The sequence below is a fragment of the Papaver somniferum genome, unplaced genomic scaffold (genome assembly GCF_003573695.1).
Source record: "Papaver somniferum cultivar HN1 unplaced genomic scaffold, ASM357369v1 unplaced-scaffold_19, whole genome shotgun sequence".
In the NCBI taxonomy this organism is placed as follows: domain Eukaryota; kingdom Viridiplantae; phylum Streptophyta; class Magnoliopsida; order Ranunculales; family Papaveraceae; genus Papaver; species Papaver somniferum.
In genome coordinates, this window is record NW_020628818.1 from 1,578,752 (window position 1) to 1,650,840 (window position 72,089).

The 72,089-nt window shown below is 39.8% G+C and overlaps 1 protein-coding gene, 1 non-coding gene and 1 pseudogene across 2 annotated transcripts; 1 reads left to right on the top strand and 2 right to left on the bottom strand.

The window, feature by feature from the left end:
• Positions 1-17,130: 17,130 nt before the first annotated feature.
• LOC113339029 (F-box protein At3g07870-like) lies at positions 17,131-18,798 on the top strand. The gene is made up of 2 exons (XM_026584432.1): positions 17,131-17,205; positions 17,506-18,798. Exon 2 carries the CDS (start codon positions 17,531-17,533, stop codon positions 18,614-18,616), a length of 1,086 nt encoding a protein of 361 aa, XP_026440217.1. The 5' UTR covers positions 17,131-17,205; positions 17,506-17,530; the 3' UTR covers positions 18,617-18,798.
• An 8,574-nt stretch (positions 18,799-27,372) lies between these two features.
• Positions 27,373-27,445, bottom strand: TRNAE-UUC. Its single transcript has one exon. It is a non-coding gene; the product is annotated as a tRNA-Glu (tRNA).
• Positions 27,446-39,574: 12,129 nt separating this feature from the next.
• LOC113339115 lies at positions 39,575-39,674 on the bottom strand (annotated as a pseudogene).
• Positions 39,675-72,089: the final 32,415 nt, after the last annotated feature.

Genomic DNA, 72,089 nt, shown 5'->3' on the forward strand with positions numbered 1-72,089 from the left:
CCTTTGGCCCAAAACCCTAGTTTTGGCCACGCCAAACCGTGCCAAGGCATGGCATGCCACATGTGCCAATGGCATGCCAACCACCTTGCCGCGCCATACCATGCCGACCTTCCCCATGCGGCTACCAAAACGAAGGCGTGCGACGATTAATGTCCACCCTTCCATCCTAAATGCAAATCCTAGCCATCCAAGGTCGCCAAACAACGCATGGTAACCTTTTTCCCAAACCCCTAGTTTTGGCCACGCCAAACCGCGCCAAGGAATGCCATGCCACATGTGCCAATGGAATGCCAACCACCTTGTCGCGCCATACCATGCCGACCTTCCCCATGCGGCTACTAAAACGAAGGCGTGCGATGATCAACAGCCACCCTTCCATCCTAGATGCAAATCCTATCCTTCCAAGGTCGCCAAACAACGCATGGTAACCTTTGGCCCAAAATCCTAGTTTTGGCCACGCCAAACCGCGCCAAGGCATAGCATGCCACATGTGCCAATGGCATGCCAACCACCTTGTCGCGCCATACCATGTCGGCCTTCCCCATGCGGCTACCAAAACGAAGGCGTGCGACAATCAACGACCACCCTTCAATCCTAGATGCAAATCCTAGCCGTCCAAGGTCGCCAAACAACGCATGGTAACCTTTGGCCCAAAAACCTAGTTTTGGCCACCCCAAACCTTGCCAAGGCATGTCATGCCACATGTTCCAATGGCATGCCAACCACCTTGTCGCGCCATACCATGCCGGCCTTCCCCATGCGGCTACCAAAACGAAGGCGCGCGACGATCAATGGCCAGCCTTCCATCCTAGATGCAAATCATAGCCGTCCAAGGTTGCCAAACAACGCATGGTAACCTTTGGCCGAAAACCCTAGTTTTGGCCACGCCAAACCGCGCCAAGGCATGCCATGCCACATGTGCCAATGGCCTGCCAACCACCTTGTTGCGCCATACCTTGCCGGCCTTTCCCATGCGGCTACCAAAACGAAAGAGTGCGACGACCAACGACCACCCTTCCATCCTGGATGCAAATCCTAGCCGTCCAAGGTCGCCAACCAACGCATGGTAACCTTTGGCCCAAAACTCTAGTTTTGCCCACGCCAAGGAATGTGATGCCACATGTGCCAATGGCATGCCAACCACCTTGCCGCGCCATACCATGCCGACCTTCCCCATGCGGATACCAAAACGAAGGCGTGCGGCGATCAACGACCACCCTTCCATCCTAGATGCAAATCCTAGCCGTCCAAGGTCGCCAAACAACGTATGGTAACTTTTGGCCCAAAACCCTAGTTTTGACCGTTGAAGGTCACCACCGAGCCGGCAAGTCTCCCAAGCTCAACTTGCCAGACAACAATAATATGCTACATGTTTTCCACGAAAACACTCGAGACATCAACACATGTCATAAACTGTGGGATGCTCATTGGGTATTGTTTTGGCGGTTTACAACGTGCGGTGTACACTACGCTCATTATAAGAAAGTGTCATAAGGATGAGGCAACTAGTAAATAGAGGGAGTAATGGTGAAACGCTTTCTTTTATGGAACATCAATTCCAAGCGTTACCGGTTACCACCTCCTCCGATTTACTCACCCGTTTTCCATTTCTTAATGAGACCAGAGTACGTTTCACTTCGACTTATATAAATAGGAATTACCTATTTCCACCGAAAGAAAAGTTCAGGTCAGGAGGATACTGATGTTGTTTTTATGTTGTTGTAGAAAGTGGTAGTAAAGATTCGTACAACTCGGGCTTGTAAAGGTTTGATTTAAGAAAACACTAAAAACAAAGAAAATATATTCACAAGATTGTCACAAATATCGAGAGATTACTGAGACTCAGGATTCCACCAATATTCGTATTCATGTGGTTCAACTATTGATTCTAGACAATTATAGCTTATAAGGTAACAAATATTGACTCTTTCTTTGCCATAAGTAGATTTATAAAGTATTAGATGTAAATCATAAGCATGATGCATCAAAAGTTCTTAGACTAAGCATACACCATCAAACAAAATCACAAATAATCAAGAAAAATCATAAAACAATTAATAATTATGCAAAAGTCATAAAAGAATTAAATATAAATACCACATGCGTAAAGAATGGCTTCCTCCGTCGTCCCAGTGTGGGGGCTTAGCTCCTCATATTATTCACGTGCTCAAAATAGGTGTTCATAGCTCATATAGGTGAAAAACAAGAGAAAACTAATAACTCAGGCAGTTTGCAACGTTGTATAGGCGTTACAACCAGCTGTTACAATGTTGTTACAGAAACGATATAAAAAAAACCTGCTATAGAATAATAGTGAATTAACGATAGACAGAAAGTGTCGTCTGCGTCTTCTTCTTCCTTCCTCCCTGCTGATGATGAATCGCCTCTGCAACTTCTCCAAATCCTCCGCTCGGACCCCAAACTCCCGATAATCCTCTCCTGACTCCCACGGCTCCTTTTTATATACCACAGGTCAAAAATCCATCGAGTTAATCCTCTTTTTCCTTTCACATAAAGTTCCGAACTTTCCTTATTTCTCTCCTCTACGCATCCTCCGAGTTTCCCAAACTCTTCCAAACTTGATATACATGAATCAAGCAGAATATCTTCTCCCATTCCCCATGTAGTTTCCATATTTGATAATCCAGAAAACCCGTAAAATACCAACTTCTTGTTTTCTCGAAACCCATGATAATCCTCTATTTATTCGAATCTAAACCACATAGCTGCCCATATACCTTTCCTATTTTATTGCAACGGACTACTACCAATCCGTATCCATGAAAGAAACCGTGAAAATCTCGTCCAAGTAAATCCAGAAAAGTCGGAAACTTGTTTTCTCCCATGTTTTATCGTATATGACCATAACTTCCTTCTTTTTCGAACTGAAATCCTTCACCTATCCCGTGTTGCTCTAACAGGACTAAAGCAAACGAAATCGGAGATTGAGTCTCGTTAAAAACACTTCCAAAATCCGATCAAACTTCCATGCAAGTGACAACTTGTTTTCCCGCCAAATTCTTTGTTCGAAAGTGAAGAAGAAATGCCCCCTAACCAGAATAGGGTGCCATTAGCCGTGGGGTGCAAATATTAAATCTTGGGTGCATATAGTGAGGGGTTACCCCTTATCAACTAAGAGCCCATTATCCAAAATGGGGATCCGAATAGCAATTGTCCTCCGGGTGCTTTTATTAACTTTTCGATCCAAATTTCTCCGCACAAGTGTATTTCTCCAAAAACACCTACAAAGACATAAAATAACCAAATAAGCACAAAATCGAGCACTAACAATATATACAATTGGGATCAAAATAGACACATAAATGCGTCCATCAAATACCCCCAAACTTATTATTTGCTAGTCCTCGAGCAAATCAAATGAAATAAAATCCTAACTCACTGTCGCAGGCATCGTCGATTGCATTTAGCGTATGCAAAAAGCCTTTAAACCCCTAGGTGTCTCTAGTGGCATAGTGTTGTCTCCAGAGGGCTTACCAGAGGTATACCCACAAAACCTTTATACTCCAGACCCTAGCTATCTACATAGAACCTTGGAAGGCACTAAAGAATCTCCTTGGTTGGCATACTTATTGACTACAGGAGGAAGTACCCTAATGCGAAATTCCAATTGTTGTACAGGAGTTCGCACTCAAGCATACTAAAATTCATATAAAGTGACAGAGCTCTACTCAGATAGTCGCATCCAAACTCAAAATCAAACAAATCACATGGATAGATTAAGAAGATGGATATAGAAAAACATAGATGGTTTTGATGTTGGCTAAGGTGAACGATGTTTCTCATATCTGTCTGAAGGCCACTGCCATAATGAACCTATCCTAATGGACTGAAATACCGGTCTGACTAATATCAACACATTGGCATATACAAGGGTACCAGTGGTCGATAATCCTAACTCTAGGTCAACACAACTGGCATATACAAGGGTTCCAGTGGTCGACTTTATTGAATTTATTCCAGTTGGTATGATGGTTTGGTCTCAATTTCTCTTCTTCTTTTTTTTCAAATTTTTCTTTTTTTTTCTTTTTTTTATATGGCTATCTCAATCACTCTATTTCACCCTAGCAATGGTAACAACTTGAATCGTGAGCCCCACCTAATCACTTAGAGAAACATATTTTAAAAAGAAAAAATAAAAATAAAAATAGAAGTGAAAAGGACTCAATGAGATATGGCGAAACTACCATGTTATTTCTAACACCTGAGCTCTGTGCTTTTATGAATAGACTCTTTAGATGTTTCCATCTAATCAGATTGGTCCCTCAACTCCTACAACCAAAATGCTTCCATCCACTTAGACTGGTTAGTTCTATCCTTAATAAGCATAAATTTCTAGGCTCCGGAGTTTAATAATGCAACTAAAAAGTTTCTCCCATACCCCCAAACTTAAATCTAACATTGTCCTCAATGTTCTAAAGATCAAATTAAAAGCATGAACAAGGAGAAACTGTTACCATTTGAAGCAAAAGTGATAAGAAAAGATATTACCGTGTTGCATGAGAAAGGGTTACCTCCAAAGAAGTGCTAAGTTTAACGTCTTCAGCCAGACTAAGAAAGGATTAGTCACCTATAAAATCATAAAATAATTGCCGAAATATCTGTGGGTCAGAAAAACCAAATAGATCTATCACAAGTAAAAGGAATCTGCAACATGCCAAGAAAATGAACAAATAAAGCACACCCTTGTCTAGTTTCCTGTTTAAGACAACTACATCTAGTTGTGGTTCAGGTTCAGGATCTATAACTGGGTCCAAATAAAATATTTGCATGGGTTGCATTTCCTCATAGGTTAGATCCAAATGTTCAGATTCTAGAGTCTGGAAAAACTCAAACAAAAACTTAGAAGCACATAATAATAACCTGAATAATTGAGGATCCTCTAAGTCAATCAGATTTGACTTACACAGCTGACCACAATGAGACAGGTGATCTTCCTTAAACAAGTATGTCGACCCTAATATCCTAAAGTAATTGGGTTTAGTCTCAAAACTTAATATTCGACACATTTGAAAATCAAACATTCCCACATTTGGAAGAAAAATATTTGGTGGGAAAACAAAGTCAATCTGGGTATCATAGCCTGGGTAAACCACATCAACCATAGGATGGGTTTCTAATAACTGAAATTTCTTGTGGACATCACTAGGTTCAGGAAAACATGTATGAAGATAATCTTGTAAAATGGTTGAGGCACATATGTCAAGTCCCAAGTGAGGGACCTTTCTAAGAGTTAAATCACATGGAGAATGATAATCACCCCCAAACTTAGAGTTTTCAGTGTCTCTAGAAAGACTAGTCACAACTTCCCTAATTTCAAGGTCATCTAATTCATGAAAATGGTCAATTGATTTTTCTAAGTCAGGTACATCCTCACTCATCTCGACGAGTTCATTTTCTTTTTTTAAGTCTATTGTTTCTAAATCGCTAGACTCAAAATATTCTCGTTCCTCTAAACCATTATTAGCTTCGTAATCAAAAGGAAATACTACATCGTCTAAAACGGGGGTATCTCTAGTCAAATCCTCGTCCTTTTGAATAGGTGAATAATTATTAAAATTATTTGGATTTGAACTAGAAATAATATTATTATTAAGCTCAGCTGGAGTAGCAAATTCCTGATCACTATGCCTATTTATTTCAAATTCTTCATCAACACTATCCTCATCATAATCATTATAATAACATGAAAATGGTTGAACCTCATCTAAACAACAAGTAGTGTTACTAATTATATCCTCGTCATCTTGATTATGAAAATAACTATCCTCATTTTCAAGGGTACTATTGAAAACACTATATTGGAAATTAAGACTATCTTGAGCAGTTCTTTCCTGGGCCTCTAACAACATTTTCCGAGTCGACTCACATGACTTCCTGATTTTATCTAGGAAAGAAGGTTCACACGTTGCATTTCTTTTATTCATAACTAAGTTATTCATCTCAGCTGAACTATGTGTCGACTCAAGTAACTTTTGTGTCGACTCAGCTAACTTACATGCAGACTCTAGTAGAGAAGAATCGTACGACCGGTGGGCGTATGGATAGTAATTGGGCTCACCATGGTATGGACCATAACCTTCAAAAGGATGATGTTCTCAAACACTATTCATACTATGGTCAAAGTAGTAACGTCCATTTTGAAACTCAGTCGGATATTCGTTGTATTGGCTATTGTAATACCAGTTCGGCATTCTATTACAGGGGTGTGAGTTGTCACACAAAATAAAACCCACTGACAGGGGATTCGTGGGTGGATAGAGCCTTACCTCCCGTACCATACGGGCGATGAACCGTTGAAGTCGACTCAGGCCACCGACTCCAATGTCAGTGTACGAACCCGAGGGGCCGAGACAGTATCGTAACTGTCGTCCTTCCCTGCAAACAGTTTATATTTAATTTTAACCCTTCCTTAGGGTTTAAAAATAAAAATGTCCAAGTCCAAAAATAAAAATGTCCAAAAAGGAAAAGAAAAATTACAAAAATAAAACCCTATTTACAGTTTCTAAAAATAAAACAAAATAACTATATACAAAATCTTCTTCTTCACTCCTTTCAGATTCCTCTTTTCTTTCCCTCTCTGCCGATGCTTTCCTTTTATAGCACTTTTTCTTTCCTTGTAGCTTCGCTCCAAATCTGAAAAGAATCGAAAAATACCAAAACGCGTAAAAAAGGAACAAAAATAATAAAAAGAAAAAGAAACCTAAAACAAATCTAAATACAAGTCCGCGTCGGCGGCGCCAAAAAATGATGTTGTTTTTATGTTGTTATACAAAGTGGTAGTAAAGATTCGTTCAACTCGGGCTTGTAAAGGTTTGATTTAAGAAAACACTAAAAACAAAGAAAATATATTCACAAGATTTTCATAAATATCGAGAGATTACTGAGACTCGGTATTCCACCAATTCTCATATTCATGTGGTTCAACTATTGATTCTAGGCAATTATAGCTTATAAGGTAACAAATATTGACTCTTTCTTTGCCAAAAGTAGATTTTATAAAGTATTAGATGTAAATCATAAGCATGATGCATCAAAAGTTCTTAGACTAAGCATACACCATCAGACAAAATCACAAATAATCAAGAAAAATCATAAAACAATTAATAATTGTGCAAAAGTCATAAAAGAATTAAATATAAATACCACATTCGTAAAGAATGGCTTCCTCCGTCATCTCAGTGTGGGAGCTTAGCTCCTCATATTATTCACGTGCTCAAAATAGGTGTTCATAGCTCAAATAGGTGAAAAACAAGAAAAAACTAATAACTCAGGCAGTTTGCAATGTTGTATAGGCGTTATAACTCAAAATAGGTGTTCATAGCTCAAATAGGTGAAAACAAGAAAAAACCTGCTGTAGAATAATAGTGAATTAACGACAGACAGAAATTGTCGTATGCGTCTTCTTCTTCCTTCCTCCCTGCTGACGATGAATCATCTCTGCAACTTCTCCAAACCCTCCGTTCGGACCCCAAATTCCCGATAATCCTCTCCTGACTCCCACAGCTCCTTTTTATATACCACAGGTCAAAAATCCAGTGAGTTAATCCTCTTTTTCTTTTCACATAAAGTTACGGACTTTCCTTATTTCTCTCCTCTACGCGTCCTCCGAGTTTCCCAAACTCTTCCAAATTTGATATGTATGAATCAAGCAGAATATCTTCTCCCATTCCCCACGTAGTTTCCATATTTGATAATCCAGAAACCCGTAAATACCAACTTCTTGTTTTATCAAAACCCATGATAATCCTCTATTTATTCGAATCTAAACCACATAGCATCCCATATGCCTTTCCTGTTTTATTACAACAGACTACTACCAATCCGTATCCATGAAAGAAACCGTGAAAATCTCGTCCAAGTAAATACAGAAAAGTCCGCAACTTGTTTTCTCCCATGTTTTATCGTACATGACCATAACTTCCTTCTTTTTCGAACTGAAATCCTTCACCTATCCCGTGTTGCCCTAACAGTACTAAAGCAAACGAAATCGGAGATTGAGTCTCGTTAAAAACACTTCTAAAATCCGATCAACTTCCATGCAAGTGACAACTTGTTTTCCCGCCAAGTTCTTTGTTCGAAAGTGAAGAAGAAATGCCCCCTAACCAGAATAGGGTGCCATTAGCTGTGGGGTGCAAATATTAAATCTGGGGTGCATATAGTGAGGGGTTACCCCTTATCAACTGAGTGCCCATTATCCAAAATGGGGATCCGAATAGTAATTGTCCTCCGGGTGCTTTTATCAACTTTTCGAGCCAAATTTCTCCGCACAAGTGTATTTCTCCAAAAACACCCACAAAGACATAAAATAACCAAATAAGCACAAAATCGAGCACTAACAATATATACAATTGGGATCAAAATAGACACATAAATGCGTCTATCAGATACAACACTCAGAAAAAATTTGATAGCTTTCCATCTGTTAGCTTCCCACTTTCTGATACAAGTCGTGAAACAACTACTCTTCCAGAATCAACTATTCTGGTCTCAACACTTTCTTCTCTTCCCTCCCCAAAACCAACCCTTCTCATTCACTTTGTGACCGAAGAAAGTCTGGAACGACCATTTCTTGGTTTAGGCCGGATTTGTACAGATTGTTCTCTCGAAAATAAAGTACTCCCTTGCAGTACATTGTATAGGATTTAAATTCATTTCTCACCCACACACCCGAAATTACCAGAATCAGCAGAAACCGTTTTCACCCTCAAACAATTGGCGACCACAGTGTGAGATTGATCTTTCGGTTACAATGTCAATTTTTGACCATCGATATCATGCTTCGACCCAGACATCAAGGCGGCAGAAGCAGGCGATCCACCCAGGGATCGACGACTCAGTTACCAGACGACCCGATTATCAGTATTGACACGACGAGGGATGACTGGGGACTTCCTAGAGGTTAAAAGCGAACGATCCAACCAGGGATCGATGACTATCAGATGAGACGACTAGGGACTTTCCATAATCACGGCTGTGCCTCCCGTAAAACTCGGTTTTACACCCGGAAGATTCCCTTTTCATCAGGATACCTGAAAAACCGAGTAAGTCTTACCTAGAAAAAAATACATGGTTTGTTATTTCAAGTTTTCACGGGAATGATGAAACCGATAGCCATGTTATGTTTCACCCCATATCATCTAACGACATGCAACGCTCACGGTTCCATGGTTTTCCTGGGATATTTGCACCACTTTCAATCGTAATCAAGACAACATCATTCCCAAAACAATCCATTCCAAAACAATTCATTCCAAAAGAATAATACAGAACCCTCAAGGTAACATTTGTATATAAACCCAAAAATACAGGAAATCAAAAACATAAACTAGGCGTTTCATTTGCTTTTCAAAAAAAAAAAAACCTAAAAATAAGAAGTTCAGAAGACAGAAATACATTCAAGAAAAGTTTTTCAACAATGGCTTGCTCATCTTAGCAAGAGCCTCCTTCGTGCTTTGGAGAGCCGCCCTCTTCAACTTCAGCTTCCTGGATAATTTTTCGACTTCCGCTTCCTGGTTCTTCACCATATCCGCAGAAGAACCTTCGACTGTTTCGACCAGCAACTTTCAACCTCAGAGAAACCTTCAACGAACCAAGGAATATTGAAATCGAAGTTTACACACATGTCATGATGGAACCTCCAGCTCGATATTACATCCTCAGAAACATTATTACCGGTCACGTTGCACATGTCGTCAATCGAAGATAAAGCTTCCTCCACACGCTTAACCAAGGCAAATCGACTAGTAACCTTCTTGGTCGTGGCGATATGTCCGTAGCTTTCCCATATCTTGGTGTATAGCATCGCATGTTTGGCTGGCACGCTAAATCCCCCGATCAACACATGATCCGGATAAGGAACCAGGTATGGAGGGTTAAAAGTGGCGCCCGCGTCTACATCAGCAACCGGCAAGGGGTTCCTAACGACAATTGCACATGCGGCCACTGGAGTAATCTCCATTGTCTGAGTCACAACGACGTTTTCATCTCGATCAACATCCATTCCAAGGTCGCCTGGTGCGGCTTCCACAATTGGAGATAAAGTTGTATCACCACCAGTCTCCGTCTCAGGGCCATCTTCAGAAACGGTTTCCCCCTATGATATCACGGATTAGATATTTTCCAAAGAGAAAGAAAAAAAAACATGCGGGAGACTCACTGATTCGCTTTCAGACTGGCTAGAGGAAGATTCAGCACTGCTGTCGGAAGAACTACTCTCGCTATCACTGAACTCTGAGCTTTCATCCTTATCAGGTTCCCCATCGCCACGGATAGGCTCAGCACTGCCACCCTCCGTCTCGATAAGCGATGTTTTCTGACTACTTGCAAATTTGGTAAAGGCGTTCATGCTGCTGAGACCCTAGGCAAGATACAAAGACGGATACTCAGGAAAGAAACAAGGATATACACGATCCAACTAAATTCAAGAGGAAAATCACACGTACCCGCATATTGGATAAACTGAAAGTCAGTAGGGCTGTCGAAACTGACTAGGAACCATCTGCACGGCTTTTAGATATTCGCTCTTTCACTTGGGGACTATCTGCATTCGGGATAACGGATTTTCGCTTGGGCGAAGAAGGATCCCTCAGCAGTGGATGCTCATCTAAAACCGCAGGAGAAGGATTACTGCGACGGTTTTCTACCACATCATTCACGAATCCATGGAAAACGATAAACTCATCCTTCCAAAATATGTTATATTTGGAGGTTGTTGATGGATTTCGTTCCTCAAGCAGGAAAGGGAAACTTTTACCCGACACAAGAACAGTAGCATCGAGAACAGTTGGCAACGAGACTTCTGGAAAAACCGGCTGACGAACAAGTGGGACCCCTTGGTCAAAACCCATATGCCGAGCCGCCGTATCGATATTGTAAGAGACTTCTTTGCAAGATCCTCTAAATAAAGGCGGCACATAACCGGGCGTGCAGCTTTGCATGAACACCATCTCTCCAACACTCATATCCTCTCAGAATACAAAGACATGCTCGGAGAAGGATCAAAGGTACTGATCTGAGTTATGGACGCATGCACCGGAGACCATGGACGAAAATTGACCGTGTGCGAGTTTTCAAGGAATCCAACCAGGTTCGAACCAATCTTTGAGCGCCTATTCGACTAGCACAGTATCCTAGAGCCACCCCAAGACTCGGGAAGTAAGGCCAACGGTTTTGGAGCATACCTTTCGAAGTGCTCCCATAGCCACGCTTGGAGAAAGACGGCATGAATATACGAATCCACTATCATGTAACCATTTGAAGCGCACATGTCCGCGACCAGCTGATCCAAGTGTGTGTAGAGATAACCAACAAAAAAGCCGCCAATATGGAGAACGACACCTTTTTCCAATTTTATGGAAAACTTGATAAGTTCCTGCCTTATCTCCTTCTTACCCGAGCCGTCATCGAAAATATCTCTGGATAACCAAAGAGCCAAGAACGCAGCGACATGAAGCGTACTATTCTTCTGATTCGGCTCCAACTCATCGGGAAACCACTGAGACACCCACTAGCCATAGAAGCACCTCGTCTCATTTTCTTTCCGAATGAATCATTTTGATTTATCAACTAGATCGGTGCGCATTTCTTCTTCATCTGCAGACAATTTGACATCGAGGTTTCCTATTACAGGAAGGTTCAGCAACACGGCCACGCTCTCTAAGGAGATAGTCATTTCACCCCACCTGCATATGGCCGTGTGAGTGTCTGGACACCATATGAAAATAAAAGCAACCAAGCCTGGAATATCTTTCCTAATTTGAAGCATTGCGGAAGCCGCGACAACATCAATGATCTGCGCCTTGGTCAAACTGGCTTTTACACATTCCTGGCTCATCATAAATCACATCCATTTCTCAAAGGGACGCAACGAACTCACAGATATTTTAAAATCAATAGGAGAAGCATGATACTCTTTCCTCTGAAGACAAAACCTTATTAAACCTCCTGGCCGAACTGACCGGGCCCCACCTTCACTTTCCGGACGAGTGAGAAGAATCGACACATATTTGGGATGATTTCTCCTAATCGTGGCGGATGTTGTAAAGAACTCATCATCTATTTTCGGCTTGGAATTGCCAACATCTTTCGGTACGGCAGAACTTTTCTCAAATGACATCCTAAAGAAAATTCTCTCACGCTACTTCCACCTTCGAAATAACTACAATGAAATAATACGAAGAGAAATTATTACGGAAAGTGCATGGAAATTATTTTATCAGACACAGGAGATCCATCCTGGACGCAATCCAATTTGTTTCAAAGTCATAATGCACATAGGCAAAGAAATGGGGACGAACATATCCTGCATCACCACCTCATGCCAAGACCATACCCTGCAGCGGGAAATTTGCGCCCGGCCGAGGAGGCGCACCCCACCACGGGAACCATACACACGGTCACACCAGGAAAAAGGAGTAAACCCTAGAATCTAGGTTTTCGCGGGAAAGTAATGACAATTATTAGCTCATGCATGCCTACTTTGCACGGTAATTGAGGCGGCCAACATCACTACGACATTCACGCCTAAATGTTACTACAAGTTCGTGCAAAGCATACCTACGGCTAGGATTCATACCAACGCAGAAGGACAACATTTCTACAAGTTCATGAAAAGGTACGCCTACAGCTAGGGTTTGCACTAACACAAAAAAAAAAGCAAGTTAAAGAGGAAGTGTTGGAAGACATACCTGGGATTCGCTCGTCCGCTTTACTGTTACCACATGGCCAGAATAAAAAAAAAGGTGTGAAGTAAAAGGAGAGGCCGACCCTCCTTTTATAGGCATGATACTTGGGAGTTTGAATAAGGAAAGGACTTCATATGACCGTCCGCGCCATTGCCTTGGCCCCACCACGCCAAGCCATCCGCCATGCTTGCCTCGCCAGGACCGCGCCATGCCTTGGCTCCACATGCCAAGCAGTCCGCGCATGATTTTCCTCACCAAACTGCCGCCATTGCCTTGGACCCACCATGCCAAGCCGTCTGCCATGACTTGTCGCACCATCACCGATAACTCGCCAAGCCAGCGTCATGATGTTCCCTAACCCAGCCAAGGTGATGCATAGCCAGACTAAGCCGATGATTTTCATCTCACCACTTCACGGTCTACACCACGAATAGAATCTACGCAAGGCCGCCAAACACGAGGATCATGGACTCTCCTTACCTCTCGAAAAGGTTAATCAGACCTTCCTGACCATCTTTCCACGACTTGTCGTTTCGATTTTTGTCCTTTCCTGTCACCATCTTATGCTTACCTCACAACAATGCTCATGTTCCGAGCTAAGCAGGGGACTTAATGTTGATGGTGGTTTTTAGCTTAGGGTTAAAATCGTAAAACCGTACAACTGACATGACGTCACTATGACCATTAGCACATTTATTGAATCGATCAGCATGCCTAAGTAAGAATTACCAGGGTAAATTTTTTTGATGTGTCAAGTTCCACGGCAGAATCCTTAACATTGACCCACATCATCTATGCCAAACCCTAATTCTCATGCTACCGCGCCAAGGCATGCCAACCATGCCAGCCGCACCACAGTGCCAATGGCAACGCATGCCACCCACATCTCCGCGCCAAGGCATGCCAACCATGCCAGCCGCACCACTGTGCCAATGACAAGCCATGCCAGACACATCTCCGCGCCAAGGCATGCCAACCATGCCAGCCGCACCACTGTGCCAATGGAAAACCATGCCACCCACATCTCCGCTCCAAGGCATGCCAACCATGCCAGCCGCACCACTGTGCCAATGGCAAACCATGCCAGCCACATCTCCGCGCCAAGGCATGTCAACCATGCCAGCCGCACCACTGTGCCAAAGGAAAACCATGCCAGCCACATTTTCGCGCCAAGGCATTCCAACCGCACCACTATGCCAATGGCAAACCATGCCACCCACATCTCCGCGCCAAGGCATGGCAACCATGCCAGCTGCACCACTGTGCCAATCGCAAACCATGCTAGAAACATCTTCGCGCTAAGGCATGCCAACCATGCTAGCCACATCTCCGCGCTAAGGCATGCCAACCATGCCAGCCGCACCACTGTCCCAATGGCAAACCATGCCAGGCACATCTCCAATCCAAGGCATGCCAACCATGCCAGCCGCACCACTGTGCCAATGGCAAACCATGCCAGCCACATCTCCGCGCCAAGGCATGCCAACCGCACCACTGTGCCAATGGAAAACCATGCCACCCACATCTCCGCGCCAAGGCATGCCAACCATGCTAACCACACCACTGTGCCAATGGCAAACCATGCCAGCTACATCTCCGCGCAAAGGCATGCCAACCATGCCAGCCACGTCTGCCGCGTCAAGGCATGCCAACCATGCTAGTCGCACCATACGCCAATGGCATGACAAACCCTTGGACCCTCCATGCCAAGGAAACCACACCTTTTCTTGACCCAAACCATACTAGCCGCACCATGCGCCAATGGCATGCCAAACCCTTGGCCCCACCATGCCAAGCCCACCGCACCTTTCCTTGGCCCCACCATGCCAAGCCGTCCGTACCAAACCCTTGGCCCTACTATTCCAAGCCATCCGTGCCATTGGCCTTGGACCCACCATGTCGGCCTTCCCTATGCGGCTACCAAAACGAAGGCTTGCGACGATCAACGACCACCCTTCCATCCTAGATGCAAATTCTAGCCGTCCAAGGTCTCCAAAAAACGCATGGTAACCTTTGGCCCAAAACCCTAGTTTTGGCCACGCTAAACCGTGCTAAGGATGCCATGCCACATCTGCCAATGGCATGCCAACCACCTTGCCTCGCCATACCATGCCAGCCTTCCCCATGTGGCTACCAAAACGAAGGCGTGCGACGATTAACGACCATCCTTCCATCCTAGATGCAAATCCTAGCCGTCCAAGGTCGCCAAACAACGCATGGTAACATTTGGCCCAAAACTCTAGTTTTGGCCACGCCAAACCACGCCAAGGCATGCCATGCCACATGTGCCAGTGGAATGTAAACCACCTTGTCGCGCCATACCATGCCGTCCTTCCCCATGCGGCTACCAAAACGAAGGCGTGCAACGATCAACGGCCATTCTTCCACCCTAGATGCAAATCCTAGTCGTCCAAGGTCGCCAAACAACGCATGGTAACCTTTGGCCCAAAACCCTAGTTTTGGCCACGCCAAGGCATGCCATGCCACATGTGCCAATGGCATGCCAACCACCTTGCCGTGCCATACCATGCCGGCCTTCCCCATACGGCTACCAAAACGAAGGCGTGAGACGATCAACGGCCACCCTTCCATCCTGGATGCAAATCCTAGCCATTCAAGGTCGCCAAAAAACGCATGGTAACCTTTGTCCCAAAACCCTAGCTTTGGCTACGCTAAACCTTGCCAAGGCATGCCACGCCACATGTGCAAATGGCATGCCAACCACCTTGCCGCGCCATACCATGCCGACCTTCCCCATGCGGCTACCAAAACGAAGGCGTGCGACGATCAGCGGCCATCCTTCCATCCTAGATGCAAATCCTAGCCGTCCAAAGTCGCCAAATAACGCATGGTAACCTTTGGCCCAAAACCCTAGTTTTGGCCACGCCAAAGGCATGCCATGCGACATGTGCCAATGGCATGCCAACCACCTTTCCGCGCCATACCATGTCGGCCTTCCCTATGCGGCTACCAAAACGAAGGCCTGCAACAATCAACGTCCACTTTTTCATCTAAGAAGCAGATCTTAGCCGCCCAAGGTTACCAACTAACACATGGCAACCTTTGGCCCTAGTTTGGTCGCGCCTAAACAAAGCCAAAACCCTAACTTTTGGCCGCGCCTAAACTGGGCCATATTAAAGCCATACTGATCATACTTTCATGCCACTGGCTACCAAACGAAAGGTTGCAATAATCAATGGATACCTTCCTCTTAAGATGCAAAATCTCGACCGTTGAAGGTCACCACCGAGCCGGCAAGTCTCCCAAGCTCAACTTGCCATACAAGAATAACATGCTACAGGTTTCCACGAAAACACTCGAGACATCAACACATGTCACAAACTAGGGGATGCTCATTGGGTATTGGTTTGGCGGTTTACAACGTGCGGCGTACACTACGCTCGTTATAAGAAAGTGTCATAAGGATGAGGCGGTTAGTAAATACAGGGAGTAATGGTGAAACGCTTTCTTTTATGGAACATCAATTCCAAGCGTTACCGGTTACCACCTCCTCCCATTTACTCACCCGTTTTTCATTTCTTAATGAGACCAGAGTACGTTTCACTTCGACTTGTATAAATAGGCATTACCTATTTCCACCGAACGATAAGTTCAAGTCAGGAGGATACAACACTCAGAAAACATTTTCTAGCTTTCCATCTGTTAGCTTCCCACTTTCTGATACAAGTCGTGAAACAACTACTCTTCCAGAATCAACTATTCTGGTCTCAACACTTTCTTCGCTTCTCTCCCTAAAATCAACCCTTCTCCTTCACTTTGTGACCGAAGCAAGTCTGGAACGGCCATTTCTTGATTTAGACCGGATTTCTACAGATCGAATTATTTGGAAGTTTTCTTAGCGACCAAACGTCGATGTCATTTTCCCAACTTTTTTTATCAAATTCTTCCGATGTGAGAAAAAAATTGGACGTATATGACCAAAAAAAAAATGCAATGTGATCCAGATTTGCTATGCCACGCAAACAAAATATGTTTCCATGCAAAATCTATACAATGCTCTTAAATCTACCCGTGAATTCTCAAGAAATTCATCTTAAGTGACTTAGAACCTACCCCGTGGTAATGAAGTTAATCCTCGTGAATTCCGATTCAGTATCTGTAATATACCAACGCGTTTCACTATTTTGTCCCACGATGGGCTGAGCCAGAAGTCCCCAATGGGGAGGCAAAAATTTTGAGAGTAGGCAAAAAGACAAAAACAGACTTTGGATATGCAAAAACGGGCTTGGGCGCCAGCTAGGCTCCAAAATTTACACTGTCGGTCCATCACTCATAGACAACCTATGCGGCTTAATACTTGCCACGTTACGATGACACAAAAGAGACCCAAAATACACTAGTAAATTTATTTCCTTAAACATCCCCGAGTCTAGATGCTTAAGTTTTACTAGGGTTTTTGTTTTCAACGGTGTTGCTGTGAATATCAATTCCATTATTCTCATAAGTTTGTGGAACTTCAATTCGGCTCTTCTCCAGAAAGGTATTTTATCTGCACTTTCTTCTTTACTTTTTGGATTTTGAAGAGATTATAGTACTAAGAAAGTAACTTTCATAACTCGTATGTTCTGATGACGGGTCAGATTTCTCTAAACGATCTCCCGTTAGAAAACAAGTTTAATATATTTTCTAGGTTACCAGTTGAGTCAGTATTAGATTGCAGAAGGGTGTGTCAACCATGGAAAAAACTCTTACAATTTCAGAATGATACTTACTTTGCCGATTTACATCTTCGAAATCATCTTGGACTAATACCAATTGATTGTGCACCTGATGATACTAGTCATGATGGTTCTGAATTCAGTAATATGAGTTTGATGGTCTTTGATGGAAAAAAAGTCTGTTATGCGGAGTCTCACGGGTTGGGGGATTATGTTTTTTACGAAACAATGAGGATCGATCTCAAATTTCCCCTAGATGTGTCTGGATTTGTTGGTTCCTGTAACGGGTTGATTTGTTTATCCGGCAATATGGAGTATGACAGCATCTGGTATCACGAGGAGCCTAATGAACCTTTGTACATCTGGAATCCCATCACCCGAGAGATCGTGGCTCTTCCACCAATTGCCAACAAAAATTTGGTTAGCCTTGTGCATGGATTTGGTTACCATCCTTTGACTAGGGAGTACAAGGTTGTCAGGATTTCATACCGCAGTAAGAGCGATGATGCGTTCCCCTACAAAGGAAAGGTAGAGGTATATACTGTTGGCAGTGGCAGCGGGTGGAGAAATGTATTAAAAATTGATTACCTTATAGAACCTAGTGGTGAAAACATGAATAATTGTGTTAATGGAGCTCTCCATTGGCTCAAGTATGAAACGGGGGAGATTCTGGCTTTTGATTTGGAGGCTGAGGAGTTCCACCTGGTTCATACACCACCAGGTTTGTCCCCTGACAGCAATAAAGCATTGTCCTCCAGAGTTTTCGTAATGAGAGGGTGTTTATGTCTTGCTTATGAATATGAATTCTATGGTGACTTATGGATGCTAAAGAAGCAGGAGAATGCAGTAACTAGTGATTTTTACAATGCGAAAGACCAGTACTACAAGTCTCGGAAATGGATTAAAGAGATAGAAATACCATATGAAGATTTAAATCACGCCTTGAAGATTTTTGGCCTCACCAAGGAAGGTTCAGTAATACTGAAGCACGATGATGGTTCTATGACTCAATATCACCCAAAATTTACTGCAAGGGTTGGTGACTCGGCTTGTATCCAACTGATATCACACATCAACAGCTTTGTTTCGTTGAAAGCACTGGGAGAAGTAAATGTTGTGACATATAAGGGAGAAGTAAAAGTTGCCACGCCCATAGGATCAACAAAAAAAAGTGATGGTGGTCGGAGGAAGAGAAATAAGAAGAGAAAGAGAAAGAGAACAAGGGAAGTTTAGCATCAGATTTTGAAGATTACTATACTTCATAGATTTCATTACATACTCTGCTCTCTTTATCTCTTTTCATTTTTGGGTTTAATTTATGAATCTCTTTCTTGTAGTTAACCTTTTCTTTGTTCTGGCGGGTTGCTTTTTTATATCTGAAATAAGAAGACATTTTCGGTTTGTTTATTGAAATTCAATTGAATAAGAAAGAAATAAAAAGTCTGCAACTTTCATATGTGTAATAGCTTCTGGCATATTATTAAAAGGCTGGAGCTTGAAAATGAAGATAGAAGATGCCCACTTTGTAACCGTGTCTTGATTGTTCAATTATGCCCACTTAGTATAATTGATGGGAGCTGCCACTTGCCTGCTACAGTTTAACGTACCTGGAATTTAGCAGTTCAGACGATTCCTCTTTTTTCTAGCATACAAGTCTTTTGAAAATTGTACAACAGCATTGGTCTCAATGCAGACCAAAAGCTACACTGCCAAGTTTTCTTGGGATACCCATAACGAAACACGAAAGAATTTGAAGTTTGTATCCCATTCCACCAAAATCACAGCTTTCTGCGCGCTGATCATGCTGCTGATAATAGCTATGTAAGATATATTTTTTCCCAGTGGCTCAAATTTTACCACATGACCATTTTTTAAGCAACCCAGCTTTCGTCTCGGGATATATTTTACAACACCTATGTGGACTTCAAATATGCCATGCTTAAAATACTTGAATTTGCTAAGTGATCCGGAATACATTAGGGTTAACGCATTTTTTTTCCTAGATGTTCTCGTGTCTAGCACTTTAACAGATGTTTAAGTTTTACTAGGGTTTTTCGTTCTCGACGCTGTGGGTGTGAATCATCAAACCGATTATATCCATAATTCTACTCTTCTCTACAAAGGTATTCCGTTTCAATTTTCTCTTCTTTACTTTTTTGGTTTTTAAAGAAATTATAGTACTATATAGCTCATACAGTTTTGAAGATGGCTCATAATATATACTTCTCTAAACGATCTCCCACAAGAAAACAAGTTGAACATATTTTTTAGGTTACCAGTTGAGTCAGTATTAAATTGCAGAAGGGTATGTAAACCATGGAAAAATCTCTTGCGATTTCAGAATAAAAAAACTTGCTACTTCGCTAACTTACATCTTCACTATCAACGTAGTCGTAGTCGTGGATTAATAAAACAACAGACACCTCTTGATGCTGAACCTGATGATATTAGTCATGATGGTTCTGTATTCAGTAACATGAGTTTAGTTGTCTTCGATAAAGAGAAATTCTACTACGCTGAGTCCTACGAGCGTGGGGATGATGTGCATTATAAAACAAGAAGGATCAACACAAGGTTTAAAATTAATCTTGTGCGTGGATTCGGTCATCATCCTCTAACTAATGAGTACAAGGTTGTAAGGATTTCATATCGCCTGATACGCAAAGATCCGTTCAGGGCAAAGGGAAAGGTTGAGGTATATGGTTGGCAATGGCAGCAGCAGGTGGAAGAATAAAGGAAAGCTCGATTACCTTATTGTACCTAACGATAAAAACAGGAATAATTGTGTTAATGGATCTCTCCACTGGCTCAAGTATGAGACATGGGAGATTGTGGCTTTCGATCTGGCGGATGAGGAGTTCCGACTAGTTCATACACCACCAGGTTTGTCATCTGACGGCCAAAAAGTACTGTCGTCCAGGGTTTTTGTTATGAGAGGGTGTTTGTGTCTTGCTTATCAATATGAAAAACGCGGTGACTTATGGATGTTAAAGAAGAATGAGCTAGAGAATACAGTTATTAATAATCTTCACCATGCGAAAGATCAGTACTACAAGTCTCGGAATTGGATCAAAGAGTTGGAAATTGCGTATCCAAATGTAACCCATTTCTGGAAGATTTTTGGTCTCACCGAGAAAGGTGAAGTGTTATTCAAGGGGGTTATTGACTCAGTACCACCCGGAAAAATCTGTAAAGACCTTTAAAACAAAACATGACAATAGTCTGTTCTTTTTCCGTCTGATATCACACATCAACAGCTTTGTTTCATTGAAAGCACTTGGAGAAGTGAATGTTTACACATGCAAAGGATCAAGAAATGATAATGTCGACGGCTGTGGGAGGAAGGGAAAGAGACCAAGGGCAGTTTTAGCACCAGATTTTGAAGATTACTATACTTTATAGATTTCATTATTTTTATGATCTGCTGTTTCTTTTCTATTGAAGAAAGTTTGGTACTGTTTATGCAAGTACATGGTAACATTATTTAAATATCCCTCAAAATTCACACCTTAAAATATACCCTTACCATACCTTCTGAAAAGTGGACGTAACTAGCACAAGTTGTTTCTAGAAGTGAACAAAACTTTACACATTGCTTTCAGAAAGTGGAAACAAATTTTTCAAGTTGATTTTAAAAAAATTATTTTTTATCCCTCGGGGGTATTTGTGCAAGATCAACAAAAATGAAGAGTATTTATAACATTCCCACTAAGTACATAATCACTATTGTACACGTGTCAACTATGGAGGACGCGTGGGAGTCTGATGTAATACATCTCTGATAGTCTTTCTTATTCTTTTCCTTTCCGAATTTCCGACTGTTTATGACTTGTATGACAAGTCCTATTATTTTCCTTTCCTAGAATTTTTCTTTTTAGAGTTTGTTTATTTTAGGAATACGTTTTACCTATTTATATTTGTAGCTCGGTTAAGACACATTATTATCAATCAAGAATTATTATTCATACGGCCCTTATTTTCTGCTTTTTTTTTTCTTTTTCTTCTGTCCATCTATTATTCATCTTATCCGCGTCCCGTTTTTTTTTTCATATTTATTACAATCTCCAGATTGCCTTCTTGTAATTCAGATTTACATTAGTTAGCATAGAACCTAAAAATCTTAGATTCTCATCGAGGATTCGTTTCTTGGTATTACACTTCTATATTCGTACGTAATTTTTTTTCGTCTATTGAAAGTTGTATTAGTTTTGTTTCAATGTGAGACCAAGTTATTAGGCCTGAGTTCACAAAGTTGACAGAACTATATATATGATAAGAGACATGAAGATGTAACTAAGAAGTTCGATCAGATTGATAAAAAATTTGAAGATCTTACTCGATTCCTAAAGAAACATCTAAATCTTGAAGATGAAGAAAACTCTAATGGTGAAGGTAAACAATCACCATCCAAAACCAACTCTAAAGGAAACAATAAACATTATTTTTTTCATGATACTGCAACAGTTTGGAAAGAAGAAACAATATGAAAGTTTTCTCAACAACCCTAATAATAAAATCTTAAATCTCCAGTTTGATAGTGATGTATATTGGGGATGAGCAAGAGAAGAAATGGAGTGAGGATAAACGTATCAAATCAGGACAAAGTACTTATGGGTCTCTTCTCGAGTATAAGTCGAAAGTCGACATTCCAAATTTCATTGAGAGTTTCAAGATTGAAGATTTATTAGATTAGTTTTATGAAGTTGAGGATTTTTTTTTGTATTTATGGAAGAAACTAATCATTTTAAAGAAAAGCTTGTTCCTTATAAGCTCAAGGGAGGTGTTGTTGCTTACCGGGAGAAGTTATGTTTTCAAATACGATAAACCGCATGTACGTATTTGAGAAAGAATGAAAAAACTCCTCAGAGATAAATTTCTTCCAAGAGATTACAGATCAACAGCACTTGTTTGTGAAGTTACAAGCTTGTCAACAAGGAGCATGGTTGGTTGAGGATTGTGTGTCAGAATTTTATAATTTGGTTGCACGGAATCAATTAGAACAACTGGTAGCTCGGCTTATTAAAGGATTGAATAGCTTAATTCAACATAGCATTTCTCAGTCTGTGCATACTATGGTGGAGGCCATTCAGCAAGCTATCAAAGTAGAGCGTCGTACCCTTCATTCTGAAAAAACTACTTCCTAGTCCAATAAAAACTACATCCATACAACAAAAACAAAATTCTTTTTTTTTCGTCCAACAGACATCCTTAATTATCATTTTGTTAAAAAGAATCCACCCATTTTCCTCTACAATCCAAATCTCAAAACCCATATGCTAAATTTAGGGATGATAAGTTCAACAAATGCCAACAACTGGGTCATACTTCTTTTGAATGTCGTAAATTTAATGGGTTTATTGACGTGTCACACAAGGACAATGGCCTAGTTATAGAGACTACTAATGATAATGAGAATTCCGAAGAAGAAGGTTTAGAAACTGATACATATGATAATGTGGATGTAGCAGAAGTTTACGTGAACACTTTTTAGGGATGATTCGTCCTATGTTGTTGACTCAACCATCTTTATCTGCAGTAAAAAAATTAGGACTAAGTGTTTTATTAGGGGAAAGTTTTGTGATCTGATCATTGACAATGAAAGTGTGGATAATTATGTTTCTAGTCATGTAGTACAGAAGTTGAGACTTACAGTTACTCCACATCCTAACCCTCACTCGGTTGGATGGGTTAATGACTCGGATTCACAGGATATCACACATCAATTAATGTCTATTAAATTTTTCGTTTCCTGGATATGTAGATTCGGTTTTGTGTGATATTATTAACATGACCGCGACACACTTACTTCTCGGGAGACCATGGCAATATGATATAAGAGCGGTTCACTACTATTTTGAGAACACGTATACCTTTTTCCATGACAACGAGTAGAAAACTCTGCTACCTTCGAAATCTAATGCAATTAGGTGGAAAGTGGAGATCTACATTTGCACCTGATTGAAGATCAGATGAAGATATCGATTTGAAGAAGCTTCATCGAGGTACATAACAAAGACTCGTCTTTTCCTATTGAACACGTTTTTATTTATATATCTATCAATCGTAGCAAAAGTCATGGACTTTAGTATTTGAACATATATTAAACAAGATCATATCATTAATTATCTTCTTCCTAAGTTTAGTGATGTTTCGACTTCCAAGCACTTGCTTGTATAGAACTCGAATCTAAACTTGAGAGAAAATCACAAATATTATTGTAAATTTCAAGGCTTGGTAATTCATTCTTGAGTTTGTAAGGTTTTGTTTACTACTAACTTTTCATTCATTTGAGTTCACAGACCTAAGAATTAAGTTTGTGAACCTAAAGCTTATTGAACTCAAAACTCAAAGAAAATAAGGTCTTTGAAATAACAAGTAATGTTATGGATTAATCATCAGATAATACGGCAACAAGAATTCTAAAAACATAAAACAACGTTGTCCTGATAATGTTATAGAATTAATGAAATGGAGGAATGTTATAGAATTAATGAAATGGAGGGATACATGGACGACTTACTTGCACCGACAAAAGAGCCATTTGTAATCATGTTATTTCCATGGTTGCTAAGATACTCCAAGGTTTAGTAATGAGCCTCTTACGACTACATACACTGGGCATTATTTATAGTTTCGTTGCATTTCAATTTAATTGTTTCGACTGGTTTGTTGGGAAATTTTCTTTAGCATATTAACAAAGTAAGTGGGTCTCTATTAAATTACCTCAAGTACCCTGAATCCCAGTATTAATTCCCCCGAGTCTTTCACGAACTCCACCTATATGCGCTGAATTCAATATGGTCCGGAAATGATGGTGATTCTAGCCTGTAACTTTTAACAAAATCCAAACTTCATAAATGGGAAACTTAAAACAGTGAAAGCCTAGTAGATGCCAGATTTATACGTATTTCATTTTAATAACAGAACCGACAAAGAACAAATAATTAAATCATTTGTATGTCTTCTTATACTATCCACCTTGTATCTTCTATCTTTCATCAAGGAGTTCCTGGAAATTTTATTCGAATTATAGAGATTAGCTTATCCATATGGAACCACAAAGTATAGAATTATAGAAGTAACAAATATACTTGTGCATTAAGGGTGTCAACTCGTTGGAACGCTCTTTTCCCAAAAAAAAAATCGAAAATTATCACAATATCAAGTGCGTTGCACATTCATGATATCGTCTAAAACAGAAACGCATAGAGAAAAGTAAAATTATGATTTCATCATTAATCCACATTAAACGAAATACTTATGTAAATTCACCAAATTCATCTGGTGATTGATTAATTGAGAATACTTATGTGCAACAATCTGATCACAAAGTGTAAATTCAAGTCAATGATCAATCCACCGATTTTTCACCATAATCGACCAAATTCTAACACTTTCAAGTTCCGAAAAACAAACAGATGAGAACCCATGATACCACTTAAAATATGTGTGTTAGGATATTACTCAATTACAATACCCCCCCTATCCCCTCAAAAATCAAGCACAAATTCTCTATTTATACTGCTATTAATTCTCTCAATTAGGATACCTAAGTTTAAAAACTCAATCGAAACAAAATTTGGAAATCTCCAAAATATGATAGAAGACAAAGATAAAGAAAGAAAAACTGAGCAGAAATTCCAGATCGGAAGACACGACCTCTAAACAAAATTTAGATAAGCCACATCAACATTAACATCTAACAGAATTGCGTTTTTCTTTAATTTTTACCAGCATAATTTTATTAAACACGTATTTGCAACTTAAGAAATAAAAACTTACATGTGCTCGATGTCATCATTCTTCATGTCTTCATAAAAGATATAATCATTTTCAGTCATAAAACATCTTTTAAATGAAAATCAATGATTCAACATTTCCACTAAGTTACCATACTAAATAAATCATTGAAACCCCAAGCAAAAGTAGGTGGAATTATAGAGTTGCATACATCTTTAAGATTCTTGGTTACTGTTTTTATTATTTTAAGTTGGGGGAAAGATAAACTCCATATTAGAAGAGATGCGCGTTCAAGGCTCCTAATTCTGCAATACAACAACAAATATAAAAACCCAAACATTATTAGAACAATCACAGTATAAAATAATCTTAGAAAATGAAAAACATGTAGAAAAGTTCAAAGTAAAAATTCGTTGTGTGATTCAATTCTCCGCTTTCAGAGGACAAAATAGAAGCGGCCGTAGGTATGTTATGAATAACATGAGAGGGGTAGTGGGGGGTAATTGTTGGGTGGGTTTTCCTTTCCCGGACAAAGTTGATGTGAATAAGAAAAATAAAGATGATATTTGAAAATCTGAGGTTGTTGTAGCTGTTTTGTAATTTGTTAGATATAGTCATTTACACAAAGAAAGTGTTCCATCCAAGAAAAAGGAAAAACCTATTGAGCGTCGGTCTGAATGTTCTTACTGTTGTATATTAATTTCCTCCCATATGAATGAAAAAAATTTGATAGGTTTAATAGATACCATAATAGTAAAATAGTAGTATAATAGAGCAGAGAAGTAGAACAATAGAAGGTAGATAAATTGAGTTTAGGTTAATATTCTTTCTATAATCAAGAGATTATAAGGTAGATAAAAAGTTTAGGTTAATATTCTTTCGATAGTCACACGTGCCATCAGAAGTGATACCTTCGACAAGTAGATTCTTGCATGTTTAGCTAAGTTTTTTTGGGTTTTGAGGCAATATATATACATAATTAAGCATGTCACAGCCCGTAGTGGTTTTAGGGCGATAGACATGCTTGTCATGTGATACTTGACTGGGTGAAGATGAAGTGAAAAGACAAATTTCTGAAAACCAGGATTTTGATGACTCTAGGTTTCTGAGTAATGTACCAACAAGTAGTGTGGAGAGGCATGGATGTTTGATTAAGCGTGGACCAGTGGAGGATATAATGAATACCAATTATCCACGAGTGGAGATGTACAGACATAATCTACCGGTTTTATCAAAACTTCTGTAGAGAATAATAGGCTCTGATGCTGAGGAGAAAGTGGACCTGGAATTATTTGGAACTGGTTCTGGTGAATCTCACACAGGTGCCGATACTGAGCAATGTCTACAACCTGAATCAGGCAGAAACGCGATCTGAGTCTTAACATTCCTAAGCACTAGATTTACAAGTTGCGTCAGCAGCAGTCTCACCTGAGGAAATGTATCATTTTATATTTGCTCCTGCTGAAGAAGAGATGGCAGGGGACCCTGCTTAGTTGCCATCACTTGTTAAGAATTTAGGATAACTGGTGGTCCCCCAGGAATCTGAACCATATTTCCGATAGAAATTGTTCATCATCGATCACGGCAGCTTCAGAACTGCCTGTATTCATTACAATTCCACGGAGTAACTGAAACTGAATTTTGATGACATCGTCATCCATGACAGGAATCTCAAAGAAACAATGTTATGAATTATTCCGACGGGGTTAGGTTGGACTCGGAGAGCTTCAAACAGTGCATAATCATTGCGACTACCATAATAATTACTACTGTCACTCCAGTGCAACCTCAAGAGTTGAATGATTGCCTCATCCTTAATTTTCTTCCTTGGTGAAAATTGCATCTCTTACATCCTCCAAATATGGATCTCCAGTTTACCTTTAAGGAGGTTCAATCCTTTTAACCCTTCAATGGCAATCTATTATCCGTTGCCACGAAAAAATATTGATGTTAACTTGCCAACTTCTTTTGGCGTTTGGCGACACTGTTTTTCGACCCTTGCAACCTGATTGCAACATTATGTATTACCATGTGAGTTCAAATTTATAGAAATGGCACAAAATGTAAACGCTAATAAAACAAGTTTGATGGGATCTCTTGAGCAAGCATATTTCTTAAAATCTTCTCCAAGACCCTGGTCCAAACTCCATAACTTTCGTTGGAGCCCCACTCTATGAGCATCAAATAATGGAATCACTAATTTTGCCATCCGAGGCATGTAAATTTATAGCCTACTCAAATAACAATAATGCCATCTGTGGGAGTCGAACCCACAACTACATGGTTGAAAACCAAGTGCTCTTCCATTTGAGCTAAAATGGCAGATAACATTTCCAGTGTAAGTGGGATTTAGTATGAAGTTAGATAAAGTAGATTAAGCATGTAGGCATAAACATAATCCATCTTTAGACCCTCGTGCAACACTTATTGCACTTCAAATGTCCTGGAACTGTTAAGTTGATAAAGATTAGAACAGAGCCAAGAATATATGCATACAGATAAAGAAGAAAATCAAATTAAAATAACTAAGCACCTTAAGTTTCAATTATCCTTAAAGCTTGACTCCCTTGAGAGAATAATCTTTTGCCTTTGTAATGCTCAAAATCATATACTGTAAGTCTGGAAGACCATCAGTTGCAAGCTTATCAATATTCCATGTGACAGCACGTACTTCTGGTCTATGTGCATTCCCCTAATAGACATGTAAAGAACAACATGTCCCTGTTGAAATTCAGTGCATATGAGTGATTCTCAAGCACTTTCATGTACATGAATATGATAAAGAATTACCTGGCCCGATGGAGCACTGCTACTAAATTCTTTTTCTGCATCCTCTTTCTCATGCTAGGACAACCAAAGCATCACCATAGGATGCAATTCCTGAACTCGAATAGCAGCTTACGAGGAAAGACGCCACAATATCAACCCTCTTTGTAATGGAACAGGACACATGCCTTTGTGTCCCACTATTGCCTGTGTAAAGTTCCTCATAATTGCAACAATTTTTACTGATGTACCCCAGCACTTTTAAGTACAGACTATGATAAAGAATTACCTGGCACGATGAAGAAGTGCTACCTAAATTCTTTTTCTGCATCCTCTTTTTCATGAATATAAGCTAGGACAAAAGAAACATCATGATAGAACAAAACTCACTCTTTCCTTAAATACCTGCTGAATAAGAGTACTCTACGCAACATACAGGTGCATCGTGAGTCCCAAGATATCTTCCTTAGCATACCTGAAATCATCTCTGAGATATAAAAATAACATAAATGTTAACTTGATGGCAACAACCAACATTTCTACAAATACCTTGTGATCAAGAATGTTGTTACCTTTACGATTGAAATTCAATTATTACACAACCAAGTTTAGCAACAGTCTTATACTTCGTATAAATGATTTAAGTTTGTCCTTACCGCCATAGAAAGAAGGTATTCAAATAAAACTCTTAAAGATTATACCGTAAAATCAATGGTCATATCAACTGAATCCTTTTAGGAGGATATATTTAATATGAGGGAAACAATCGTTACTTACCACATTCCTGATGTTGCCTCTAATCAAGATTCTATAAACAAATACTGTTAATTAGTCTCTTCCATTATGTCTATATATTTAATCTAACTCTTTCGGTTAGAATACATCAATTTTATATACTGGTGTGAACATAATTCAACATAGCTAATTGAACTACTGCAGAACCCCAAACATGCATACAACACACATGTTAAAAATCAAAACTGATGGCCTCAATTCAACTAACCATTTCTAATGCTTGTTAGTACTGAAATAATCATCACTGTTACAATCGCAAGTCAACTGAAAATAAAAACATAACCAAAAGAATGATTAAGCTAAGCCTACAGAATACCCTACTCGATCCCAATTAAATCAAGAAATAACTTGTGTATAAAATAAGTAGTAACTTGTAAACAATAAACCCTAAACAAAAATAAGGATGTCAAATCCTTCAAAGAAATGATTTATGATTGTCCTACAGCCACAAAAAGAAAAGGTATTCAAACAAAACCTATAAAGATTATACCTTAAAAATAATGACCATACCAGTGAATCCTTTTCAGCAGAAAAGGTTTCTGATTGAAATCAATAAGCTTTGCTTTTCTTGGGAAACATAATCCTTGCTGTACTGAAGATTATACCTGCATATTAACAACCAAACATCCTTTTTATAAGCTTCCCCGGGAGTTCAAAAATTGTTTAATTAGTCGCTTCAAAAATTATGTTAAAACATCTCAATTACTATTATAGAGGTTTATTGAAGAAATAAGAATTGTTTACAACCACAATCAAATAGAAAATTACATGAACTAATAGTCAATAACATTGAAAACGAAACTAAAATCAGGAAAAAAAAGAAATAAGATGGCGGACTATTCTCTTCTATTTTCAACTCGTTTCAACCTTAGAAGAGGGAGACGGAGTAAACCCAGTAAGGAAAAATAATTAGAACTCAACGTTTATGGTATTGGAATTGAAGAAGGGTTACCTGATCGAAGGTGAAAAACCTTTAAAACTGTTAGAGATAAGAATGCCGCTGTGTAACATAGTCAGTTGATGGAGTACACGTTGAGAGTCATATGGCAATATTTACGGTCAGCTAAGTCATTGATATTTTGAATTTGTTTTCAGTCTTTGTATTCAGTTAGAGTCTGTAACTTATCTAGTTTTCATTATCAGTATAAATAAGATTCCAAGATCTCCACAATGCTTGTGGAAGATATTCACCAAATATACACTTCTAGATTGGTATCAGGCTCTAAGATCCAAGTTCACCTTCCGCATATATCCCAAAACAAAAAAAACTTGAAGAACAAACACAACTGTCACAGAAACAGCTATGGCAGATACAACAAACGCTCTTAGACAAGTTAAAATCCATCATCTTGTCACTTTGAAGCACACTGAAACAAACCACATACTATGGAAAGCTCAGTTCAAACCCATCTTAAAGGGTCATGGACTAACTGGATTCATTGATGGATCAAAAGAAATCCCAGAACGCACTCTCCCGGACAGTGATGAAATCAACCCTGCCTTCACTGCATATGAAGCACAAGATGCGTTAATCATTGGTTGGTTAAACTCAACCCTTACACCAGAAGTTCTCAGCGTTGTTGCAAAGCTAGATACTTCAAAAGCAATATGGGATACACTAGAAGCTGAGTTTGCGCCTAAGACGTTTGCTCACCAGATGAATCTCAAGAAGAAACTGCATAACTTGTCCAAAGGTAACAAGTCTTTGAAAGCTTATTTAAATGAAGCTAAACATTTGTTTGATGAACTTGCAGCAACTGGTTACACAGTTCCTGCTAATGAAATGAAGCAATCCATCTGTAATGGATTGAATCAGTCTTATGATCCAATAGTTATTGTGTTGGGTACTGCTGATAATATGGATATCCAGACTTTTAAGTCTCATCTTCTTACCTACGAGATGCGTCAGGAGAATCAACTGTCTCAGGAATCCCAACCCATGGCAAATCTTGTAACTGCGAGTACAGCATCTTCCAGCAGAAATCAACCAAGGATGAACACCAATCAGCCCAGAAGAAATTAACCTCCTAAAAATAACAATCATCGTCCACCTAACCAGCAACGTGGTTCTCCTCAATGGGATGTATACTGTCAGATATGCAAGAAAAGAAACCACACTGCAGATCGTTGTTGGTTTCGTTATGATAGGAGCAATGACAATCGCCAAAGGCCTGCAGAGGCTTATGTTGCCTTTCCTGACACAACTAATACTCAGTGGGTCACAGATACGGGTGCGACAAATCATATGACTGCTGATGCTCAGAATTTGTGCATCCCACATGAATATGATGGACCTGATCAAGTGAGAGTTGGTAATGGCAATGCTCTACAAATAGCACACATTGGTAACACTGAGTTCAATTCTAAATATCGAAATTTTGCTTTAAATAATGTATATCATGTGCCTCAGATCAAAAATAATCTACTATCTGTTCATCAGTTTTGCAATGATAACAATGTATATTTTGTGTTTCACACTAATTTGTTTGTTGTGAAGGACAAAATCACGGGGGCAACGCTGCTAACAGGAAGGAATGAGAATGGGCTTTATGTGTTGGATAGTGATGGCGGCGTGCAATCACCTTCAACCTTTCTTTATGCAAGCATTCCAATATGGCACTAGCGGCTCGGGCATCCAATGCTGAGCACAGTTTCTAGTATTGTCAAAAAGCTTTCCCTTCCAGTTCAAAATAAAAGCTTTGGCTTCTGTCACTCTTGTCATATTAGCAAGAGTAGGCGCCTTCCTTTTACTCCTAGTACTACCACTTATGATACTCATTTAAGTCTTATTGTGTATGACATTTGGGTTTCACCAAAAACATCTTGTAATGGATTTCGTTATTTTCTATTATTCATGGATGCTTATTCTCACTATACATGGATTTATCATTTGGTTCAAAGATCTGCTGTTTTCAATATCTTCTCTCAGTTTCAAAAACAAATAGAAAACCTCACAGGCCACAAAATAAAAATCTTTCAATCAGATAACGCTTTGGAATACAAGAAACTAATTACATATCTAAGCAACTCAGGCATACAACATCGTTTCTCCTGCCCTCATACATCATCTCAAAATGGATTAGCAGAAAGAAGAATCAAATATATCACAGAGAGTGGTCTGGCTCTATTATATCAAGCTCATCTTCCAGAAGATTTTTGGCCAGAGGCTTTTACTACTGCCTGTTATCTCATTAACAGGACACCAAACAAGTCGTCTGATAGCAAAACACCACTTGAGTTGCTCTTTGGAAAACAAACATACTACCAATTTCTTCGTGTTTTGGTACTTAGCATATCCTTGCTTAAGACCATATAATGCCAACAAACTAGAGCCCAGGTCTCTCCCATGCATATTCCTAGGATATAGTTCATCTCATAAGGGTTACATTTGTCTTCATCTACCAACCAACCGACAATATATATCACGACATGTTCGCTTTGAAGAAAACATATTCCCATTCTCTTCTTCCCTGGAGCGTACTCCCGAGGTAAGGTCTGACACTCATGCAACCAGTACTGATATTTTTGGGTCTTCTATTTTTCCTCACAATCAATCAGCGACAGTGCAACCTCAGCATAATGTACATCCGACTGTTGTCCAGCCGATCACACCAGCATTACTAAGGGATGTCACCCCTCAGCAGACTCCTGCAACATCACATGTGTTACCATCACCTCAGGTCTCCCAAATTCAGAATGGCAATGAGTCAGCTGAAGTTGTAGATGCTACTGTACATACAATGATCACGAGAGCCAAAGCCGGGATTTCAAAGCCAATACAAAAACTCTGTCTGACTGCGACCAAACACCCACTTCTTGATCAAGACTTCATGGAGCCTACCTGTTTCTCTAAGGCTTTTCAAATACCAGAATGGCGTGATGCAATGGACGTGCAGATTAATGCTTTGATTCAAAATGGAACATACACCTTAGTTGAGTGCAAAGAAGGGATGAATATTGTTGGATCTAAATGGGTTTTTCGAATTAAAAGAAATCCAAATGGCACAATACAACGTTACAAGGCTCGTTTGGTAGCAAAGGGTTTTACCCAGCAACAAGGTATATATTATGACGAAACCTTTTCGCCTGTTATTAAGCCATGTACAATAAGGCTGGTTCTGACACTTGCAGTTATGAGAGGATGGTCTCTTCGTCAGCTAGATGTGGAGAATGCATTTCTCCATGGGGTCTTAGAGGAGGAGGTCTACATGAAGCAACCTGCTGGATATATAGAACCTAACTATCCAAATCATGTTTGCAAGTTACACAAATCACTATATGGCCTTAAACAAGCTCCTCGAGCTTGGTTCTCCCGCCTCAGCAATCATCTGTTAAGACTAGGATTCACAACCTCCATTGAAGATTCTTCATTGTTTGTTCAACATAGAGGTAACTCAGTAGTTTATGTACTGGTTTATGTAGATGACATCATTGTCACAGGTTCTGACTCAAACATGGTTGCTAACTTAATTCAAGATTTGGGTAATGAGTTTGCAATCAAAGATATGGGGATATTGTCTTACTTCTTGGGGGTTGAGGTTTTGCAACAAGGACGGTCTCTAGTGCTCTCTCAAAGAAAATATATCGCAGATTTGTTAAGACGTACTAAACTGGATGGCATCAAGCCAGTTTGCACACCAATGGCAGCTAATGCAAAGCTACACAAGGTGGGTTCTACAAAGTTTGAGGATTCCACTCTGTATAGGAGTGTTGTTGGAGCTCTTCAGTACTTGCATATCACACGGCCAGATATATCTGTGGCAGTAAACAAATCCTGTCAGTTTATGCATGAACCTTATGTTGGACACTGGGGGCTTGTTAAACGTATTCTGCGATATTTGAAGCATACATTAGACTATGGTGTCTTCATTAAGCCTAGTCAAGATTATACTCTGTCTGCTTATTCTGATTCAGGCTGGGCAGGTGGTCTAGATGATCGGTGATCCACAAGTGGTTACTGTATATTCTTTGGGGGTAATCTCATCTCGTGGAGTGCAAGAAAACAAAAAACGGTCTCCAGATCAAGCACAAAAGCTGAGTATCCGGGTGTGGCCATTGGAACCTCTGAGCTTATATGGATTCAGTCATTACTGCAAGAGCTAGGATTTCAGTGTGCATCACCAACTATATGGTGTGACAATCTAGGGGCAACGTATCTGACTGCTAATCCCATTTTCCATGCTCGCACAAAGCACATCGAAATAGACTATCACTTTGTGAGGGAAAGAGTTTCGCGCAGACAACTGAATGTGAAGTTTATCAGCAGCAAAGATCAGCTGGCGGATATCTTTACCAAAGGGCTATCATCTCCAAGGTTCCAACTTCTCCGAGACAAGTTGAACGTCCGTCAACTCCGGTTCAACTTGAGGGAGGGTGTTAGATATAAGAATGTCGCTGTGTAACATAGTCAGTTGATTGAGTACACATTGAGAGTCATATGGCAATATTTACGGTCAGCTGAGTCATTGATATTTTGAATTTGTTTTCAGTGTTTGTATTCAGTTAGAGTCTGTAACTTATCTAGTTTTCATTATCAATATAAATAAGATTCCAAGATCTCCACAATGCTTGTGGAAGATAATCACCAAATATACACTTCTAGCTAAAACAAAATCGCAGTAGAAACCGTTTTTGGAAAGAGTCTCGAGATAGGAGGAGTCGGAGAGAGATGAGAAGCACCTAACACGGGTGTATTTGGATTATATGAATAGAAATAGTGTTGCAGTGGATAATAGGGGAAGATGAAGAACATGGAGAGAAGGATTTTACATTGATAGAATCAATATAGTTACATGGATGTATGGACGCCTTTCATCATCCACCACGTGTATAGAAAGAGACACGTGGAAGGCATGTAAAACGAGATATAAAAACATGATAGCAAGCATCTCATAAGAAGATGCCACCGGTCAGCAGATCTGACGGTCAGGGACAGAGGATCACAGAGGTATGATGGTTCAGAGGAGCACTAGATAATACCCCTTGGGTGTTATCACACCCAATCCCGAGGAAGACACCAGATCAACGGCCGAGATGAAGTTTGGCTGACACAGATGTGACCAGACAAAGAGACACTTGTCTGACACGAGCAGACATCCATCTACCCGCATTAAATACCAAAGAGATATACACGTGTTAATCAGCGCGTGGAAGAGGCGAGGATAATCCTTCGTATTCAAGCTCAGACCGCGGCATATGCCGAAGACCCTCACAATTGAAACCTCTTGACTTTGTCGATCTCTGCGTAATAGGCACAAAGCACAAGAAGATAAGATTACAACGGCGCCTCAGAAATGGGACCCACGTTCCAACCCTATAAATACCCCTCTCCAATAAGAGATAGGGGGTCGACCAATTGAGAGCAATTATAGGAGAATATAGGAGAGAGAAATAGGAAGAGTAAATAATTCCCCTACTTCCGCAGACCTATGTATACTCTAAAGTCATTCGACTATCTTTGTAACCACTCAATACATAGTGAAACACCAACCCAGTGGATGTAGGCCTTAGTGCCGAACCACGTAAATCTGTCTTATTTACATTTCAGCACGTTACATTCAGCGTTAAACTTCATATGCTTTACATTTATACTTGATTCTTGGTTTATTCCTTTATACGAACATTATTTATGATAATATTCGACTAGACAATGACAAGCCCGAAGGCTTCGAGTCGATGAATCGATATAATCATCCCCGTTATGCATACGACATACAATTCTAGAATTAGGATGTGTGCGAATATTATTTGTGAACACGTGGATGGCTTCGTGATTTACGTGTTCACAATCTGGCGCTAGAAACAGGGACTTTCTCCCGGTAAAAGATTTATCTTATCCTGTGATTTCACCTTAAACGCGCATTATGGTTGTACCCTATTCTGGGTTCAGCGTGCTTTCAAAACCTTTTTTATTCTGGGTTCATGGTCTTCATTTTCACAAACACCATTTCAAAGCAGACAAACCCACGGCTATCTATCACAGATTTGCGCGTAAGGCGCTTTCCTTTTAAAACTAAGACTTAATAATCCAGATTCATGAGTTCATACGACGGATCTGCCTTTTCAAGAGTTTTATTTCTCAAAAGTAGTCTGAAAACAAGATCCATGATTGTTTATTAGAGGATTTGTATTGCAAAAACTAGACCGATGAGGTCTTTACATTTCTCTTTTATTAAGGCCCTTGGGCAGCTCATTTCCTTCTATTCCAATAATCTTGCAGATACGAATGACACTAACCTGATCCTCGTGTATATCTTTGATTCTCTTTATTTATTCCCCTATGCAGAAAAAGATTAAAAATGGAAAAGATACTAGAGGCAGGAAAAACTAAAGCCTCATCAAAGGAGACACCGAGGATTACCCCGGTCATGAACCGAAGCAAGCAGAAAGGAGACAAAGCTGAAACAGCTACTCAGAGGCAGGATGATGCGGAAATCACCTCACCTATGAACACTAACTCCATTGCAGCCGCGGCTCTCAAAGCAGCAGCCACGAAGACTGTTGCGGCCCTCCAGGCTACAGAAGCTAACAAGACTTTGGTTTCAAACCAAATTCATCAACAAAAAGAAGGGGTGGCAGAATCTATGACACATCAGCCCGCACATCCACCAATCTTCGGAATGCCGTCAACCAACGGTCAGAATCAAACCATACCAGTGCTTTTAGTACCGCGGGTAGAAGCTCAACCGAGGGGACCAAACTTGGAGATACCAACAATTGAAGCTGATCCTCGGCCACCCTTAATACACACAGTAAACGAATGGGGAACTATGGCCGTAGGGGTACAAGCCGGAAATCCCAATCAGGGATCAAACCAGTCCCACTAACTGATGGTAGAGCTCGAAGAATTGAAAAAGAGCCAGCAGGTCTACGCAGACGCCGTAGCTCTTCTGGCCAGGGAGAACTGATAGACACATTTTTGTGTCTACTTTGTCCTCAATGTCTGTATTGTTGGAACTCTATTTTTGTACTAATATTATGTTTTTATGTATTTTTGGGAAATAAACATTTTTGGAAAATTTGGCTCGAAAAGTTGATTTTGGCACCCGGAGGACAAGTGTTATTCGGACTCTCGCTTTTGGATAAGGGGTAACCTAATTACTAAGGGGCACCCCCAGGTCACCCCCAAGGAATCTTCTATTCGCACCCCAGTTCAGGATAGGGGGCATATCATCTTCAACATTCAAATTCGTGTTTTGGCGGGAAAACCATTCTCACTCCTGACAGATTTTCAATCAGCAAAATGAAGGTGTTCTATTGCGATTCAATCGCTGAAAATTGGTGAGAAGTTGTGATTTAACATGGAAAATCTTTTGTGAGTGTTCTATTAGCTCAAACTTGGCTAGAATTGGCTAGCCAATTCACGGGCTCAAAACAGGTAAAACACATGCAGAAGAGTTTCTCTACGACTTCTGGAAGATTTTGTGTGTATTCTGCTCGTGTTTCATGCATCGAGCAACCTGTTGGAGCATGTGTAATCGAATTGGAGCGTGCTGGACCAGAGAAAATGCGTGAAAAGCTAAAACAGGAAAGAAAATATCCGAAAATATTTTCTTTCACTGCCGAGGATTTGTGGAGTTATGAAGGAGATTCGATGCATGCTTCGGGTTTAAATAGAGTCCTTGGAGGTCAGAGAAAGGGCTAGCAAGGGTCGAGAGTTGGGAGTAGAGAGGAGAGCGCTGCAGAGGAAGAATCCACCATTTTTCTCTGTTGCTGCTGCTGCCATTGATGAAGATGAAGAACACGAAGAACAGACAGCCGAAAACCGTCGTTCTTCAACAGTGACAACGACCAGTCCCTGTGGGTCGTAGTCTGCTACGCAAATAACAGCAGTATTCTTTTATCGTTCTTGGTAACGGTGTTTGCAACAATTATAAACGTTGCAAACACTCGATTTTCATCATTTTCTCTTTATTTCATCACCGTGAACCATTTTTGAGCCATAAATAATTATTTTGAGAGCATTTTTACTATGATGAGTTAAACCCCAACACTGGGACGACGGAGGAGGCCGAGCTTCATACATGGGTAATTTAATTAATTCTTTTTAATACTTTTGCATTAAAAATTAATTGAAATATGATTTGATTAAATTGGGTGTTATTTGATTAGATGGGTCATGCTTAGCTTAGGTGATTTGATGTTCCATGCTTAACATTTACAATCAATTTTTTGAGAATCTACTTTTGCAAAATAAGAGTCCATATAACTTATGTTTTGAGCGATTATTGTCGAGAATAATTCATTGAGCCCTATTTTATGAAGATTGGCCGAATCATTAGTCCCAGTACCTCTCACCATTGTTAATATTTTATTGTATATATTTATCTTTTTTATTAAGTCTAAAAAATTATCCTTCACAAGTCCGAGAGTTTGAACCTCATTACTACAACCCATCAAAAATCATTAATCATTTTGGCCCCGCTGCCGGGGATTTGTGTTTAGGTAGCATTTTTAGATTTTTTTATTATTATTTTCATTTGTTCCTTTTTACGTTTCTTTTTGTAAAATTGCACTTTACTTTGGACTTGGACTGTGACGTTGGACATTTTTAAGTTATTTTTACCCTACGGAAGGGTACCTTAAATACAAACTGTGTGCAGGGAAGGACGACGATTACGATATCGTCTCGGCCCCTCGGGTTCGTACATGACATAGGAGTCGTGGCCCGAGTCGACTTCAACGGTTCATCCCCCGTCTGCTACGGGAGGTAAGTCCATCGAAACACTTGTGAATCTCCTGTAAGCGAGTTACTGTATTCCTTAAGGTGATTCATTGATTGAAGACGAATTTGGACTGTTTTAAAATTCCTAATAAAGGGAAAGGCCTGGCCAATACAAGATAAGGGTTCGGATTTCATCACCGTTCCCTTCTTGCCCGCCTTAGGAAAACGAAACCAAACGCGAACCTAAGCTTTAAAATTTGGAATAGAACGAGACCTATAGGGTAACGAGCTTGGTAGGAAAGTCGTTCGAAAAATATTGGTTACTCTTTTAGCATACTTCGAAGTTCATGATGGTCTCTGTGAGTTGAATGCGTGACTGCGCCGCCTTGTGATAGCGGTGAGGCCTTGGGTATCAAAGCTCCACTGAGCTTCCCTCTCCTCAATTCAACTTACTTTGAATCAGATTGACTCCAGAGGGGTTTGCTTAAATTGTAACGAATTCCCTTTCGAAGGATTAGAAGTTGGTCTAGAAACAATCTAAGTGGAGCCATCATGCTTTTTGTTTGCTAGAATTTAGTAGGTTTGCTGTGGTGGAGTCAGCCTTGTTTGTGTTTGCATAGAACTTCCCTTCCCTTTTAGGGCTTTTCTTTTTAGTTTTGTTTTTCTAGTGTATGCCCGAGGTAGAACGGGCTTGGAAGAGAAACACTCTAGGTCGTCTGATTAGTGATAAACCTAGTAGTTCTTCTTGTGAAGGCGGGGAGCTCGAAGACTCTTCTTTAGAGAGCCCGTTTTTGGAAACTTCAGTTTTGAGAATCTTCGTCTTTTTGAAGAAAGTTCTCCTAGTCCTTTGGTAGTGCCAGAAATGGCAACTTTAAAAGCTTTATTGAACCCAACTAGGACCTCTCGTCCGTCTTGTATCAAGTTAGCTTAAACCGAGGCAAATTATGAATTCAAACCTTGGAATTTACAGATGCTCCCAACCTTTTTAGGAAAAGAGAATGAGAACCCCTATTTTCATGTTAGGGAATTTGAGGAAGTATGTAGTACTCTGAAAATTAAAAACCTTAGTGATGATGCACTGAAACTTAGGTTATTCCCCTTTTCCTTAAAAGATGAAGCCAAATCTTGGATGTATAGTTTGGATTCTGAGTCAATTGAAACCTATGAACAACTTACATCTGCCTTTATACATAAGATTTTCCCAAGGCACAAAACATCGTCTATTGGGACACAAATTTGTACTTTTTCTCAACAAGAGGGAGAATATTTATATAGGTATTTAGAAAGGTTCAATGACTTAATTTATCAATGTCCTCATCATGGTTTAGAGAAGGTTAGGTTAGTTCAGATCCTCTACGAGGGTTTAGACTATTCAACAACGACCATGGTTGAGTCTTTATGCACAGGTGGGTTTGAGAATAAAACTGTTGATGAGGCGATGATATTTTTGAATGAAATCGCCAATAAGACCCAACAATGGGAAAATAATAGGGAACCCCAGAAAACAATTCTTCTAAGTAGAGGAAATGTCAATAGGGTAGAAGGATCCTATGAGTCAGATGCTAAAATAGCAGCCATAGCCAAAAGGTTAGAAGCGTTGGAATTAGGTCATTCTAGTGGTACTAGTGGTAGAATAGAGCCTTTTTGGGAAGACCATACTATTGAAGAGCAAGCCGATGCTCTTTATAACAACACTAGATTCGATAACCGTCAGAAGTTTGACCCTTATTCAGAAACCTATAACCCTGGCTGGAGAAACCATCCCAACCTTTCTTGGTCTAAGGGCCAGAATCAAGGTCAGTCTAGTAACTCTAAAGATCCCCCAGGTTTTGGCTACCCTAAGAATCCTTCAGCCCCAGCACAGTTTCAGAACCCTTCGGATAAGAAGATTATGAGTTTAGAAGAGTCTCTTGCTTTGTTAACTCGTAACACTATGCAGTTTCAGCAATCTCTTGCTCAAGGTATAGAAGAAAATAAGAGAATAGGTCAGGCTAACTCTCAGGCTATTTCCGAGTTGAAAACCCAGGTTAGTCATATAAATGAGTCTTTGAGGGAAAAAGTTAAGTTTCCTAGTAAAACTCAACCCAATCCTAAAGCAGAGAAATCGTACAATCATGTGAACTCTATTACAACCCTTAGGAGTTGAAAGAAAGTTGACAATAAGGTTGCCATGCCTGATAGTGAACATGTTGTAGTTCACCCTTATGAGCCAGAAAATGAGGAGACTGATAGAGTCTCCAAAGAGACCAATGAGGGTCCTGATGAGCCCGGCTTTGTTCCCAGAGCCCTGTTCCCCCAGCTGCTAGTTCCGACTAAGAGGGAGTCCAACTTTAATGATATATTGGAGGTTTTAAGCAGGTTAATATAAACCTTCCATTATTAGATGCAATTAGGCAGATTCCCTCTTATGCCAAGTTCCTTAAGGACTTGTGTACGCGAAAGCGTAAGCTCAGTGTCCAGAAGAAAGCCTGCATAGCTAGTCATGTGAGTTCTATTATTCAGAATACCACTACTCCTAAGTATAAAAACCCAGGGTCCCCTACCATTGCTTGTACAATAGGTAAGTACCGTGTTGAGAAAGCGTTGCTTGACTTAGGAGCCAGTGTGAACTTACTGCCATACCATGTGTACCTTAAGCTAGGACTTGGTGAAATGAAACCTACACAGATGACACTTCAGTTAGCTGATAGGTCCGTTAAAATTCCTCGTGGTGTGATCGAGGATGTTCTCATAGAGGTCGACAAGTTTATATATCCGGTGGATTTTGTTATCCTAGATACCCAACCTATCCCTGACCCAGAGAACCAAATACCAGTGATTTTAGGTCTCCCGTTTTTAGCTACATCCAATGCGATCATTAACTGTCGAAATGGTATTATGAATTTGTCTTTTTGTAATATGACTATTGAGCTGAACATTTTTAATATTAGTAAGCTACCCTCTGAGCTAGATGACACATGCATTGAAGAGGTCAACATGATAGGAACCTTAGTTCCGAAGTCTGTACCAAACACCGAATCGGAAGATCCATTAGAGAGTTGTCTAGCCCGTTTTAGCATGGATTTCGACGATGATAGCAACATTGAACAAGTAAATGCTCTGTTGGATTCTATTCCTATGTTAGATACCGATAGATGGAAATCTAGGTTTGAACCATTACTAGCTACTGAATCTACCTTAAGCCCTTATTTCGAAGAGCCTAAAGATCCTCCTATGTTGGACCCCAATTATGCATTTGTAGGCCCATCTGAGATTTTGCCTATAATTCCGATTTGGATAGTGATCATGAGATTAGGCCAGTAACCGTGCTTCAACACAATAAGGAAACTCTAGGGATGACCATAGAGGATATGAAACATATAAGTCCTATAGCTAGTATACCTCAAAAGAATTTAGAGGATGAACCACCTGATTATAACTCAGAGAAAGCAATTGACCTTTTTCAGGAACAGGATAGTCTAGAAATTGGGAATATTGTGACTAGTTTATCTAGAGACACCCAAAACTCTAAGTTTGGGGGTAGTGAACTAGAAGAATCTCTAGAGTATTTTAAATACTCTCCGGATCCGGAAATTCAATCCATAGTTAAAGGTCTTACGGAGAACAGTGATTATCCTAAATTTGGGGGTAGAGATTTTCAATTATCCCCAGTAGAAGTCCCTAACTTGGGACTCAAGCCTAGTGCATCTGAGGTATCGCTTGAGTCTATTCAGACTCCACAACCTGATCCGCCTGATACTGTTCAGGAGGAAATCCATATATTAGAAACCCATTTTTCGGATGAATCTATTTTTCAAGACACTCTTATGAAGCCCAACTGGAGGCTCTGGATAGATCTGGTTGTCCTGCAAGAAACCTTAGATGAGGATGTGCTCCTTCTATTCATTTTTCTGAACCAGTGCAGTTGTCTCATATTGGTGTTAGCTCTATTTGGTATTATGGACTCACAACTTTTTCGGCTATTGGTATATGACTTTGGAAGGTGAAGATCCTTTTTGAGGTATTTGATGTCTGGCTGAAGACTTTAAACTTAGCACTTCTTGGGAGGTAACCCAATCTCACGCAACACGGTAATATCTTTCCTCAACCCTTTTTGCTTCAAGTGGTAACAATTTCTCCTCGTTCATGCTGTTAATTTTATCATTGGAAACATTGAGGACAATGTTAGATTTAAGTTTGGGGGTATGGGAAAATCTTTTAGTTGCAATAAATAAACTCCAGAGCCTAGAAATTTATGCGTATTCAGGATGACACTAACTAATCTAAGTGGATGGAAGCATCTTGGTTGTAGGAGTTGAGGAACCAATCTGATTAGATGGAAACATCTATAGAGTCTATTCATAAAAGCACAGATCTCAGGTGTTAGAAATAACATGATAGTTGCACCATATCTCGTTGAGTCCTTTTCATTTATTTTTTATTTTATTTTTTCATTTTAAACTATGTTTCTCTAAGTGATTAGGTGGGGCACACGATTCAAGTTGTTACCACTGCTAGGGTGAATTAGAGTGACTGAGTTACTAAAAAAAAAAAAAAGACCGGACCAGTTAGACCAATCGGAATAAGTATTAACACTTGGATAGCAATATGTGTGTGTTCTCCCTGTTTCCGTCGCCTAGCAAGCGTGGAATGCAGGACCCGTGGGAACTATCGTGTAATCTGCTGACAAGAAGCATGCGCTTGGATCAAAAAGATCTATTCATGCCGTTAAGTTAAAAAAAAATGGTTATTGTTCTGTGTAGTCAACTGCTGGTTCCCTTGTATTTGCCAGTTTGTTGATCTAGATTTAAGTTATTGACCACTGGTTCCCTTGTATATGCCAGTTGTGTTGATATTAGTCAGACCGGTATCTCAGTCCATTAGGATAGGTTCATTCTGGCAGTGGCCTTCAGACAGATATGTGAAACATCGATCATTTGGTTAACATCAAAACCATCTACATTTTTCTATTTCCATCTCCTTTTCTATCCATATGATTAGTTTGACTCCGAATATGATGTCCATAGTGCAACTATCTGAGTAGAGCTCTGTCACTTTATATGAATTTTAGTATGCTTGAGTGTAAACTCGTGTACAACAATTGGAATTTCGCATCAGGGTACTTCCTCCTGTAGTCAGTGATTGTAAGCCAACCAAGGAGATTCTTTAGTGCCTTCCAAGGTTCGTTGTAGATAGCTAGGGTCTGGAGTAAAGGTTTTGTGGGTACACCTCTGGTAAACCCTCCGGAGACAACACTCCGCCACTAGGGCCACCTAGTGGTTTAACGGCTTACTGCACGTGCTAAGTGTAGTCATTATTTTTTAGATTAGATTTGCTCGAGGACTAGCAAATAATAGGTTTGGGGGTATTTGATAGACACATTTTTGTGTCTACTTTGTCCTCAATGTTGTATTGTTGGAACTCTATTTTTGTACTAATATTGTTTTTATGTATTTTTAGGAAATAAACATTTTTGGAAAATTCGGCTCGAAAAGTTGATTTTGGCACCCGGAGGACAAGTGTTATTTGGACTCTCGCTTTTGGATAAGGGGTAACCTAATTACTAAGGGGCACCCCCAGGTCACCCCCAAGGCATCTTCTATTCGCACCCCAGTTCAGGATAGGGGGCATATCATCTTCAACATTCAAATTCGTGTTTTGGCGGGAAAACCATTCTCACTCCTGACAGATTTTCAATCAGCAAAATGAAGGTGTTCTAGTGCGATTCAATCGCTGAAAATTGGTGAGAAGTTGTGATTTAACATGGAAAAGATGTTGTGAGTGTTCTATTAGCTGAAATTTGGCTAGAATTGTCTATCCAATTCACGGGCTCAAAACAGGTAAAACACATGCAGAAGAGTTTCTCTACGACTTCTGGAAGATTTTGTGTGTGTTCTGCTCGTGTTTCATGCATCGAGCAACCTGTTGGAGCATGTGTAATCGAATTGGAGCGTGCTGGACCAGAGAAAACGCGTGAAAAGCTAAAACAGGAAAGAAAATATCCAAAAATATTTTCTTTCACTGCCGAGGATTTGTGGAGTTATGGAGGAGATTCGATGCATGCTTCGGGTTTAAATAGAGTCCTTGGAGGTCAGATAAAGGGCTAGCAAGGGTCGAGAGTTGGGAGTAGAGAGGAGAGCGCTGCAGAGGAAGAATCCACCATTTTTCTCTGTTGCTGCTGCTGCCATTGATGAAGATGAAGAACACGAAGAACAGACAGCCGAAAACCGTTGTTCTTCAACAGTGACAATGACCAGTCCCTGTGGGTCGTAGTCTGCTACGCAAACAACAACAGTATTCTTTTATCGTTCTTGGTAACGGTGTTTGCAAAAATTATAAACGTTGCAAACACCCGATTTTCATCATTTTCTCTTTATTTCATCAGTGTGAACCATTTTTGAGCCATAAATAATTATTTTGAGAGCATTTTTACTATGATGAGTTAAACCCCAACACTGGGACGACGGAGGAGGCCGAGCTTCATACATGGGTAATTTAATTAATTATTTTTAAGACTTTTGCATTAAAAATTAATTGAAATATGATTTGATTAAATTGGGTGTTATTTGATTAGATGGGTCATGCTTAGCTTAGGTGATTTGATGTTCCATGCTTAACATTTACAATCAATTTTTTGAGAATCTACTTTGGCAAAATAAGAGTCCATATAACTTATATTTTGAGCGATTATTGTCGAGAATAATTCATTGAGCCATATTTTATGAAGATTGGCCGAATCATTAGTCCCAGTACCTCTCACCATTGTTAATATTTTATTGTATATATCTATCTTTATTATTAAGTCTAAAAAATTATCCTTCACAAGTCCGAGAGTTTGAACCTCATTAATACAACCCATCAAAAATCATTAATCAAGAACCAAGACTTGAAAGATAGGATTGCCCAAAGCACGAAGACTATCCAACAACTGGACGAAGCAAATTCTAAAGCACCAGAGCCTAATAGAGACCGAAGAATCATCTTAGCAAACGCCGCCAGGGGAAGCAGTGCATCCGATCCGGAATATGCCGCCGAAGATTTAGACTATTATGACAGCGAAGTTCGAAGAAAGAAACGCTCAACTGAGCATGAGAACGTGGGATATTACCGCGCAATGGAGGAGCTGCGTGATGAGATGATGGCTGAGATCAGGCAGTTAAAAGCCAGACAAAGCGGAGGAAGGCTTGAAGAGGTGATGAAAGAAGCTAACTCCACGCCCCTAACTCATCGCCTGGCAAATACCCCATTCCGTTAAAGTGCCCTGTCCCAACTTTTGAATGCTATGACGGATCCAGTGATCCCGCGGCACATATCCGGTATTATAATCGTATCTTATTCCGATTGAGTCAAAACGACGCCGTCCTCTGTAGATATTTCCCATCAAGTCCGAAAGGGCTTTGTCTTGGTTTGACAACCTGCCACCTGATTCCATCAACTCCTACGATCAACTCGCAGAGAAGTTATTGAGGACCTACATGTACAACAAAGCTGTCAACACCGGAATGGATAAAAATTTTCTCTGGCAATTGGTTACAAGAAGAACACGAGGGAATACACCAACAGATGGCACAAGATCTTCCAAGCCATAGGGAGTGTGGATCCCGTAGTAAGTATCAACTGCTACAAGTGGGGATTAGACCGAATGAGTCCACTATTTGTTGAGATCCACGGAAGCGTACCTAAGACAGAAGGAGATCTTCGAATAATTATTGAGAAGTACGCTCGTCTTGAAGAAATCCAGCGTGAGAACCCGAGGGCACAAACGCAGAGGTCTCACCGTACCAATTCCGCAGAACAAACCAGCGGGGCCAAAAGAAATAGCTCAGTGGAACGGCCTCACGAAGATAGGAAGGAACGAAGAGATGAACGACGAAAAGACGATCGAAAATTCGAAGATCAGGTTTACACGAAGCTCAATGCTATCTACGCTCGGATCTTGCGAGAGATCAAAGGAAGGGAAAATTTGGAGTGGCCGTGGTCTAAGGGAAAACAACCCCCAAGAACCAAAAAGTCTAAAGATTACCGTGAGTATCATTGCTTCAATGGACACCGGACCGAGAAATGCAAAAACCTCAAAATAATGATCCAAAAATTGATTGATGCTGGCGAACTCAAGCAATACATACGAAAGGAGGTCACCGAGGACAGATCCAAATGAACCAAGCAAGTCCAACTTCCAGAGGGAAACCGCACAATCAACACCATCTCGTGTTCTGAATCCGCAAGGCCCTCACTTACAGCGCAGATAGGAAAGAGTCTACGGAAGCAATTCGAAGACCACTGCGAATTATATAAGATTGATGGCGTAGAGGTGGACGAGCACGAAGAGTGGATGGACGCACCTATCATCTTCGATATTGAAGATATCGAAGAAGATATGGAAGGCCATAACGATCCCTTGGTCCTCACACTACCAGTGGCCGGATGTAACCTCAAAAAGATCCTCATCGACGGGGGAAGCTTAGTGAACGTTCTATTCTACGACGCCTTCAAACGGATGAAGCTCCATGATGAATAGCTAATGACCTCTTATTACACCATCTACGGGTTCAATGGAGCGCCCACAAAGCCATTGGGAGACATCGTGTTGCAAGTGAACTCCGGGCCCATGAAAGTAGAAACACGATTCAGCGTGGTTGACGCCCCATCCCCCTATAACGCCATTATTGGACGAACGTGGGTACATAAACTCAAGGGAGTGGCAGCAACTTACTACCAATATCTCAGGTTCCCTACACCCGAGGGAGTGATGGAAATCAAGGGAGATCAGGTCTCTGCAAAAGAGTGCCAGACCACTCAGGATCGTATCAACAACGAACAGGAAGAGCAGCGAAAAACCCAAAGGATCAAAAATAAAAAAGCTGCGAAAGAAAAGGCCATAAACCTGTTTCTCAAGGAAACCACAATGAAGGGCTTGATAAAAGATGATAATGTCCTTAACATAGAGGCAAGTACTTCAGCAGCCAACGAAGGACAGAAACATACCAAATAGCAATTAAAGAACGTCCCAGTCCTCGGGGACCCGAAGCCGGTGTTCACACCAGTGGAGCCCGTAAAAGAAATCAACATAGGAACGGAAGAAAACCCGAAGATGATCAAAGTAGGGACCATAATGGACGAAAAAAGAGAAGATTCCTTAACCAAATTTCTTAAAGAATACGCAGATGTATTCTCCTGGAAGTTAGGAGACATGCCGGGGATTGATCCGAAAATAATCCAACACGAGCTGCGCATCAAACCAGGCACGCTACCTTTCAGGCAGAAAATAAGAAAAGTTGCACCAGAGTATCATAAGGCAGTAGAAAAAGAACTTCGGAAACTACTAGAAGCAGGCTTCATCAAGGAAGTCAAATACCCTACATGGATCTCCAACATGGTCGTCGTTCCTAAGAAAAATGGAGGGGTTAGGATATGCATCAACTTTACTAACCTCAACAAGGCATGTCCAAAGGACAGCTATCCCCTGCCAAGCATAGATCAGCTGGTTGAAGCAGTGGAAGGATACGAAGAGCTGTCATTTATGGATGGACATTCTGGTTACAACCAAGTAGCCCTGGCAGAAGAAGATCAACTACACACAGCATTCTACACCCCGCATGGCCTTTATTGCTACACTAGAATGCGCTTTGGACTTCAAAACGCAGGGGCAACGTACCAAAGAATGGTCGATGGTATCTTCAGGCCATGGATTGGTAGTACCCTAGAAGTCTACGTTGATGACATGCTCGTTAAAAGTAGGTTGCGCAAAGATCACCACCGGGACCTGAGAGATATTTTCGAAGCAATGAGGAAACATCACATGAAAGTAAATCCAGAAAAATGCACTTTCGGTGTCACCTCAGGGAAATTCCTCGGATATCTGGTAACAAAAAGGGGCATTGAGGTAGACCCCGCGAAGATTCATGCCATAGTGGAAATGCCATCTCCGAAGAATTTAAAAGAAGTGCAAAATCTCAATGGGTCCTTAGCAGCCTTGGGAAGATTTATTGCTCGATCCTCGGACAAATGCAAACATTTTTTCAATATTCTCAAAAAAGGGAGTAAGTTTGAATGGACCGCAGAATGCGAAGAATCCTTCCAAAGAATCAAGGAACACCTGGCTTCAATTCCAATCCTGCAGAAGCCTGATCCTGATGAGGTTTTAGCATTATACATAGCAGCGACAGAAGACGCAGTTAGCGCATTGTTGGTCAAAACCAATACGAAGATAGAACAACCTATCTATTATGTCACTTAAGACCCTCAATTCTGCGTAAAGGAATTACACGAAGATCTAACAACTCATCCTGGCATTGGTATGGGCTACTCAAAAGCTGAGAACCTATTTCCTAACTCACTTCATCCGCGTCCCATGCAAAGCACCACTGAAAGCAGTCCTCAAAAGAGCGGGAAAAGTAGATAGAATATCCAAGTGGAACACCCACCTGGACCAATTCAACATCATTCATGAAATTCAGAATTCCCAAAAATCCCAAGTTTTGGAGGATTTCTTAGCAGACCTCCCCCTGGAAAACGATGAAGAGATTAGGGGAATACCAGAAGCCGACGAGGAAAGCAAGGATCCAGTTGATGTCCTCGAACCCGCGAGTCAAAAACAATGGGAAGTCTTCGTTTATGGTTCCAAAAATAAGGAAGGGGAAGGAATAGGCATTGTCATCACCACCCCAACTGGAGAAAGGATCGTACAGGCACTCAGGTTAGAATTCAAAGAGCATACTAACAACATCGTCGAATACGAGGCAGTCGTACATGCCCTCCGCTTAATAATAGAGATGGGGGTAACTGATGTAAGACTGACAAGTGATTCGCAGCTTGTCATACGGCAAATAGGGCTCGAATACAATGTGTACGACGACACCCTCTCAGCTTACATGGCCTTGGTCCAAACATTGGCATCACAAATTCCGAACATCAAGTTCCGGCACTTATGCAGAAGGGATCTCAGGCACGCGGATGCCCTAGCATATATATCATCCATGCTGAAGGACAAGAGTATCGAAGCTATCAAAATAACAAGGGTATACGAGCCTTCGATTGCATCACAATTTTCCTTTGCTACAAATCAAGATACAGTGGAAGAAAATATCGAAGATCAGGTGGGAGAAGACATCCGTGACGATTTTGACGAAGAAGATATCCTGTCAAGAGCAAATCAAGACGAAGATTTCAACAACGAAGATGATTGGAGAATGATGATCCATGCGTTTCTCAAGGATGGAACCTTACCCGCGGATCACAAACAAACCAGGAAAATACTCTCCAAAGTAGGAAGATATGATCTTCGGGATGGGATCCTGTACAAGAAATCTTTCCTCGGACCGTTACTACGTTGCTTATCCAGGAAAGAGGGGCATCGAATTCTAAACGACATCCATTATGGTGACGCAGGAATCATAGCGGCATGAGATCACTAGCCGACAAAGCAAAAATGCAAGGATATTACTGGCCCACAATGATACAAGATGCTGCAAGAATGTCCCGACGATGTGAAGAATGTCAGCGTTTCGCCAAAAAGATACACGCACCAGCAACAACGTTGAATTCTGTGGATAGTCCGTGGCCATTTGCAAAATGGGGCATAGATATCGTTGGGCCTTTCATCGAAGGATCAGGGAAAAGACGATTTTTGATAGTAGCCACGGACTACTTCAGTAAATGGGTGGAAGCCAAAGCCTTAGCCAGGATCAGAGACGTGGACGTGTTTACTTTCATATTCCAAAACATTATTTGCAGGTTCGGCATACCAGCGGAAATCGTGTCCGATAATGGTAAACAATTACAGGGGAAAAACATAGACATGCTCTTCGACACTTTCAAAATAAGGAAAAACAAGTCCACCCCCATATACCCTCAAAGCAACGGACAAGCGGAAGCTACTAACAAGACCCTCGCCCTTATCCTCAAAAAGCAATTAGACGAACACAAGGGGCGATGGTGTGAACAGCTACACAATGTATTATGGGCATACAGGACAACACGAAGATCTGCCACTGGGGAGTCCCCATTTCTCCTCACTTATGGAGCTGAAGCAGTCATCCCAACAGAGATCCTCATGCCAACCACAAAGACCGAAGCATGGGAGAAAAATCTCACAACAGACATGATGTTAGAGAGACTGGACGACCTGGAAGGAAAGGAGGAAGCAGCATTGCAAAAGATGGAAAATTATCAACGGAGACTAGAGAGAGAGTACAACAAAAAGGTTAAGCTTCGAAATTTTGTAGAAGGGCAGTATGTGCTAAGAACAATCCCGCAGTATCAACGAGAGAAGAAATGGGGAAAGTTAGCACCTACATGGGGAGGACCTTTTATAATACACGACATTGCGGGAAACGGTTCCTACTATCTTCGCAATCTGAAAGGCGAGGTCCTCCGGCACCCTTGGAATGCTAAATGGCTCAAACCGTACTACCCATAGGAGCAGCGCAGCTTTGCATCTGCGTGAAGAATACCAGAAGAAGAAGGCAGCGTAACCGCTTTACATGTTTCTATCTCTGGACGAGGAGTAGCAGGCCTCAACCTATCAATCAAACAAACTTTTTGGGAAATCTTCAAGCAAACGAAATGGTCAAAAGGCCCGCTGGATGAACGCATGTACATTACATAATAAATTAACAATATTGGGGAAAGTAGTTAATCTACAATCTCTCAGGGCTCCCCTATCAGTGTCTATGAGTGTAAGACCAGGGGGAAGGCACCCAGCAGAAAGAGATACCCAACCAATTTTAAGGCAGCGGGTCGACGGAATGGGTGCATGTAAATATTTCAAATAAGCATTCCATATCCTAGAACGCTGCCTCGGCCCCCACCGTTTGGGAATCCTCTGGCCCAGGATTCGCCAGCGGGGTGACAGGTCTCAAGACGATCACGAAGGTATTTACCTTCGGTGTCGCACCCAAACACTCTCAACTTTTTACAAAAAGTTATTTCTAGTTTAACACTTCACAATACTTAAAATAAAAAGATGAATTGATAACGCAGGTATGCCAAAAGGATGATCCATTTCATAAAGAGTTGATTACAAGATTCAGCAAATAAGATAAAGCAGGAAACACATCAAAAAATGATCCGAAATTATATAATCAACAAGGATCAACTTTCTATGACTAATAAAAGAAATCTACTTGGACGATACAGCTCCATCAACAGGGTTGTCTCTGCGAGATGAAGGTACGCTACCACCTGAAGAGGGCCCAGAAGAACCAGGCAAGGCGCGGGAAGGGGACGACGCGGATAATTCTTGACAAGACCATGTTCGACTTTAAGATCAAGTTCAATCTTATCTAGGACTTTGTTGGTCTCTTCAGCCAACTGACATCGAGCTTTATAAGTGATAACAGCGGTCCGCTGGTTGGCCTGAGACAGCAATGCAGATAGGCGTTCCGCCTCTTTGGAGGCAATCTCCGCTGCTTCCTCACGAGACGCGGCCAACCCTTTGAAATAGTTGGCTTGTCCTTCCTGCTGCACTAAGGCAGATTGAGTTTTTTTAAGCTCATCATTTGCTGCGTGAAGCTGTCCCTCGAGTGCTGAAAACAAGAAATACCAAGGGGTTAAAACGAAGAAATAACAGAATCACACTCGATAAAACGAGGTTATACCTTCGACATTAGCCGAAGCCTCTTCATACTCATTGACAACTGCGTCCCGAGCCTCATCAAGAAAGTCATATTCGTGGATAGTTTCTTATAATCCGTTTGAAGGTTCGTAAGAGCAAATTGACTCGCGTCTAAGTCTACCTGCTTCATTGAATCCAAGTGACGAAGATGGTTGACTTCGTCATTCATCTCCCCCATCCTTTTATGGAGTCGATACACATTCACTTCAAGATCTCTTTCAGACTCCACTTGGCGAGCAACATCAGCTCGAGACGCTGCTAGGGCTTTACTAAGAGCACCAACCTCGGCCCTAGCATTATCTCTTTCCTCGGAAAGACGCAGCATACTATCCCTAACCCCGGGGCCTAAGAAAGAACGAGCCTGTTGTAACTCTCCTTCCAAAAAGCGCACTCTAGCCTCTAAGTCCGAAGCATGTTCGAGCATCACGCAGGTTGTCACGCGTCCATAGCAGCGTACCATTAAACAAACAACGGTCATGATTGTACTTATTTTGCATATCAACCATCAGTGTTCGCTTTTCACGCCACTCAGCTGTTAAGGCGTTGTGCTCATCAGCACGAGCATTCCACTTTACGGCTTCGCTTTTCAACTTACCCACCAACTCTGCAATACGGGATTTCTGTCGTTCCCTTTCTTTCCGAAGCCATATCAGCTCGGGGACTCCACCCACTGAAGATAGGGTGGGGAGACTCAGACAGAACACCAAAATACAGATAGGGAATCACGAGGAGTAAAAATCCGTAAAATACGAACCTGTGAAGGACGAGACATTTCTACGAGTCTGCTCCAATTCGTTGCGGACTATAGCAAGTTCTGAACGAAGACTCCTCAGCGTTACCCAGCTGTTCTTTTTCCTTCAGACGGCCCCTCAGTTCATTTATTTCCACTTCAGCCGCAGACAGTTCCTCTTCTATGACGAAGCTTGGCCTCCAACTTTAAAGACTTTGCTTTGAAGAATTGGTATAGAACATGGTTACAATGTTCGCTCTCATCATCTACGTCACAAACAACAAACATTATATACCAAAGGGATCAGATATCACGAAGACACAATGTTCGGATATCAAAAAAAAAAGAGTACAAGGATTTACCTCTAAGACACTGCTGGGGAAAACCGTATTGGTACCCATCAGCTATGGCCATCATATCAGCAACATAGGAGGGAGGGTCAACCACTAGGTTAGCTTCCGAAGCTCTCATTCTTCTCCCACATCTCAGCAACGCGGGCTTCAGAAGACAATTGCATCATCCGACGAGTATAAGCGTCGGAATTCTTCTCACCAGTGACCACTGGGGCAGGGTTAGGGACGAACATCAGGTTCTTCTTCTTAAGCCAAGCCAAAATGGCATCTTCACCTTCAGGCATTAGCGAGTAAGGGAAATCCTCTGAAGGAGACTCAACCGCAGACTTCCCCTTGGCGGTTATCTCCTCACCCGCCAAGTCTCGACATTACCACCCTCAGCATGACCACCTGCGTTCTCAGCTTGCTGATCAGTGGTACCTTCTTTGCCAAGTCCCCAAGCACATCCCAATCATCATTGGGGAAAGCAATGAGAAGTCTTCGGCAAGACCCATGGCAGCATCACATCAAAGGATTCCCCCGCGGAATATATCCTACCGAAAGAAATTCGGGGAAATACGGGCAAGAGTACCCACACCAACAATATCATCGCCAACAGGGGCAGATCCACCCCCCAGTACCACCAACGGTAATATTACCCTCAGCCTCACCATCACCACCCGCGGCAACTTCTTCTTCACCATCACCACCGCGAACTTCTTCTCACCATCACCACCCGCGAAACTTCTTCTTCACCATTACCACCTTCGTCATCAGGGTGAGAAGTGTCGGTACGCTCTTCTCCATTGGACATTTCTTCATCCTCACCATAACCCTTGGTTTACGGGACTCGTAACCTCCTCATAACCCTCAGCCTCACCGGTAACCGCAGTAGAAGATTGTTTGGGTCCAAGTTTCTTCTTCTTCGACACCTACAAACCAGTATACATCCCACAAAGGCTCATTTTTTCCCTCACTTCAAAAATGAAAATTATTTCAAGCAAGGAAAAAGGGGCAAAAGATAGAGAATATAAGAAGAAACTATACCTTGGCAGCAACAGCATCTCTTGGATGGATAGCACCAGAACCCTCCTCCTCATCTCCATCAACGACATCAAGAGCATAAGGAAAATTCATGCCCGCGAAATTCGGACGCCAAGGACAGAAATCTCCATAACGAGCAGGAGGAGTTTCACGAGGCTTGCTATTTTCAGAAGGACGCCAACCGGTGGACCCGGAATCCATCCATAAGCCCAAGGACCAACTACCTCAATAACAGTAGCATGCCATTCATAATCATGGTCACGCTTAATCCTTTCACGAGCAGGAAAGAGTTTCCGTTTAGCAGATCCCTCAGTACCAGGAACATACTTCAGCTTGGCATCACTCACCTCACTCAAAAGACGAATTTCACCACGGGGAGCAGCAATATTACGAAGACTAACACTCCACGGCTTACGGTTTCTGCTGTTGACATAATCCCCAAAAGAACTGTTAAAATTCTGAGGAGTGTACCACTCTCTCTCAGCAGGATTTGGAACATAGCAGGTCATCATAGTCTCTCCCTTGCTCGCAGAACATTCCTTCAGTGAACGAAGATAATTCCCAGATAGTTGTGACACGGAACGATTATGAGTGTTCGTGGAAGAGCCTTCGCGACTAGCCAACACGTCATAATAAAAGGAGTCACCCGACTTATATAGGGCAACATGACCCGCCTCGAAGGCTCCAACCGTAGTCAACAGATGAAACTCGTCAAACTGATAATTAGCAAGGAGCTCGTAGGATATCATCGTCAGGGGCATAGAAGCGAACCTCAAAAGCTTGAAGTTCATGTTTTTCCTTGAACATCTCAAGATCAATATGCTTGAAAGTGACCTTCTTCTTACCAACTGAAATGTGCGTATCACGGGGACAGTTTCTTCTTCGTCTGCGGAATCAGAAGTAGGACCCAATTCCGAAGCTTTCCTTTTAGAAGGAAGATTTTAGACGGATCAGCTCTCGACATAGTACCCTTGGAGTACTTCCCTTTGAAAGAAACCGCGGGAGGAGGCGGCAAAGATTTCTGCGGAGGCACTGAAGGAGGAGCCATTGAACGAAGGGGCGGAGCATCCACTATTTCAGTACGAGGAGGAGGAGCCCGCGTACTCCTAGAGTCATCACGAGGAGGAGCCTGCGTACTCCTAGAATCTTCACGAGGACGAGAAGGGGCGCGGTTAACAGCATACCTAGATCCAGAAGGACCCTTCGGCATATCCCCTTTCTTAGTAGGCACAACTTCGCACCGGAGGAAGATGAAACCCTATGACCCCGAGGATCCGATTGCGAAGACTTGTAAGGACCTTCCCCAAGTGGAGATCTGTCAGAATCTCTACGCGGAGGGGATCTTGGCGGACTAGACGGCGGGTTTGGTAAGGAGCCCGCGGACGATCAGACATATCTACAAGGAAACACAAAAACAGTTTAGAGAAGAATACGAGGAGATCACTAAAGATCAAAAAACCCATAATTGATGGTTCATCCGGATAAACATTAAAAACCCTAAGAACTAAAAAATACTCCATCCGACTCCAGGGATAATACTCAGATACAGACTCACAGACTTGTAACAAAGAACAGGGGCAAGCATATATGCTTCGACATGTATGATCTTCATCGCAAAACCAAGAATACAGCAGCAGGAGACAAACGGGTAGATACATAGATAAATCAATGATGAACAACTAATGAAAAACCCCATACCTGTATAGAAGAGGACGACAAGCACCAACCACAGTCGAAGAAAGGAGGATCGGAGATATCAAAATAAGGGGACCAAAGAAAGCAAGAAACAGAAAAACAAGAAAATTGAATGTGTTATCTCCTCACAAGAATGATGATAATAAATGACTAAAGAACAAGAAGAGAATGAACACTGACAAGAAGAGGATAAAAGTTTTTTTCACATTCTCTTTCCTATTTATGAAGCTAGAGAAGACAATAACTGTTCCTCGTACCAAGGAGCAGTTACGGGGAAAGTTAATGCAAAGTGGGAAACGTGTAGGACTACTTTCTTCTTCAAAATTGCAAAATACGCCCAAGTTAGAAGAAGAGGGGCAAATTTTATGTACACCTTTCATCATCCACCACGTGTACAGAAAGAGACACGTGGAAGGCATGCAAAACGAGATATCAAAACATGATAGCAAGCATCTCATCAGAAGATGCCACCGGTCAGCAGATCTGACGGTCAGGGACAGAGGATCACAGAGGTATGATGGTTCAGAGGAGCACCAGATAATACCCCTTGGGTTTTATCACACCCAATCCCGAGGAAGATCCCAGATCAACGGCCGAGAGGAAGTTTGGCTGACACAGATGTGACCAGACAAAGAGACACTTGTCTGACACGAGCATACATCCATCTACCCGCATTAAATACCAAAGAGATATACACGTGTTAATCAGCGCGTGGAAGAGGCGAGGATAATCATTCGTATTCAAGCTCAGACCGCGGAATATGCCGAAGACCTATGCGTAATAGGAACAAAGCACAAGAAGATAAGATTACAACGGCGCCTCAGAAATGGGACCCACGTTCCAATCCTATAAATACCCCTCTCTACTAAGAGAGAGGGGTCGACCAATTGAGAGCAATTATAGGAGAATATAGGAGAGAGAAATAGGAAGAGTAAGTAATTCCCCTACTTCCGCAGACCTATGTATACTCTAAAGTCATTCGACTATCTTTGTAACCACTCAATACATAGTGAAACACCAACCCCGTGGATGTAGGCCTTAGTGCCGAACCACGTAAATCTGTCTTATTTACATTTCAACACCTTACATTCAGCGTTAAACTTCATATGCTTTACATTTATACTTGATTCTTGGTTTATTCCTTTATACGAACATTATTTATGATAATATTCGACTAGACAATGACAAGACCGAAGGCTTCGAGTCGATGAATCGATATAATCATCCCCGTTACGCATACGACGTACAATTCTAGAATTAGGATGTGTGCTAATATTGTTTGTGAACACGTGGATGGCTTCGAGATTTATGTGTTCACAATGGAAAAGGGAAGACCAAAAGATTATATTTTTGGACCGCACAACCTGGGCCGTAGGTCCTGTAACACTTCCCCTTGTGTAGTTCAATAACAAAAATTTATACATAATGCTTCACATATATTGCTTCGATTGTAGTTCTTCAAATATCGTCATTTCCTTGATGACTTGTGTTGTAATCAATTTTCTTAGTAAAACTTTGATAAGGAAAAATCCAGTGGGATAAAACCTTGGTAAAACTCATCACATGTAGTACTTCACATGGTGTCTCGTATTTTACATGTAGTTCATCACATGAAATACGATCTTCAAATATCGACGAGTCTAAGTTAATTGCCTCCTTAAAACTTCGTCAGGAAAACCCCTGAGGAAAAACCTGAACTAAAGAAAAAGAGCATAACATTAATTAAACTTAGAACGTAGTTGGATTCGTATATGTTGCCTCATTAAAACCTTGACAAGGAAAACCGAGTAGGATAAAACCTTGACGAAGGGGAAAGAGTACAACGTGACATATGCAAGTAAAGGTGACCTGTTGCAGATGATGACTTTGCTCCATTGAATTTGACTAGTTGCTTCACAACTCCTAAGGCAGAAAATCCCCGTGAGAGAGACAATAGCCTAAGATGGGAAATTACATTCCTGGTGTTTGTTGTTGTCTCATTAAAAACCTTTCCGAGCAACAAAACCCTGTGGGAAAAAGTAACCTCTGTAAAGGAAAAGAGTTCAACACACCATTAGATGCTCCCCCTGATGTCAGACAATTTTCATTAGTCTAATGCAGTCAAAAGGAATTTATCACACATTACTTTGGTGATTTGAATGTTTATAATAACATGTTGTTGATTCCGGAAGTTGCATTGCTTAACAAACTATCGCGTTTCATTTCTTTGATTTAGATATTTTCAGTAATATCAACGGCGATGTTTATGTCTTCAACGTTCAACATACTTGATGTGTATAGTGTTGTCTTGCTAAAAACCTTGTCGAGAAACAAAACCCTTTGGGAAAAACTGTTCTCGATCGAAGGAAAAAAAAAGTACAACACAACTTCAATTTCGAAGTAAAATATGTCGACATCATATCCTTGGATCCTCCCCCTGATGTCGGCATCTCCCCCTGATTACTTTCAGAGTTGTACCAGACAGTTTCTTTTGTCATGTACTTTTCGAAACTGAATATCGGTAATGACCTAGAAAATAGTCTACCATATCTTCCCCATAATTACTTTCGTTGGAGAAGAGATTATTGTTCCTTCATAATCAACAAATTTTGGATTGCACTTTCATTAGCATTCCTTTTTCTGTCTTTTGCAGAGATAAAACAAACTCATGTCAATGGTTATTTTTAAGTATATGATTACGTTCTTTATACCATTCCAATGACGTTGCGTTGGCGCTGAGCTATATCTAGCTAACAAGTTCACTGTGGATGTAACATTTGGTCGAGTACATTAAGTTAAGTACAATAATGCGTCTATTGTACTTAGATAAAGGAAATTCATCTCCCGAAACATCTTCGTCATCTTCCTTTATACGAATTGGTCATTTACTTACATCTGAACCTCGACTAACCATGGGAGTGCTAGCAGGATGCATGTCCTTGTTAAATTTCCTGAAAACTTTAGACATATGCAAACTGGTGGAATAATATACCAGAAGCTCAGTATTCGGTCGAGCTTTCCCCAGATTTTTTTATTTCAAATTCGGAATTCAAATAGTTGTTAAGGTCTCTTATTACATCAAGAGTACCCATCATGTCTGTATCATCAACATAGATAGATACAATTAAAAATCAAGAACTTTCTTGTGAATACGCAAGGAAAAATAACTTACTTGTTTATCCCCTCCAAATCAAATATCCACTTAGACGGGTATACCACTTCCGCCTGATTGCTTCAATCTATAAGTGAGTGTTCTATCTAACTGTAAACGCACTCTGTGGTTTAGAGTCATTTGATTTTGTAAATAAAAGTCTATCAAGTACTTTTGTAAATATCTTATATCTCTTGATTCTTTCAGAGATATGTAACAACCACATACATATGCTGCATTTCAAGTCCTTTTGAAATTACCAAGCTAACTAAGTAGCGGAACTCTATAACGTTCATTACAAGAGAACAATTCCAGGGCTTTGTGAGAAACCTCGCGCCACAAGGCGAGTCTTTGTACTTTAAGACTACTTTCTTCTCATTATTCTTTATGACAAATTAATTATGTATGTCCACTAGGATTTACACTTGGTTTGTTAGCACTACCACACCAAATACCTGTATATTTGCCAAAGAACTAAGTTCTACCTGGATTGTGTAGGGAAAATATGTTATTTCTTTGAAATTAATCAAAATAAAGCATGGTTCGATCTCATTTTGCTCTACTTATGGAGCAACTATTTATGGATTATATCATCACTGTGCACGCATGATCCTTCCATTAACTTAAGTGCACTCTCATAATCCGTTAGGATTTCATTGTTCTCTAGAATCATTTAAAACTTCGGAGTGTCCTCCAGTATTGATTCATGGACATAGTCAGAGACAATCTTATGAGATGATTTCTGATGATATAAATAAGTTGTGCCTTACTCATCTACTTCCTTTCTAGGTGAGCATTGATCGAACCCAGTGGTATCCATATTTCTTTATGGATCCAAGGCCTCAACTACACTTCCACCAAGTGTAGTTGTAACACCTTAGTCTATGGTGTACCCCAAACTGAGGATTTCTAACCTTGTAGGAATATTTGCAGCTGGTATGTGTGATCTTGTCACTTTAGCGACATCAATGTACATTTTGAAAATTGATTATTCTTTGTCACTTCACATTTACATTTGTGGAGTACAAGAATCAATATGAGACACAGTGGGAACATACCACGACAATTCATGTCGTTCCCTTAGAAAATACTTTTTCTTATCTGCCCCTAATGATGGGAAGACTGTCTCATTAAAGTGATAACCTGCAAATCTAGCAGTAAGAGATCTCCTGCCAAAGGTTTTAAAATGCGGACAATTGTTGAGATTAAATATCCAACAAAATTACTTAATAATTTTTGTGACCCATCATAGTACGATGTGGACTCGTAATGGCACATATATAGTGCAACCAAAAATGCGTAAGAACATAAATGTCAGGCTTAAATTCAGTTACCAACTGGTACACATAAAAGGTTGACTAATATTGGGTTCTAAAACGAATTAAGTAAAGATGCGGGTAATATTGTATATCCCCAAAGCAATAAAAGGTAGGTTGGTACGCATAACATATTCCTTAGACACCATCTGTAACCTTTGATGGTAGCCTCTGCGAGACCATTGGGTATAAGATGCTCTATATTGATCATATTAAACATGCAATATTCATCAAGTACTTTTGATGTAAATTCTCTAGCATTAACAAGGGTGGTTAGCTTTTGCACATTTCATTGTGTAATATGTTCTAGGAGTTTTCAAACGCAAATTTATTGGGAACTATAACTAGTCCAAAATGTCAAAACATTCACCAGATCCATCAGTCACTGTAATGGTCCGCATTCTGCATGGATATTTTTCAAAATTTCACCTTAGGATGGTCTCAGTCCCTGAAGACTTTGTGAAATGAATGATATGCTTTCATAAAGTGATTTTGTATGAGTTCTTTCAAAACAAGCATCATGTCACAACCAAAGTTTTTTTATGGTTATGCCCAAAGCCTGTATGAGTCAGTTCCCAACATTTCATAATCGGAGTCAATATGAATTCAATAATCCAAATATTATAGTGAGTTAGATTTCATTAGATTGACTTATTAGCTTCTCTAAAATTTGTTTCTTTCCACATGAATTAGATATATAAAAGATGAACTCAGTTACATTCTCATCACTGTGAGTTTCCATATGATATCCACTTTCATGGGTTTCTTTGGAATTTAACAAGGTGATTATCTCTCAGTACATATAAAGCTTTCGTGACTTTATTCCATCTTGGAAACAAATTTTGAACAATGCTTCGCTCAATGATCCAATCATCATAGTCATATTATAAGGAATTAATTAAACAACTAGTTTAAATTCCTTAAGATAATGGAAGAAAAACAACTATGAGTTAGACACTTGGGTCTTGAGAGTTTTAACTGGTGGTGTGGCCTTATTACGTAATAAAAGTGGGATTCAACTGAAGTACTTTAGAGTGAATACATATTACGTGTCACCCAATATATATCAATTTCTTTAGAGAATTTATGTCTCGTGTTTTCATTCCATAAGTACAGACATTGGATCTAGTTCAACTGGATAAGATAGTCAATTGGCTAGGCAAATTATTATTTTTTTGCCATTAAAGTTGATGTGAAAATTGGTTGCTACTACGATACACACATTACATTGTATATACAAATACTTGTGACCAGGTGCATTTCCAACTCTTTTATTTATGATGGATGCTAGAATTACATTTTAGCTTCATCCCATGATACATATGTCCCTTTTCTCATGCTTTATATGAGTCATTACGTCTAACCCTTATTATTTCGGGGTTCTTTCCAGATTCAATTTTGCTACATTTAGCTTAATTTGAGAAATTTCTTTATCTCGATAGGCCAAGAGAATCTATGTCAACCATTTACTTTAGGTTGAGTAGATTATTAAAAGGTAATTCTCTTGTTGTCACACTTCAACATATACTGGTTCGTTAGTATGATAGATGAAGTAGAGAAATGGAAATTTTTCGACTCATATTAATTTTTGTGAGTTCCTCCACAAAAATTAGAATACATGTAATTTTATTTTCGACGTATCTTTTGAAAATATGGACTCGTTAATAGTCGAGCAAGTGCATTACATCCCACGGAACATTCAAATTTAGGGAGAAAAATACCAAGTATCATAATGGTGCTCAACTACTTCTAAGCCCAAAATGAATACGTTGGAATTGAGTTGGTACAACCAATTGAACAAAAAAAAACACCATTCAATGATAGCCAATATCATATTGAGGAGAACAAAATAGCATATAAGATCAAAATTCTTAATGATCGAAATCAACAATCATAATTTAAATTTACCGTTTATATGCTATGGACCTATCTTAAGATAAAAATAAATAAAACTAGGCATGTTCTTAAAACAAACCAATAATCCTAGCAAATATTCAACATAAAAATTCACGTTATAGTTACATACCTCAACCTTTGGTTCCCACGGTATGTACACAAAACCGGAATACCCTTGGTCGCACGGCCCGAAATGTGAAACTAAGTTGGAACAAGACAGGACCAACACGCTGGAACAGAACAGGCCCAGAGCAGAAATAGGTCCAGAACAGGGAACATGACAGTTGGGCTTGGATCGGGTGGCACAGGACCGACTTGGATCGGCTAGACCGGAAGGGGTTAGCTGAACTGGAATAAGACATCTGTCGGAACAGGAGAGAGACCGGAACAGGACAGTGACCGTTTCTCTTTCACGAGAAGAGACAAGGTTTGTTCATCCTTTTCTCTTTCACACGAACAGAGATAAGATTTCTTCTTCGCGAACATTTCTTTTACGCGAACAGGGACAAGCAACTCCCAAACTACGGACAGGATTAATCAAACGGGTTAGATTAAGATTTAGATTAAGATCAATCAAAGTAATCCCTGATTAATTAATATATTCACAGTACCAAAACCAAAATAATAGTATCAAACTAATTTCTGATTACAAACAATCATTTAAAATAATCCCTAATTCCAACATACCCAACTGATATATGCGGAAATCAAAAACAAAGGCAAAGAAAAATAGAGCCAACTTATTTGATTAGAAGAAAAAATAAATAGACTCAACTTATCTGATTTGATTCCAGCGATTTCATTAGCTTGACGGCAATTGATGTCCAATAATCCATATTAAAAAAAATCAGATTCAATTTAGCTCTGCGGTATAGCATCGTGCATGATAACGTGTTGCAGTGGATAATAGGGGAAGATGAAGAACATAGAGAGAAGGATTTTCCATTGATAGAATCAGTATAGTTACATGGGTAAATACTTTATACACATGAAAAAGGGAAGACTAAAAGACTATCCTTTTGAACCGCACATCCCTGGGCCGTAGGTCCTGTAACAAATAGATAATAGTTTACCTGAATTTATTGGATTTTTAATGTTTCTTAAAAGAATCCGAAAGATTCTTAAAGATGTATAATTTGGATTATAATGAATTGAATTATAATTAATCAGATTAATAAAAATTAAATTGGACTACCAAAATATAATGTAATTGAAAAAACAAAGATTATCATGCTTCCTTTTAAAAAAAAAACATAAGTGTTGGTGGTGGGTGATGATTGGTGTATGTGGTGGTGGTGGTGGAAATATTGGTGGTTGTTAATGGGCGGTGGTGGCGGTGGTGATTATTGGTGGTGGATGCTCGCGGTCAGGGGTGGTTTTTGTCAGGGGTGGTGGGCGGTGGTGGATGTTGGTGGTCAGTGGTGCTGGTTGTTGTTGTTGATGGTGCTGGCTGGCGGTTTGTGGTGGTGGTGGTGGAAAAACATAATATGCTGTGAAAAAAAATAAAACCAAAAATAAATAATTTGTCCATAAGAATCCATGAAACTCTTGTGGTTTGGGTTGAGATTGACATGAGATAATAAAAATATATTTTAACTAGAAATATCCATAAGAATCCATATATATCTTGGCCCTTAACTATCCTAATAAATTTTAAACGAATTGAATACCTAGGATATTTGTGGAATCTAAATAAATCCTATTTGAATACCATGTATATCTTATGATTCCTTACATATCCTAACTGAATACCTAGGAGTTTTTTAGGATTGTTAAATATCCATGTAAATCTTAATAACAAAAATGATATATGGCACTCATATATTGTGCACCCATTGCACCCAACATTAGGTGGCATCCACATTGGAAGCCAACTCGTCATCCCGTTATTTTACTCGTTCTTTTATTTACATGGATATTTAACAATCCTAAAAACTCCTAGGTATTCCATTAGGATATGTAAGGAATCATTAAAAATCCATGGTATTCAATTAGGATTGTTTTATATTCCACAAATATCTAAGGTATTCAATTTAGTTAGGATTTCTTAGGATAGTTAAGGGACATGATATGTATGGATTATTATGGATATTTGTAGGAAAAATATGTATGTCATTATCTCATATATTTATTAACCCAAACCACAAGAGTTTCATGGATTCTTATGGACAACTTTTTTTATCACAACATGCTATGTTTTTCCACCACTACCACCACACACCACCAACCAACACCATTGACCACCGCCGCCACCACCAACCATCACCGTCACTTCCATCACCATCATCGCCACACACCAACCATCACCGCCACCACCAGATCACACAAACCAACCACCACCGCCCACCACCACCTCCACCCACCACCTCAACTTTTTTTTTCTTAAGGGAATCAGGATGAAAGCTTTGGTTTTTCAAATATATTACTAATTTGTAATATACTTCATTATAATCCAAAATCATATATCCATTCCTAAGAATAGATATATGATTAAAAATCTAATTACTCCTAAAACAATCCATTATAATCCAGAATCATATACCTATAAGAATCTTAAAGATTCTTTAAAAAACATTATAAATCTATCAGAATCGGGTATAACTAATATCTAACTTTATCTAGATAAATCCTGATCCAATACATCCCTGTTATTTACTTATCTTAATAAAAAACTAAGCGAAAATCAACTAAACAGAAGAATTTTTCATGTGAGAAAAATATCTCTCTCCTCTCTATCACTCTGCTGACAGGAGAAAAAAACCAACGCCGCCAAATCTTCCCGCTCAGATCTGGTCCGTTTAGGGCTGGATCTGAGCAGGCTCTTCCAATCTTTATAGTTTTCTTAGCTTGATTTAAATTTTGTGTTAGTTTTATTATGTTTTCTTATTTACACCATGTTGGTGGTTTTAGCTTCTCTTTTATAGAGGTTTATCTTGGCTTTAATGGCTGTTCTTGGTTACTTTATTGGGTATATAGATCACTAGCAAAGCTTTCCAATGACGAAATCATCATCTTTGTTATCTCCGGCGACAGAATCTTCACCGGAATCTTCATCCTTGCATTATCCGGCGACGGAAACTTCATCAACATTGTTTTTGACGACGGAAGCTTCATGACTAGGTTTAAGAGATTTGAGCAAATCACTCCTACTTTTGGAGCACATCTTTCTAAGAAGAAAAACAATTTTAATGGTTGGAATTTAATTTCCGAGAAAAACCATCACTCCTCTGATTTATTTGGTTCTCATTCATACTTGTATTTGATCTACACCGGTAATCCTTCTCTTTCTTTTGTCGGTTTCTCGGAATTGTACTTTTACGGTATGCTTCTTTGTATTTTCTTACTTTCGATCTTAAACCCATTATATCCTTGAGTTTCTATTAATGAAAAGGTACTTTGTTATAAAAAAAAAATCAATGTTGGTCCAAAAACATCAATATATGATATATTAAAAACCAATTCCTTTAAATAGTAGTATTCAATAAATTGCAATGGAAAACTCCTTATTCTTTGGGTTTTAAGGATTCTGTAAAGATGAATTTAGGGCTAGTTTTCTTTTCTCTTTTTTCTTTTTTTTTCCTCGACCATATCATGTATTAGACATTCATCTTGATGAAGGAATCATAACTTTGCACTAAAAAAACAGAAAACTAAACTAAATCAACTTAACCAGTCTTGCTGAAGAAATCAAAACCTTACAAAATCGTGGTTGTTTTATGTGAGAACAAGAAGCAGACTTTCCGGTTTAATCACGATTATATATATCAAAGATTGAAACACAACTTGGAAAACAAAAAGATACATTTGGTCAACGAAGTGTTTTCTATGAAAATGGGTTCTTATAAATGACACTTAAACGTTGGGTGCACTGGGTGCACGATATATGGGTGCCATATATCATTTTCGAATTAATAAGGCTGGGAAAAAACAAAGTTTAGGCATGAGTAAACAGGTACTCGTCATCCGATTCCACACAGAATCTGTACAGCAAAAACAACAACCAAAAAAAAGAAGAATCTAACCGAACTGAAGAATATTGTATGTCTCAGGTGTAGCTTCTCCCAAGGGATGTTACCGAACGGGAGTCTTCAAACTAAATAAAACTACACAATTTATATGTGTTAAGTTTTTCGGGTGGCTGATCCACCGCTTGACCAAAGTCAAGATTGGATAAAAGGTAAGCTTTCTTAATTTGATATAAGGATTGGTTACTGTAAACCTAAACTACAACAAAATCCGAAGACGTACTTCAACATGTGGCGTAGTATTGTAAATTCTGTCAGCTATAAATAGCCTAGTTCAATTGGGAGCCCTAAAACCCAATTAGGGGCCTCCAACTAGAGGACAAAAAAGGTCATTAAACCCTAATTTGAGTCATTCCTTAACCAAAATATTTTAAAATGGCTAAACTGTCCTTGAATGATTACTATTAAAACTTAATTAAGTTAAGTCAATAAATGTGGTTAGATTATGATGGATTAAAATCAGATTTTAGAATCAAAATTTGATTATTATTATTTTATATTTTATTTTTGTGTTTTTGTGAGTTGAGAAGAAGAAGAGGAGATTTTAGAGGAAAACTTAGGGTTTTTAGAAATGAGTAATTCAAGTAGGGGAAATGATGTTGGGGAAGCTTCAAGCAACAAATATGATTGTGTTGATGGTAAGATTATCTTAAATTCTCTCATGGATTGGATATATGTCATACACAGAGAAAGGATCGTCAATGTCGAGGGACGTATACCCCAACGACTCTATAAAGTCGTCAATGTATTGATACCAAAAATGACGACTCTTAGCTTGGGTCAGAAAGAGTCGTTATTTTGTGTGTTTATACCAAGACGACTCTGAAAATTTTTGGGACAGAGAGTCTGTTTGTTTTCCACCTAGGGTCGTTAACGTTTAAAAAAGGGTCGTTCATAGAGGATCGTCATAGGTTTCTATATTACGTTAACGACTCTAATCTAAGGTAAAAAATATGAAAACCAGAAATATGGTCGTTATCTTGATCATCATATACCCTAACAATTTCTCTAAGGTAAAAAATATGAAAACCAGAATTATGGTCGTTATCTTGATCATTGTATACCCTAACCACTTTTTATGGTCTCTACAAATATGAAAAATCGTTAGGATTCAGGCTTGTGGAATTGACGATCCTTTTAATGTAACTGAAATTTTTCGGGTGAAGATTTTTTTCTTAGAGTCATTAATGGAGGAGAAGAGAAAAGTCGAGAGGGTGAGAGGGGAGGGAGTGATTTTTTTTGTTTAGAACTAGAAATGAATTGGGGCTTAGGATTAAGGGTTAATAGGTTTTTAAGATTTATTTTTAGTGAAGAATAAAATAGTATTTTCACAAAATTTTAATACACCCCTGAAAAATTTGGGGTGCAAATAAATTGGGTGAGGCCCTAATTGGTTTTTAGGACCCCAATTAAATTAGGATAGATAGTCGTGTATGGTAGTGAGTGCCTTGGTAGTTTTGTAAGGAAACAAAGAAACATAAAGAAAGGCAGTGGATATGCAACAATCTACCATTTGGGTTAAATACAACTAAGGGCAACTCTTATGAGAATGAACAAATCCAATTTTTCGTTGAGCCAGGTGGATGACCAAACACGTTTCTCCACTATGGGAAAAGAAGTGGGCGGTTGATCATCAAGCGCCCGGTTAAAGAACAAACGCCAACGCTTGTAGCTCAAATTCGACGTTGGAACCACAAACGCGAGCGTTTGAAGCTTAAACGCGGTATTTCTATGCATGTTGGCGGTTGTAGCATAAACGCCAACGGATAGTTTTTTTAAAATTCGAAATTCACTTTTTTACCTCTATAAATTACCATCATCTTCAAACAATTCACTCACACCAAAATTCACTTCTCTTGAATGTTCTCTTCTAAACCTATTTCAATTTTTTAGTTTATTGTTGGTGAAATGGCTGAAAATGCGATCACACTTTTTTGCAATGCAAAACTTGAAGCTGTTATTTCTAAGATATGTGGGAATTTTAAAAAAATTGAAAATTTTAAGAGGGAAGTGAAAGTTTTTGAAGTTTCTCCAAGAAAATGTTCCGCTAAAAGGCAAATAAGAGCTCCAGTTTTGAAAGTTAACAACAAAAAATTCAAAAACAAAGGCGAAACTGTCAAAGAGCGCGTTGATTGGAAGATACGTCGAATGAAGATAAAAATGAGGCCAAAGCTTGTACTTGATTTTTATTTGAAGTTTTTTAGTACTTTTTGTTATTGTCTAAAAACGAGCACGCCTAATAGATTGAAAACGAGCACGCAATCGAGGAGCATCTCCGTTTCCTAGGTTCTCCGTCAGTGAGACGAACATTGTAAAAATGTTCTCCCAAAAAGAACCATATTGAAAGCCCATACCAATGATTACCCTATGAAAAAAATATGCTTTGCATTTAGTATATACTCTTCTTCAGTAAACTTGGGACCACGATTTCTAACAGAACAATTTCTAATAGACATTTCTGTAGAGTGAGAGAGATTAAGAGTTTTAGAAGAAGAAGAAGAAGAAGAAGAAGAAGAAGAAGATGGGAATTTGGAGATGGGAATAATGAAATTTATAGGGCGAGAAATAAAATCAAGTCGTTGGAAATTTATCCGTTGGCATTTGTAGTAAAACCGCGCGGCTTTACTAAAACCGCCCGTTTGAATTACCAACGCCTATTTATTATAAATACAACACTAGGTTTTATTCTCAACCGAACCAACAGATTTATTTCTTAAGCCAAAAACATCCACCATGTTTTCTAAAGGCAAAGCAAAGCGAAACAAATATTATGTGTCGAAGCAAAAGAGGTTTGTCCATTATGTTTCATGGATAACCACAGTCTTATGCAATGTCCTTGGATGTATTCAAAGTGTACGCGGGAAGGTTGTTCACACATCAAAATGGTGATTGAATCACAATCGGAAAAGCTGAGGTATTTGCAATGTCAAGATCCCAACTGTCCAAAGGAACCATACATGCTAGATGATACTATGAAGATTAAAGAAGAAGAAGAAGAAAAAGAAAACATTGCAACACTCTGCAAAAACTTCAAACTTAAAGCCAAATTGAAGAAGGAGTTATTACATTGCAAGCATTGCGGATATGGACATCACGAATACAAACATTTTCCACAAAGATTTAGTGGATGCTCAAATCCCGGTTGCAAGACTTTTATGCATTTGCGTACTTATTCTGAAGAAGACACATATGGAAGGCATTTCTAGGAATTTCATAGGTGTTTTTTGGTGGAGTGGACTGATTGAAGTTGAAGGACAAATCGATTCTCTATGGTATTATGTTATTTAGTTTGTTGTTTATTTTGTGTTATTACGATTATCTAAAACCAAGCGTGTGGATGTCTTCACACTTGCACCATCAATATCATAACTAATTTAAATTTTTCTTGGATTAAACATTGCACCATTAATCTTATAAATAGAAACATAGTGCATTGAACAACCACATCATACATGAGAATAAAAAAAATACATTAAATTAAAACAAGTACTACATAGGCGTCAATTCTCGTCGGGTGGTGGAATTCCTAGCGCGATGTAGAGATTGTATTAGTTGAGCAACCTAAGAATGTTGAAACAAGCATGGTAGTCGAAAGGACGTCCTCCGTGAGAGACTGCCCACGTCGCTAGAGTTCTGGGTTCAACTTCATGTACAACTTCACCCTTGAGCTTATTTCTGTGATTCTCCATTAGTACAGCGATGAATTCTGATACATGACGACTAATTGAACTAAAACGATGCGACTATAAGTGAGAATCACGCCCATTAATGTTCCCTATTTTTGTGGTGAACATTCTATAAATTTTCTCCCAGAAACTCAACGTCGATTTGGCTATACATTCCTATCGACAACATCTTGTGTATGAAAAAAAAGGCTCTACAAATAGCTAAATTCTCTTGTTGAGTGAATCTAACACCACTGAAAAGTCGGTGGTACCCAAATATACCTCAATCTAAAACTTTCCCACCTATAATTCCTTTCTCCGAAAATGGTTGTCTATGGACTGAGTCGAGACAATACAACAAATAGGTTCACACTTCGTGTGATCGTCTATAGATACGAGATCGAGACAATACGACAACAAGACAACTTGTGTGATTGACTATGGATAAAAGATCAGGACAATACAACAATGAAGTATGTTCACTTGATAAATGGTTCGGACTTAACCAAACACAATAGGATTACTCTCAAGTAAATAGGAATTAACGTTTTTGTATTTTTACATCTAATTATAATAAAAACAATTATAATTGCGGAAAAGTAAGAGACACAACAAGATTTTTTTAACGAGGAAACCGCAAATGCAGAAAAACCCCGGGACCTTGTCCAGAATTGAATAATCTCAGGATTAATCCGCTACACAAAATCAAACCAACTTCGTATAGTTGAGACCAAGCAATTAAACCTATATTTCACCTAGTTTCGTATGTATTCCCACGCCTACAACTTGTAATAAGTCACGTACTTGGAAAAATTCCTTTGGTTCGTATTCCAAACAGTAAAGGAATAACAAATATGTTTGGTAACAACTCTTTTCAACCAAGTGATATGAGCTCGACAAAAGGCTCATCTGTTTATCCCAATAAACTCTTTGTCAGGTCATTAGATCTATCTAATAACAACTACCAAAGTAATTTCCAAGAGTTTGCAATCAATACTTTGAATCACAAAGAATGGTATTGATGTCGATCTACTCAACTAATCAATCCAATCTACCACAAGGATAAACTGATTATAGTTGGATCCTCTTTAACCGAAACAAGTATTGTGCACACCAAAGATTATGAACCCAAATCAGAAATCTTCTTCGTCTTCAAATATTCTTAGATCTTCAATAAATACTTGCACACAATCAACTTGAATCTCTTGTGATCAATCACGTCAGAACGGAGTCTGTTAACGATGGATTATCACAAGATGTCTTTACATCTACAAACAGTCTAAAGATCCCCGTCGAAACTTCGATCTAGTTTGAGTGAATCTTATATCAGAAGAGAAGATTCTCAAGCATAAACAAACTAGGTGCAATCAAAGTTCAACAACCGTTAGTCAATCAAATCAATCGGAAACTAATAATAAACCGCAATTATCTAGTTTCCCACTAACGGTACTAATAGAGATTCTCAATCCCAAAGAAGTATTTAAACCGAGCGGCCGTAAAATATTTCGCATGATTAGGTTACTTTTCTCTCCGAATAGGCGGCTCCACCAGTAACAACACAACTAGGTAGTTTTACTGGCTCTGAGGATTAGTCAGCTCGAAATGCAAACTTTGATATTTATAGATCAAGGAAGTTTGGACACTAAAGAATTTCCAAAACCGAAAATATTCTCAAGATATGCAATATATTCCAAATTCGGTTTCCATAATTCGTGTAAATGATTTGTCCAAATATTGACCGAAAATCTCTTAGAAAATCTCCAACTAGCAAATGTACATTACTAATTTTAATTTTCCAAAAATAAAATTAAAAACCTTAATTAAATGATTCTCAATTTATTTTTTTGATCCGGGATTCTCCGTTATCTATTAAGGAATATCTTTGAACAATAAAAGATACGCGTTACTACACATGTTCAAACTATGTCGACATCTTTACTTTATAAATCCTTTTTCATATTTACAATCTTGGAACCGATTTTCCACACTTCCAAACAAGTTTAGAATTAATTCATCTGACTTCCAAGAACTATGTGATTGATTATCCTATCAAATCATCAAACATGGGTTTCACGGTTCTACCAAAACAAGTTTCGGTTCTACCTCCATATGGGTACTAGAATTAGTCACGCTAGTTACCAAAACTTGGTTGACTAGGTACTAGGATCGCTTCCCACATATATATGGTATCTAACTTGTATTTTTTTCACATGTTCATTGGATCGGGTCCCAATAACTAAAAACGTGTTGCACATGTTCATAGGATCGGTTCCCAATAACTAGAAACTTGTTGCACCTCTTACAAGGATCGATT

What these genes read in the sequence shown, in the direction of transcription:
- LOC113339029 (XM_026584432.1), top strand. Translation starts at nt 17,531, where the DNA reads ATGAGTTTGATGGTCTTTGATGGAAAAAAAGTCTGTTATGCGGAGTCT.